The sequence below is a fragment of the Pseudopodoces humilis genome, chromosome 6 (genome assembly GCF_049639895.1).
Source record: "Pseudopodoces humilis isolate 2021_Gansu_Grassland_sample_001 chromosome 6, ASM4963989v1, whole genome shotgun sequence".
Lineage (NCBI taxonomy): Eukaryota > Metazoa > Chordata > Aves > Passeriformes > Paridae > Pseudopodoces > Pseudopodoces humilis.
This window is the reverse complement of record NC_142205.1, coordinates 60,546,562-60,618,650: the sequence shown is the minus strand read 5'-3', so window position 1 is coordinate 60,618,650 and position 72,089 is coordinate 60,546,562. Positions and strand designations below refer to the sequence as shown.

Genomic DNA, 72,089 nt, shown 5'->3' with positions numbered 1-72,089 from the left:
CCTAAATACAGGAAAACAGTGTTTTGCCTAGAAAAATATGTCAAAAATAGATCAAAACTCTAGATCATATTGACTAGCATCCATGTTTATATATCCATTTTTTCTGTAGTGATTTCAGAAAGTATTTCCAAGAGTTGTGAGACTGTTAAATACATTTTCACTTTGTACCTGTAGCTTTACTGTCAAGATGAAAAACAGGAGTAATGTTTCTAAGTGACTAAATATTTCCTGTGAAACAGCACAAATTGCAAAAATCTTCTACAGTTTTCTAAGAGAAGAACTAAGTGTGTCAGTATTCATACTTTTCTGAAAATCTGATTTTCTGAAAAACTTGTAGAACAATTGCTCTGTATAAAGAGGACAGCAAAAGGCAAGTTGCAATTGCATAGAAATCATGAAAGAGAAAAATATCGTCAAGATTTGGGTAAGTGTCTGACAGCAATCATTCAAAACCATTAAACGAGCATCCACTTTGAGAAAGCAGGAGGAACATGTCCTAGAGGAAGCTTATTCTGAAGCAGCAATATATTTCGTTTGCATTGTTAAAACCCCATCCAGGGACTCCTAGTTGAAGGCAGCATTGCAAAAAAGTGCTTGTGGAATTTATCTGAAACATTACCAGTTCTATACTTGCTAAAGAGTATAAATATCTAAAAGCACAGATGTTATTAAGCTAAGTATGGGTGACAGCAGGAAAGGAAGTAAAAATTTGTTGAGAAATATGTGCTACCAGTATCCTCTCTCAAACCAGTGGTCTAGCAGCTGATAATGGAATTTCATTGTCCTGGGGTGACTTTATGATACTGGTATCCCCAATCGTCTGGTTTATGTTATATATTAAGTTCTGCACCTTTAAGACTGGCTTTGAGAGCAAGAGAGGGGGAAGAAGAAGCGCGCAGTTTGTGTTAAGGAAAAACATCACTCCCACACATCCCGCTCCTGGACTGTGGTGTCTGCAGCACGGACAGACAGCGGGACAGAGCTTCTCTCTGGCTTTTAGTTAGTTCTAGCTAGCTGAGGCAGAGGAGTTCCCTGGACCTTTGTTTGTTTTTTCCCTTTTTCCTTGGATCTGTGCAAGCCTGCTCTGGACTGAACACCCAGCCAAACCCCGGGAGCTCACGCCTGTGGCCCACCGGGGCCTGGGCCTCGGCACTTTCCAGCGCCGGAGGGACTGATAAGAACCTGAGCGAGCCGAGCTACACCACATGAAAAGGACTTTTTTTCCTCCTAGATTTGCCATCCCATCGAACAGCAAGAGGTTTTATTATTCAATATTACTCAATTTCTGTTAAATAAACAGCTTTTTCCACTTCTCTCTATGGAATTTTTTCTTTTCCCGGACCAGTTAGTGGGAAGGGGCATTTCCCTGGGGAAATCCCCATTTGGAGTTTTCCTTCCTAATTTGCCCTAAACTAAGACAAATACAGTTTTTTTTGGCGCCTGAACAGGGGCAAGAGAAAGTGGAAAAACCTGTACTGAGTGTTGGTTGTATTTATTCTGTATTGGGATAAAGCAGTCAGTAGCCATGTTGTTTGGATACATAATGTCTCTCGGGGTGGTGGCCTTCATGTGGACCTGGTCCCTAAAAGTTTTTGAGGTTTTAATACCTGTCTTTGCCCTCTTTCACAGTAGAGGGGCACGGATTAGAATGGTTATTGTACTGGGCTCGGTGATAATGATTTATAGGAAGTTTATAGAACTACTGAAGTTTCTGTCAGGTATGTTTGGTTTATGGTTTCTTCGCCCGACCCTGCCTCACAGTCCCAGTAGCACATTTTGAGAGTTTATTGGTAATTGCACCCAGTTTGTTAGAGGAAGACCAGGGGATGAGGCTTTTCAGCCTTTTCTTTCCTTCTTCTCCTTTGAATCTGTTATGTCCCTCTTTGAGAATATCCAGTTTCCCCTGAGTGTTAAGGATACCACATTCCTGGTCACTTTCCTGGTAGTTCAGCTGTTGAGCTTCCTCTATATGGTCTGCAACTTCTCTAGAATGAGGGCTGAGATATCCAGAGGAGCCAACGAGACCCCTGCCCCAGAAGTAGACTCAGGTGTGGAGAATCCTGATTGGTGTAGAGAATGGGAGAGAATTGGCCGAACTCTGAAGGAATTTTCTGATCCCCCAGCCTGGGAATTTTCACGTGAACAAATTCAGAACCCAGATGAAGTAGGGAAATATCTGGAAGAGAATTGCTGTGATGATTCTAAGAAGAAAAATATCATTGCAATAAGCTGGGCCCTAGCGTATGCTTATCGCACGGTGCTAGATACTGTAGGGCAGGCAGATAAATCAGCAGCTACCCCAGTCACTCAGGCTGCAGCCAAGCCAGCAGCCAAACCAGACAGTGAGCCTAAGCCAGTGTCTGTTGCTCCTGCCACGAGAGGCATGAAATTCAAAACCAAAACCGATCGGCCAGTAAATGATGATAATGGTGATGCGGGGGAAGGACCCTCAAGACCAGCAACTGATCAAAAATCAGAAGGCACTGGTGAACCTTTCTCCCTGAAGGACCTTCGTGGCCTGAGAAAAGATTACACTCGACGAGCTGATGAATCTATAATTAGTTGGTTAGTCCGTCTGTGGGATGCTGCAGGTGAGGCTACAGTTCTGGATGGCACTGAAGCGAGGCATCTGGGGTCCCTGTCACAAGATCCGGTTATTGACCAGGAAATGATGAGGGGGGCTGACCCTTATAGTCTCTGGGAATGGGTCCTAAGAAGTGTGGCACAAAGATATCTGTGTGCAGACGATCTCTATATACAGCAAACTCGTTGGAAAACCATAGAACAAGGCATTCAGCGTTTGAGAGAAATGGCAATAGTAGAGATTGTCTTTGTGGGTGACTTAGGTACTAGAAATCCAGACTTGGTGCCATGTACATCTGTGATGTGGCGAAAACTTGTTCGACTTGGGCCACAAGAATACGCTTCTGCTTTAGCAACAATGAAGCAGGATGACCGGGAGGAGACTGTGCTGGATATGGCGAAGAAGCTTCGAGCATATGCAGATACCGTTCATGGCCCCATGCAGGCAACAATTGCAACTGTGAGAACAGATATGCAAAACTTCCAAGACAAAATAGAAGAGAATCTCAAGAAACTCAGGGAAGACTTTCTTCCAGTCTCGGCAGTACAGACCAGGAGCCCTGGTACTCAACGCAGAAGTTCCCCAGATAGAGAGAAAAAGCTACGAGCTGAGCTGTGGTTTTTCCTATGTGACTGTGGAGAAAACATGAAAAGATGGGATGGAAAATCTACTGCTGCTCTGGCAAAACGGGTGCATGAATTGGAAGACAGCAAGACTCAGGGGGGATACTCTACCAAAAAGAAAGCCGCTCCAGTAACCTGTAGTCAAACTGACAAGTATGATGATGACATGTCTGACTCCCTTGAAGGAACCTCCAAGACATATACCCAAGAAAAGAAGGATAACCAGGCTTAGAGGGGCCCTGCCTCTAGCCAGGTAGAGGCTAGGGAAAACCGTGTCTTTTGGACTGTGTGGATTCGTTGTCCTGGCACATCAGAACCACGAAAATATGAGGCCTTGGTTGACACTGGTGCACAGTGCACCCTAATCCCATCAAGATATGTAGGGGCAGAATCTGTTTCTATTGCTGGTGTGACAGGGGGATCACAGGACTTTACTTTAGTGGAAGCTGATGTGAGCCTGACTGGGAAGGAGTGGAAGAAACACCCCATTGTGACTGGCCCAGAGGCCCCATGCATTTTGGGCATAGACTACCTCCGAAGTGGGTATTTTAAGGACCCAAAGGGGCTTAGGTGGGCATTTGGGATAGCAGCTGTAGAGACAGAGGGCATCAAGCAATTGAACACTTTGCCTGGACTGTCAGAGAACCCATCTGCAGTAGGACTCCTAAAAGTGGAAGAACAGCGAGTACAAATTGCCACCTCAACAGTGCACTGCCGACAATATAGAACAACTCGAGATGCTGTGATTCCCGTCCACAAGATGATCCGAGAGCTGGAGAGCCAAGGGGTGGTCAGCAAAACCCACTCACCCTTCAACAGCCCCATCTGGCCTGTGTGTAAATCTGAAGGAGAATGGAGATTGACTGTGGACTATCGTGCATTGAATGAAGTGACTCCACCTCTGAGCGCTGCCGTGCCAGACATGCTGGAGCTCCAGTACGAGCTGGAGTCCAAGACAGCGAAGTGGTACACCACTATTGACATTGCTAATGCATTTTTCTCCATTCCCCTGGCAGCAGAATGCAGGCCTCAGTTTGCCTTCACGTGGAGGGGAGTGCAGTACACCTGGAACCAACTGCCCCAGGGGTGGAAGCACAGCCCCACCATCTGCCATGGACTGATCCAGGCTGCCCTGGAAAAGGGTGAGGCTCCAGAACATCTGCAGTACATTGATGACATCATTGTTTGGGGAAAGATGGCTGAAGAGGTCTTTGAGAAAGGAGAGAAAATCATCCAGGTTCTCCTGAAAGCCGGTTTTGCCATCAAGAAGAGCAAAGTTAAGGGACCAGCTCGTGAAATTCAGTTCCTGGGGGTAAAGTGGCAAGATGGACGGCGTCAGATTCCTACTGATGTCATCAACAAGATCACAGCAATGTCTCCACCAGCCAACAAGAAGGAAACACAAGCTTTCCTAGGTGCCACAGGTTTTTGGAGGATGCACATTCCTGAGTACAGCCAGATTGTGAGCCCTCTTTACCTGGTCACCCGCAAAAAGAACACTTTCCAGTGGGGCCCTGAACAACAACAAGTCTTTGCTCAGATCAAACAGGAGATCGCCCATGCAGTAGCCCTTGGCCCAGTCAGAACAGGACCAGACGTGAAGAACATTCTCTACTTTGCAGCCGGGAGCCACGGTCTGTCCTGGAGCCTTTGGCAGAAAGTGCCTGGGGAGACTCGAGGCCGACCACTGGGATTCTGGAGCCGAAGCTACAAAGGGTCCGAAGCCAACTACACTCCCACAGAGAAAGAAATCTTAGCTGCCTATGAAGGAGTTCAAGCCGCCTCAGAAGTGATTGGCACAGAAGCACAACTCCTCCTGGCACCCCGACTGCCAGCGCTGGGGTGGATGTTCAAAGCAAAGGTTCCCTCTACCCACCACGCCACCGATGCTACATGGAGCAAGTGGATCGCCCTCATCACGCAGCGCGCCCGTATTAGGAACCCAAATCGCCCTGGGATTTTGGAGATAATTACAAACTGGCCAGAAGGTGAAAACTTTGGTCTCATTGATGAAGAGGAGCAGGAACAAGTGACACGGGCTGAAGAAGCTCCACCATACAACCAACTGCCAGCAGAAGAAACACGCTATGCTCTGTTCACTGATAGTTCCTGTCGCGTCGTAGGGATGAACCGGAAGTGGAAAGCAGCCGTATAGAGCCCCACACGACAGGTCGCAGAGGCCACTGAAGGAGAAGGTGGATCAAGCCAACTTGCTGAACTCAAAGCTGTTCAACTGGCCCTGGACATTGCTGAAAGAGAGAAGTGGCCAAAACTCTACCTCTACACTGATTCATGGATGGTAGCCAATGCTCTGTGGGGATGGTTGGAAAGGTGGAAAAGGGCCGACTGGCAACGCAGAGGAAAGCCAATCTGGGCTGCTGATGAGTGGAAAGACATCGCCACCAGGGTAGAGAAACTGTCTGTGAGGGTCCGTCATGTAGATGCCCATGTCCCCAAGAGTAGGGCTAATGAAGAGCACCAATGAAACAATGAGCAGGTGGATGAGGCTGCAAAGATAGAGGTGTCAAAGATAGACTTGGATTGGCAACACAAGGGAGAGTTGTTCCTAGCTCGATGGGCCCATAATGCCTCAGGCCATCAGGGTAGAGATGCCACCTATAAGTGGGCACGAGACCGAGGGGTGGATCTAACCATGGACAGTATTTCCCAAGTTATCCATGATTGTGAGACGTGTGCCACGATCAAGCAGGCCAAGCGGTTGAAGCCGCTATGGTACGGTGAACGTTGGTCCAAAGATAAGTATGGGGAAGCCTGGCAGATTGACTACATCACACTGCCCCAAACCCGCCAAGGCAAGCGGTACATGCTCAAACTGGTAGAAGCCACCACTGGATGGTTGGAAACCTACCCTGTGCCTCATGCCACTGCCCGGAACACCATCCTGGGACTTGAAAAGCAGGTCCTTTGGAGGCATGGCACCCCTGAGAGGATTGAGTCAGACAATGGGACTAATTTCAAGAATAACCTTATAAACAGCTGGGCTAGAGAACATAGCATTGAGTGGGTGTACCATATCCCCTACCATGCACCTTCTGCTGGGAAAGTGGAGAGGTACAATGGACTGTTAAAGACTACCTTGAAAGCATTGGGTGGGGGATCTTTCAAAAATTGGGAGCAGCATCTAGCAAAGGCCACCTGGATAGTTAATACCCGAGGTTCCACCAATCGAGCAGGCCCAGCCCAATCCGAGCCCCTGCATACAGTAGACGGAGACAAAGTCCCAGCAATACATCTCAGAGGTTTGTTAGGAAAGACAGTTTGGATCAATTCTACTTCAAGTACAGACAAACCCATTCGTGGAGTTGTTTTTGCTCAAGGACCGGGTTGCACATGGTGGATAATGCGGAAAGATGGAACAACACAATGTGTACCTCAGGGAGATCTGATGGTTGGGTGAAGATCATGAATAAATGCCCTTGTCTGTATATAATGTATGTGTTGTAGGGTTAAAATATATATATATTAATTTTGATAATAAGTTGACGATATGGGGATAAGGGGTGGAATGTCCTGGGGTGACTTTATGATACTGGTATCCCCAATCGTCTGGTTTATGTTATATATTAAGTTCTGCACCTTTAAGACTGGCTTTGAGAGCAAGAGAGGGGGAAGAAGAAGCGCGCAGTTTGTGTTAAGGAAAAACATCACTCCCCCACATCCCGCTCCTGGACTGTGGTGTCTGCAGCACGGACAGACAGCGGGACAGAGCTTCTCTCTGGCTTTTAGTTAGTTCTAGCTAGCTGAGGCAGAGGAGTTCCCTGGAACTTTGTTTGTTTTTTTCCCAATTTTCTTGGATCTGTGCAAGCCTGCTCTGGACTGAACACCCAGCCAAACCCCGGGAGCTCACGCCTGTGGCCCACCGGGGCCTGGGCCTCGGCACTTTCCAGCGCCGGAGGGACTGATAAGAACCTCAGCCCAGCTACACCACATGAAAAGGACTTTTCTTCCTCCTAGATTTGCCATCCCATCGAACAGCAAGAGGTTTTATTATTTAATATTACTCAATTTCTGTTAAATAAACAGCTTTTTCCACTTCTCTCTAAGGAATTTTTTCTTTTCCCAGACCAGTTAGTGGGGAGGGGCATTTCCCTGGGGAAATCCCCATTTGGAGTTTTCCTTCCTAATTTGCCCTAAACTAAGACAAGAACTTTAAAACCAATCATCTGTAAAGACTAGGGGGGAAAAATTTAAGGCACTGTTTGTTGTAGGTAGAAGATAATAAAAATTTTTCAGTGATGGACAGTTTCTGTGTCATCATTTAGACAGAAGACTTCTACCAATTTTACATGTTATCAAAAAGTGCATGAAGATATTGCTACAATCCTAAAAAAAAGGATTTATGAGCAATAAAAAGCTGATTTATCTTAAAAAAATTCAAACAAACCCACAACTTTTATTGCTGCATTGAGTAAAAATTGTGCAAGTTCTGAGCTGTGATTCACAGGGAGTAATCAGATCCCTGCCCAAGGCAAGGGGGATGGGCATGACCTTTAAAATAAACCATTCTCTCCACTGTGTGATAAACAACAATTTTTTTTTTCTATACAGAGATGTTTTCAAAGCTTTCAAATATACTTGCAACTAAGCTTTTTCTTTTTTATTTTTTTGCCATTTTGGTTTTTTTTCTTTCTTTTTCAAGTATGAATTTCCTAAAATCTTTTCAGTTAGCTGTCTGCACATTGCCCAAAGTTGTCTCCATATATCTTATTGCTCTGACTATGTAGCATATGGCTTTACAACAGTTTGAAAGGTAGCAGAAATAGGTGTTCAGAAAATATTTAATAATTATGGAATTATTAAATAATTAATGGAATAGAAAAGGAAGTTCATTTTTAAAAGTTCCCTTACACATCAAACAACAACAGCAGTAAATGCAGTGATGAAAGCACTGCAGTCAGTATTACTGTACAATTTCTTCTGCTGAATCTGAAAATTATGTTACTATTTCTGCACTGGAAAGTCACAGAATTATTGGATTTGAGCTGTCATTTTTTCTTTTTTTTTTTTGAAAAGTCTAAACAAGCCAACCTGTATTTTAAAAGATCTTACAAATCTAGGCATCTTCTTGTAACTCTTTTCTCTTAAGTTTTTCCTCTGACCTATGGATTGTCAGCATCTTTCCTTGAGCGTAGTTGTCAGTGCAATAACATCCTAAACAATCTGACTAAATTTTCTCCCTACTGCTCCTGTATTTATGAAGCCAGATTCAAGAAAAGGCTAACATGAACAAGAATGATATTGCAATGTAAATGTTTATGCCCAAAGCTGTAGTTAATACTTCCTTCACCCACCTCTTTCCCCCTGCAGGAATGCTGCTGCTATCCAGTATGTTAAACAACTAAACCTCACACCTCCTTCTTGTCTTGACTAGACTCAACTTTACATTTCTCCAGGCATCTGCAATTAGATTTCCAGACGTACAGCAAATTGCCATTCCTAATTCATTCTCTGAGTCAGGCTGGATTTCAAAAATAAGATGGAAAGTCTCCATCTGGTAGATGTTCTCCCACAACATTCTCACACCACAAAAATCCAGGCCTCTGCAAGATGTTATGTTAATATCATTCTTTTGAAATTGTACGTTTGAGCCTCCCAGCTCTGAGAAGCTTAGGTTTTTTGCTGTGTTCCCCCTAGCCATTAGCAAACAGTTTATTTAAGCAAACACTCTTCCCTCAGTCTGTGCCAAGTAGTAGGCAGCAAGGGTGTGGAATCAGAAGTAGCCTGTTGTATTTCAGACAGATTGTATTTTCCCCCTTCTGGCAAGAGTCACAAACAATGCTGGACCTCATTTACTCATTAAAATATTGCAGTTGAGCTATTATGCCTGTTTCTGGTTATGCACAGTGCCTTTTAGAAAGGGTACAATCAAGTGGCAACAGTCTTACAAGGAAAAGGGTCACTTTGATCCCAAAGCAGATCAAAGCCCAGGCATTTGGCACAATAGCTCAGAGGCCCAGGAATTCAACTGAGGGTTCACACTGTACTCTGCATCTGGGACTACAGTGTTAACAGGAAGGACAAACAACTGACTTTTAATAGGGAGTTGGTTTTATTGGAAGCTGTGCTTTTTATTGAAAAGAAGGATATAATTAAACTTTGAAGGGTTCTAGGCTGTGGATTTGAACAGAGAGAGATGTTGAGAAGAATGGAATATTAAAATTCCTAGTTAGTACCTCATATGTTCATGCCCAAGAAACCAAAACCAGGAAGACATAGATACAAAAAAATCCTCCATTTTCTGAGGTTATACAAACATGGGCAGCCTATTTTATACTTAAAGAATCAAAGATAAATTATTAGCTGAAATTGAATAAGATCAATATCTGCACAGAAATTAGGTACACTTGTTACTATTAAACAGCATCAGATCTTTGAGCACACTCTTGCTCTGTGCTCCCAAAAGAAGCAGAGTTCAGAAGAAATGATGCCTCAGTCACAGGGTAACCAAATGTTTTCACACAATTTCTTTGAACCACTCAGCTGAAAGTTAGAAAAGTCTTGGGCACCTAGCAAAATCCCTGTTAACAAGGTTTTGGAGAGGAATGCTTCTGATCCTTTATTCTGCTATTTATATTAGAAGTCAAAAGGAGCAGAAAAAGCTTCTCTAGCTTGTGTTGAAAGAGCTGCCTTTGTAGTAGTGACAGTAAATTTTTTACAGAAAACATGTTCATGGTCAGTGGCATTTCTCTAGGACAACATTCATCCAGAAGAGAGGACAGGTGAGGCCACATACAAGCTGTCCATACAGCTTTCAACAGGAAAGGGTTGAGGTAGGCCTGTCTTTACTTATGTTCATTTATAAATCCTAGGTTTAAGATATTTCCATGTCCTCAGTATTTCTTTTGGTGTTCAAGGAGTTTCCCCATGAGAGACAGAGATGCAAAGAATTCTACTTTTTAGTTTCCTAGTTTGTTATAATGTCTGTTCAGGTTCACTGCATAATTATGCTGCATTGCATGGTCCTCACTGTTCTTGGCTGTCACATCATTATTTGGAATTTAGAGTACCTAACACCTTAAAATACCTGTTTTTCATAGTGTCAGTTCTCTTAATGGGTCTGTCTGAAACACTACACACAACATGTGTCACCTCAGAAGTACACTCTAAAGACCCCAGTTAAATATTCTATTAAATAATGCTGCTTCTGGACACACTCCACATTAAGAAACAGAAAGAGACGGGACACTGCAATAAATTTCACAAAGCCATATGTAGTGGTTTAGATTTGCCAATTTCGTTTCTCGGCCAATGCACTAAATAAATGTCATGGTTTTAAAGCAGTAACTAAAAAAATCACTAGAAAACTTACTTATTTTTTATTATGAGATATGAATTAGAACAAGAGCAAAACAGGCTTAAAACTTAAAAGGAATAAAGAAAGTTTATTAACAAAAACTACAAGAATAAGAAAACCAGAATAAAACCTTCAGAAAACCCTTTTCTCCCCTCCTACCCAACCATTCCCTTGTTCACATGACAACATAGAGACAAAAAAAATTTTGGTGTTTACAACAGTCCCCAATTCTTGCTATAGTCTTTCATCAGTCTTTGTAGAGAAACAGAAGTCTTCTTCTGCTAATCTATGGAGTTTCTCACAAGAAAACTATTTCTGTTATAGCTTTCTATTTCTCTGATGCCAGCTGACCGGAAAAAAATCTGCCATCAGTGGTCTCCTCCCGTTTCACATCACTCTGAGGTGTGTTATGGGTCAAATGAGTCTAGGGATGTCATTTTTAAGGATGAGTTATTCAAAGGCAAAAGTTCTCTTCATCATCACAGAGACCTGTGAGCCTCCCTGGAAACAAAAGTTTTCTCTTTGCCTCTCAAAAGGCCACAAATCTTCAACTATTACTTCTCCCCCTCTGTTCCAGCATCTCACAGTATCACAACCACTTCACCATTTGCTCAAAAACCACACTTTGCAACACTCTATTCCTCCCAATATACTCTGTCATGAATTAAAGGAGGTTTTTTCAGAACACTAATGTCTGTCTCCATAGTCTTAACAGAAAAATATTTCAGCTTATTAAAGCATCTCTTTATTTCTCTTTCCCCTCTAACGTTAATTCTTTTCTTCACTGTTTTCAATGGTTTTATGGTGTCTTCTTCATGTTGATTATCCCTCTCTCTCTCTTCCCCTCTCTCTGGGAAAAAGGAATAATCTGTAAGTTTTATCCAGGTAGTAAAAGAGTTAAAGTCTTGGAAAGCTGCAGATGTTCACAGTGTCAGGTTTCATTTCAGAGACAGAAACTGCAAACTAAGTCAGGCCGGCTGGCTCCTTTTCTCCCCCCTGCCCTCTGCGGCCTTGTCTGGCCTGGGCGGGGGGGGGGGGGGTGGGGAGGGGAGGAAGAGGGGGACCTGTTACCTTTCAAAAAGCCAGAAACCAAAAGAGAACAAGAAATTCCCAGTCCTAAGTCTTAAGGTAAGAATTCACAAGTTGATCCCACTTTTCAACGGTCACAATCACTGTTAGTTTGCAGAAATGGCTAATAATTGGTCAGAAGAAAAACTCCCATCAGCCTGTAGCAGCTTCAACTTCCCCAGTTCCTAAAGCTATCTTAAAAGTAAAGTCACCCCAAGACACCATACTTCAGGGAGGATTTCCCACATGAAACATATACTGTCCAATTCTCTGTCCCTTGCATCCCCTGGCTGCAGCTGTTTTACACGCCAGTGTTCTTTGGACTGAACTCCAACTAGATAATGTTCAAATTTTTGCTGCAAATGCTGACAAGACCTTTGACTCTGTCCTTTAACTGTAAAGCTATGCTTCATGCACATTCTCATATCTTCTTAGAAATAGAAGAAAAAAAGACTATCTGAAAAATTATTCTGAAGGCTGGGTAAGAAATGCCAGAAGTTTTTTTGGGGTAGATAAAAAAAAATATTTTTACAATATACACAAGATAGAATTAGTCATCCATCTTCACATTTTGATCTTGAAGTTTACAGCAATAAAACTTTTTTTGGTAAAACTAGCATTGTTCAAACTATTCTATTTCTTGCTATTGAGTTCAGGCAAACTTAACAGATAGGTATATATCAAACTGACATCATAATGTAGGATTTTCTTCCCTGCCTGCTTTTTTACAACTCTCAATTCACTTTCATTCCTTCCTCTCATTTGTAATCCTGAAATGTCCTTTTCATTTTCTTCTGAGTTGCACTGAGAATTATTTAATCCTTATCTTAGTTTCTATCTTAATCCTTATCTTAGTTTCTATCTGCCTTTAACTTTCACAGCTAATTTTCACTTCAGCGTGCCTAAAAGCACATTCTTCTCTCCTGATGCCCGGAAAGGCTTCTGCAATCCCATCTGCCACTGAAGGCACTCAGCTGTGCAAGATACCAACATCACCTACAAGTACACTGAAAAACAGCTGCAGTCACAAAGTTGTTCCTTGTGAACCTTTGCTAGACAGCTTTTCCCGAAATTTTCTCCCTCTGGCAGCTGGTGATCTAAAGGTTGTGGAGTGTCCCCGCCCAAAGAGGCAGGGATTTGACTTTAGATAAGCACTGTTAAAGTGAGAGGCGTGGCTTTAAGACCTGGAAAGAGTGGATTCCGCCCCTCTGCCTTGGGGGATGTGCCCTATAAGCCTAGGAAGAACTGCTGCACCCGCAAGGCCCTCATGGGGTGTCAGCCTGAGGTGTTCTGTCCTTCTTGTGTTGCTATTTGTTATATTCTGCTGCATTAACCCCTCCTATTGTGCCCCTATTGGTTTATGCTCCTGGGGCTTCTCCCTTGGTGTGTTCCTGTTGGGCCCAGACTCTAAACTCTACCCTGGATTGACCCCACAAAACCCACCACCCTGCCCCTCTTCAGGGTTCTCTGTCTCTGAATGATGCTGGGTTAATTCCTGTGTTGGTGATGCCACAATAAATGGATTCTCGAGTTTAACCAAACAGAGACCTGTCTGGTTGATTTCTCACATCAGTCACCAGCAGCTGAATCCTCCCTACACATGACAATATTGCAACAAAATTGCAATGCACCAAAAGGTCTTTTCCAAGCTAAATTTTTCTATGACTTCTCACAGGGTCTACTGGAGAGACACATTTTCTTTATTACTGTATGTTAAGAAAAAACAGTGTTGCAACATGAAAGATACACTGTCGTAAGATGAATTTTTCTGTAAAGAAAACATAGAATTACAAATAATATTTAAAATAAATATTGGATGAAAAAGTAGTGACCCAAGAGTTTGTGAAGAAAAATGTATTGAAATGGAAATTTCTATAGAACCAAGAGAAAACACAAAATAAATAGAAGGAACTAAGCCTCTTTAAGGACAGGGTTGGAAGTGTAGGGAATTAATGTGTCTGGGTTTTAATGTTTTTGTCCTGCTGCAGCTGCACAGGCAAGCACAGAAAGGATATTCACATTGTCATTTTGGGACAGTTGGCTTAGGGGGTAACTTTCTCATAATTTTCACCCTGCCACATTCCTGCATAGTGCAGGGATACCACTGCAGAGGGATAAGGACACAGATGAATGCTCACCTTGGGTTTTAATAGACAGAATTTATGAGGACAACTCTCTGTGGTAAAGACTATGGAGCAAAGATACCTTTGCCTGCCTTCACAAGTTAACAGGAATGATGCAGCTGTGCCAGCTTCCCAGACAGATAAAGTGAGCACAGGGAGAGCTACGGAGTAATTGTGTCTGGTGTGAGTCAGCCCACTTAGCACAGGACCCTCATTGGTGCCACACAGCCGCATTCCCGAGCCTTCCCTGCCTATCTGTCAAAGGTAATAGGCACCCCCTTTGCACAACAGCCAGAGCGCTACTGCCCAACACACCCCTCCTCCTTCAGCTATTTTCAGCCCTATTTTCAGGCAGATAAAAAGGAAGGCTTAACAATTTCATACTGGGACTAAAGGTACCAAACTTATGAGATGTTCTTCTCATTATTCACCCAATCCATTTTACTTTCAGATAACAAAATTTCAAATTATTCCTATTACCTCAATTGTCAAAAATAGTTTCTTCTGGTAGTCATCCAAATTATCTTCGTTGTTATATATAATCTATAAAAATGAGAGATGTAGGTCCTACTTTTAAAATTATATGATCTAATAATGGGATCATCATCTATCAGCATTAGGTGAATTTCTGGTGACAAAACAGATGGAAGAGTGTGCACTCAGATATCCACCGAGACTACTAGTGGAGCATACAGAATGGAATCTTTTCATCTGGTCACTCCTATGTTATCTGGTACTGTCCTGCATCCATCCCCTTCTTCATCTGATGCTGCAACTTGAGCCAGAAAAGACCATGGTCCTGCCAAGGTTCTGCTACCTCAGGGTAAGCGAGCCTCTCCTAAGATTTACTGCATACCAGTTAGCCCCACACAGTCCAAAAGTCTGTATCTGCACAGAAAAATTATCCCTGTAGCTTCAATTTTATACAAAATCAAAAGTAGTAACCCATTTTCCTCTGATTTTCAGGAAGTTACTTGGGAAAAAACAGATGGGAGAAATTTCAGGTAAAGAGAAAGGATACATCCCTCATTCAGGCTGGCATGAAAAATTGTTACTTGTACTCAGTTACTCCTGTTGGTGGGAAGGCTTCACATTCTTGAAAAAATCATAGCTTAAGTGCAACCAAGAGTAGCACAAAGGGCACTTTCCAGTTCTGTGAGTGCAAACAGTTAGGTCCATTTCATAACAGAAGACACAAGAAACTTAGCCCATCACAGCTGATATACACAAGCTACAAAGACAGGACTAAGCTCATAGTTCTCAACCAAAAAGGAAATAATTAATTGCGTGAAGCTGAGAAGAAGTCAGACACATGGCTTGTAAGACAGAGGGGTTTTGGTATATTATATTAGGAAAGCAAGAATTGTTGTTCTGTATATTTAGAGAAACAGAACTTTTTTGTAAAAAAGGGTCTGAAGCACAAGCCTGATGTGGAGCATCTGAGGGAGCTGAGCTTGTTCAGTCTGAAGAAAAGGAGGCTCAGGGGAGACCTTATCACTCTCTACAACTTCCCAAAAGGAGGCTGTGGCCAGGTGGAGGTTGGTCTTTTCCCCCAGCTAATAAGCAAAAAAAGCGGAAACAGATTCAAGTTGCACCAGGGAAGATTTAGATTGGATGTTAGAAAATTTTTTTTCACTTAAGAGGTAGTCCAGCACTGGAAGAGAGAAAGAAATGGTTAAATCGCCACCCCTGTAGGCATTTAAAAGATGTGTTGATCTGGCACTTGGTGACCTGGTTTAGTGGTGGATTTGTTGGATTAATGGTCGGACTTGATGCTTTAAAGATCTTTTCCAAACGAAATTATTCTATGAGTCTATGAAACTCTTGTCTAGATTTAATGGTGACTTATGATCCTAACAGCAAGATTTAGAGAAGTCAGTAAAACTGAGCAGAAGCTGCCTGTTACACCTTTGTGGTGTGTAATAAACACACAAATTCTTATCACAATAGGACTGTAAGGTCTAGCAAACTTTTATTCGGGAATGGTATTGGTTTAGACAGACTGAGGAGGAGGATGGACTAGGTGACCTCTAGCATCTTTTTCAATCTACTTTTCTATTATTTTCTGTAATCTTCTGGAAAGGTTCTCCAAAGGGCTTTAAATTTGCATAGGCTAAAAAGATAATTATTTTTAATGAGAACCATGATTTTAGTCACACAGTTCAACTTCAAGGGTGCTGTGTAATGCTAAGAATATTATTCAGGCCCTGTGGAGCTTTCCCAAGATAAAAAAATGCTGCAACCATTCCCTACCTAAAGTTCTGTCTGAATAGCAGTACTGAGTCACTAATGACACTGACAGTTTTTTCACCGTTTTCTCCTCTATCAAAACAAACAAAAAATTGTGGCTTCCTACTTTATATTAGTGTTTTAGTGTTTCTTGATATTGTTGATTTTTTAATGTATATTCATTTCACCTAGAAAACCCCCTGATATTTCTACATATTTGAACAGGTAGGGAGTTTGACTTTTCATGGGAGTTTGCCTTAATTAAAATAATCTGAAAAGTAAAGATTGCTTCTTTTAAAAGTAATTGGATTAATGCAAACTTTATCAGTGCCTACTTCAAACTAGTATAAATGGTCTGACATTAAATGAGGTTAAAATGTCCCCAATAAACTACCACTACTGTTATTAAATTTAATTAAGATAGAACAGCAGGCAGTTTAAATGGGAAAGTGTTGCACAAAAATGGCAGCACAGAAAAATGATTCTGATGTTGTCATTAAAGCTAATTGGAAGCAAGAGTTTCTAAATGACAGTATAATTAACAGGCTAATGAATACTAGATTAAGATTGTTATTAACAATGAAAATTGCAAACATACATGGAAAACTAGTTAGGGACATCACACCATTAGAGATATTACAAGGTAAAACTCTGCAAATTATACAGCACTTCAATGTGATGATGTACAAAGCTCTAGCCATGTAGCAGCAATTAAACCTTTTGCCCTTTCTGACCCTCCTCTTCTCCAAATTATAATTATCACAGATTAGCCATAAAATGTGTGTTTTGAGAAAATATACCATACTAAAACTGTGCATAGAGCTCATGGAAGTAGCGTTGTTTGATAAGGCAATGATCAAAGTTGGGAGAAGGCCAGTGGTTACATGCAGCCTATGGCCTGAGGCAAAAAACAAGCCGCTGCTGGGGTTCACGGCTGAACAAATAGTCCACACATTGAGGAACAAGGTCTCTGCTAAATAAGCCTAATGTTGTTTTATACATAAATGAAATTATTCCTACTTTTAATAGGAGCATTTGGGCCAGCTCCTTTTCCATGAACCCCTGCTAAACAGCAGATGGAACAGTGCTGGCTCAGATCTCAGAGACCATCCTTCGGGTGTCACTTTGTCACCATTTCAGTGCTTGAAGTGAAAGCTCAAGGACAGGGCAGGAATGATGAGGGCTCTTGGTGAGGAGGACACTATAATAAACAACATAAAAGGTGACAAAGTGAATGAATTACAGAAGAGCCTTATGGTGGTTTAAGATTTCTTGTTCCAAAAGATCTTGGCTGTATTTGCAGTGCTGTAAGGATCCTGGTATTCTTGCTGGCTTGAAATAGTATCACAAGGAGATATTATAGTTGAACAAATGTTAGATATAGCAAGCTCTTCTCACTGGGCATGGTATAGGTTTCATTCTGTTGCTGAAGAATGTGTCACAATTTTTTGCACATTAAAACCACATTTGCGAGTTTGGGCTTAAGCATGAACTTGCTTGTCCTAATTCTTAACAACTGCTATTGTTACTTTTAGTCGGGAATACAGGCTCTAGAAGGCAGTGTTTTGATTTTATAGGCTTTTTAATAATGCAAAGAGCATTGGTGAGTAAGAGAGGAATTAAGCGGACTTGTGACAGATCTTTGCCTCTGGTTAGTTTCTGTAACGTTATTCATATATGCATTTTATAATGTGTTCATAGCAAGACGGGTTTGTCTTCTGTGAAACTCATTAACATGAAGGACAGAGTAAAAAGAGCTATCTGACAGACAAATATAACTTTAAATGGCCTAGTATGTTCAAATAAGTGAATGTTATTTTCCCAGAGGCTGCAAAAGGAAAAACATAAAGGCCAGAACAAAATAGAGAGTATGCCACAGAACAACCAAAATTCCAGGATTTGGGTTATAGAGACACATATGTCAAAATTACAGAAGTCTTTAAGAAATCTGAGAGGGAAAAAGTGAAGTGGTGAATAAAGACTTAAAAGCAGAATTTTAAAGAAAGATTTTTACTTAACTAGCAGCAACTAGATGAGAAAATATTCTACAAGAGTAAAGGTATGAGTACAAAAAGGAAGGAAGAAAATGATAATAAGCACTTTACTGCAATTGTACCAGATTAATTTTCTCAGAAGACCTTGCAAACTTCTGTTTATAAGCATTTTTACAGGTCAGAAAGGTTCAAGTTTTACCATGAAAAAGAATTTTGAGTGCTCAAATATGAAGATTCAGGCTTCTAAACTAGAATATAAAACAGTATCATAAACAACAAACTATTGAATGTGTAACATGAAATTTTACACAATTTCCTTTACCTCTACAACTAAGAATATCTTGATAAACACATATTTCACCCTTAATTGGGGTATGCAAACAATATGAAGTGCATTGAAAAAATTAATCTCAAAACAATTTTGTGGAAAACTAAAAACATCTGGAGGAGATAGCATAAGAACAAGAACAATGACATTTTGTAGGAAGAGATGATCTAACTAAACTGAAGATTAATCCCTTGACTTAAAAATTAGAATTCCTTAGAAGACAAGATTCTTTTCTTCGCAGTAACCATTGGGAAACATAGAAAATTTTTCATCAACTACTCTTTTGCCAAGATTGAAATAATTCACATCCTTTAAAAACAACTCTTTAAGTAATCCTTGCTTCACAGTACTTGGCAGAGCCAGTAAACTCCAAGCCATATTCAGTTATGTGGACAGAATGAAACTCTTAAAACATCAGTAAAATTGATCATATGGAACCCTGAAAGAGACTGCATCTTGCAAGATAAGAAGTGGATTATTTCAGCAGTTTCCAAAATGACATAGTATCAAAAGATGAAAATCTTTGGCTGGCATAGACATTTCTTACTTGTAATCCCTTGGAAGGGAAAGACATACCTTTACTTTTACGTTGGTATTGAAATTACATCAACTAAAGTTGCCTTATTCCCAAATGAACACAACACAACACAGATGTTAAAACTGTTCCTTTATACATATCACTCTTTTTGCTCTGCCTGAATTCTTCTAAATTGTTCTGTGTAGAGAAGCTCTTACGTGGGTTAACACCAAAGTTGTTATGGCATGTTCACACTTATGTAACACACTTTTTGGTTGTTGATGGAAATACTATAAAAATCCACATTTATGCTAGTGTGAAATACACCCTTAGAGAATATTCCTGAAACTGGCAGCAAAAGCAGAACTCATGACTGAAAGAACTATGTGTTGTTATTGAGTCTTGAGGCTCCTCAAAACCAGCAGGAAGAAAACATTACTTGTTGCATCAGACTATAAAAAAATACTTCCTATCTTTACCCCTGAGTAAAGTGCCAGCACAATAATGCTATTGATTGAAACAATATATGGTTTTATTTGAAGTAATCAATCCTGTTTATGTAATGCTGCTGATTATTTTCATTGTCTGTGAGAGGATGCCTTCTGTATGGTCCAGAAAATACATTCACACACTGTTTTTAGCTGCAGTAGTTGCTGAAGTCCAGCTGGCTTTCTGCCAGGCAAAGCACTTCTTAACAAATTTCTGGCTACCTGGGGTTATAAGCATATTATCACATATCCACAGGCACAGAGTGGTGCTGGTTTTCACATCAGAATCTGCCCCACTATTGGTGACATTGATTGTCTTGGGAATTAATAGCATTATGTCAAGAGATTGAGCTCTTCCAAAGGATCACTGAGTGGGAATTGCTCTGTGCAACTTGTTTCCACACCTCTTGACTGTGTAAAGCCCCTGGCTTTAAAGCATGGTGGGAAGGGTCAAGGGGAGATGGAGAAGAGACTGTATCAGTGCTCTTCAGCTAGAAACTTTTCCTCAGTATGGTTCAGCAGATAGACAGACACAGTAGTAAGTTCTGTCTGCTGGACACAAGTACAAAAATGAATATTTATACTTTCTTCACACTGTTAACTGTCTTGAAAAATCAGTAGAAAAAAGTAGAGTTCGCAGTTATTTTCCTTATTTTTCAGAACACTTTAGCTGCTGAACAATAGTCCATAAGTTACATCTAATAATGAAAAGTTCTCCACACAAAACTTTGGACTTTAAAGAAAGAAGAGAAAAAAAAATAAAGAAAAAAAAAGCTTAAATTCTGTAGAAGAAATCTCCATTTACCGCAGAAAAAAATCCTTAGTGTATGGATGTTAGCTGAGAAAGCAACAAATTCTGCAACTATGTACTTTTTGGGTTTAGTATTCATTAATATTCCCCATCCACCACCATTAAGTTTCATTTACAGGTGTGCAAAGGAAAACTGAATTGTAAAATTTATTTAGTTGAGAAGAGGAAGCTTATAAAGGTCAGCTCATGCAAAGAGGAAACATTACCACATAATTTCACATACTGCTTACTATGAATATCATACAGTAAATAAATAGTAATTCCTAGCTTTTATATAGTACTTTTCAGTTACATGTAAAACAAAGCTAACGCTTAATTTGCAGTGCTAACTTCAAGGGCATAAAAGAAAGTAATCTTAACAAAGCCAAGATTTGCTCACAAACCTCAGAATAATTGATTTATGTTGCAGATCTTCCATGGCCATTATAAATTAATTTTCCATTCAAAAGGTTAAGAAACAAGTTGCTCCATCTACTTATCTTCTAAGGTGGGTGGGAGAAAAAAAAGACAAGAAAAATTAACAGCTATCTAAATAGCTAAAAATCCTAACCAACATCCTATCTAAAAATCCATTTTATAGCTTCACTGGGCTAAGAATAGTTAAGATATTTTACTGAACTAGAACTTGTCTAAAAACTTACAAAATTTAGTGAATTCTCCTGAACATTAAATCACCAAGCTCCTCTCAAAAAAATCCCTTTTTTCAACTTGGAAATAATATTTTTCTACTTCCTTTCAACATGTCCTTTTGACCTCTCTTCCTGTTTGCAATAATGCCCATATATTTTACTAGAATCTTCTATTATTTCATACTGTCCCACAGAACAGAGTCAAAGGCTCTATAAAACCAATTAAGTAGGTTGAGGCTGTTGGAACACAAATATTTTTAAAGCTTTGAGATATCATGTGCATATCTGCTAACTCCCCCCATTAATCTTCCTTATGGAACTGTCTGTTATTTAAAGGCAGCTCTTTCTCCTGTCCTTGTGATTCCTAGATGTGAAGATCTTCCATAAATCCTCCTTAAGAAGCCTGTGTTAATATTTTCACCCACAGGATTATGATCTTTAATCCTGACATTCACACTTTAAAAGTACCTTCATCTTTCTACACAACAGCAATGCAAAAGTAAACTTTTTCCAAATGAAAAATTACCTTAGAAAATTTACCCTTCCCTATAAACATCTAATCCATGTATGCTAACAAGAATTCTTTTGTTTATTTGATGTAACAACATGAGCCATTATAAAAACAGAGAAAGAAGTCATATAATATTTTGTTTCAGGTAGAAAAGTAGTTTTCTTAAAAGTGAAAATTTATAAATTGTCCATAATTGTAAGTAATTATAATGGAACAGCAAATAATGGGTGACACCAATTTATACCAGCTGATTTGTCTTTACTTGACATGTGGCTCAAATCTGCCTTTATCCTTAAATATCAAGAATTTTCTGGGAAACATGGTAACAGTGAAAGGTTGCAGCAAAGTAAAATGGTTTTTTTTCCCCTCTTATCAAATGTCTTGTCGGATACCTTCCACTGTAAACACCTAGGTCACAGTTTGAAAAGCACATTAAAAGATATTATAAAGCTCTAACATAAAAGAGCTTAGATGCTACAAGAATAAACTTGTGGAAATTTTTTTAAAACCTAATTAAGAAATTGTCTACTGAAGCTGCAGTAGTTATCACTTAGTAATGCAAGAGAAGTAAATAACAAAATAAGATAAGCCTGGGATCAGCCCACCAGTGTTTGAGGGACAATATGCTACTGAGGTCCTTCAGTCTACTGTCTCTGCGAGGGCAGAGGACGGAGATGCACATGGCAGCAAAGACACAGGGATTATTGATGAGTTAGAAATCATGGAAGTGCCTGAGAATAGGAATTAGGGTTTCTCCCTGTAGAAAGTTGCTAGGATTTGGCTGTCTAGAGCTTAATGATGGTGACGATGGTGTTGAGTGTTTACGGGTGAGGACCAGGGGAAAGGCAAGCAAGACAGATGTCATGGTGGGAGTCTGTTTTAGACCATTCAGCCAGGGTGAAGAGGCACATAGAATATTCTACAAGCAGCTGGGAAAAGTCCCACTCATAGGGAACCAGTTTACCAGATTCAGTGAGTATTCCTGAAGCAGCCTTGAGAAGTTCACCAGTTTCATATATTCACCATGCTCCTGAGAAATGTACAAATTAGCCCAAGCCCCTCATTTTAAGCTAAACTTCCTACTTCAGCCAGAGCACGGAGGATTTGATTTAAAGTTGCTGAATATAGGTTTTGCTAACTGGGGTGACTGGCAGTGAAAAAGGCCTCCAAGCCCTAGTATTTAGGATAATATGAATTCACACCACCATCATTTTCAATTCACTTTTTCATACATTCAGTGCAAAGACTTAGTCCTTCCACTTTGCCAAAGATGAAATGGATCTCTTGCTCCTCTGGAATGTCATAAGACTGTGTTTATCAGATTCTTAGGTTCAAGCTTCTATTATTAGGTGTATGAGAGTAGGTTAGAATTGATTTCATACAGTCACCCAGAAATGAAACAAGTAAAGCATGCAATTTTATGGAACAGCTCCATGTAATCTGAATCTTGGAAATTAGAGTCTCCACCAGTAAAAATACATGGAAGGGTTTGCAAGAAAGTGTTATATGAACAGGAATTCAATTCTATCCCTTTCCCAAGCCACACAACATTGATTTTTAAAGATAGGAAATGAGCTACAAAGGGAGCTGCACAAAACCAGATGCTCTCTGGTAAACAGTAGGAGTATTTTCAGGAGGAATCCTGTGGTTAGAAAAAGCAAATAACAAGATGTTGCCTGTAATGTAGGTATCTGGGAAGTGATAAGAATTCCATAGTCTTTCATACCTGAAATTCTGGACAGATTTTATTATTATTTTTTTCTCAGGGGACATCACATCCACTGTTCTTCTGGAGAATGCCTACACTGACCACTCATCCATGTCTTGCAAGTTCATTGTTTACTGTCTTCATTACACAGGATTTATAGACTAGCATTACTATGTGTAGTTGCACTCTCACAAACTGAAATCTTTTTGAGACAATGTATTTTTCTGAGTTTAAATTTGATTTAATTCCTTGATTTGCTTTCCTTCCTAAGGGCCACCTATCAGTACTTGAATTCTTATATTTTCTCTATAGCCTCTTTAGCTCTTTCATAGTGCTAAACTCTCAATATTTTTCCATTGATAAAACATCTTTGCCTTTATTGGTTAAAATTCACTACCTATGGTTTTTAATTATATATCAAATATTTCTGGATGTCACTCATTGATTATATTTATATAAGCACTGTACAAGTACACAAGATAAAAAAAAAGGCAAAGCAACCATCAGTGCTTTGAGTCTAAACTTTTCAATAATACGGCTTTGCTGTAATAGCCAGTATAGTATGTTTGAACTGTTTGCTTAGTTAGGATAACATTCAATGAACAGATGATGGGGATCCTGCTGATTATCAACACTCACTGCCTGTGGAAAGAATGAACCAAAGCCCAAATTAAAAGATGATAAGGAAGGAATTTAAACCACAAGCCAAGAAATGTGCGTGCTCTAAAAAGGCAGATCCAAGGAGTGGCCATGCAAAATAGATCCCGGAAAATGTGAACTAGTTAACTGAAAAGTTTGACTATGCATAAAGTCTATGAATATGCATCAAGTTGTTGCAATAGAAATGGTATATAAAGGGTGTTACCAAAACACCAGGTGTACTGTTGGCAGAGTGCCAAGCACTTGGCCATTTTAACCCTTTGCTTTATTGTCTTTGTCTCCTATTGTCTTTGTTTTATTAAAACTTTCAAAATTTATCAGAACAATGAACATAGTTTTAAAAGTATTAAAGAAGAAAAAAAGGGAAATTATCTTGATGGAATGTACATCATTACACAGTTGCATTCCTCTTTCATCTCTCTAGTTTATTCATCTCTCATGTTATTCTTTCTAGTAGGACTTATTTACATCCTTATATGGGTTAGGCTCAAATTTTCCTGTGTTCCTTAAAGTTCAACTACAAATGGTGAAGTGAGCCACAAAGCAGGCTGCTAACCTCAGAGAGGGTGTCTACATGGACTGAGACCAAGAGATTTTGGGAAAATGCTTCAACAGATTGTTAGCTGAGAGGAAAGGAATCACCCCTCCCTCTCCCAAGAGACTCAGTGTCATTATTATAATGTAAAATTTTGACTCTTCAAATTACTGTTCTGGAATTTTTGTTAAGAAACACTTAGAAAATGCTCGTCTAGAAAAAAAAATTACTGACATATTTTGGATGTTGTGCTTTATACTTTTGTTTCCTCTTCCTCTTCCTCTTCCTCTTCTTCCAAAGCCTCTCCTCCGTCCCTTCCCATCTCTGCCGGGAAGGCTGTCACGGGGTCCCTGGTTCTGTTTTCTTGGTAATGCTGTAGTTATTGTTGTTTGTTTGCCTGGTTATACTAGTAAAGAACTGTTATTCCTATCCCCAGATCTCTGCCTGAGAGCCCCTTGAGTTCAGAATTATAATAATTCGGAGGGAGGGGGTCTACATTTTCATTCCAAGAGAGGCTTCTGCCCTCCCTAGCAGACACCTGTCTCCCAAAATGAGACAACTTATAAAGGTGCTGCTTTCAGGGGAGGATTCTGAGCTACAAATCTTGGTTGGAGGCAGTACCAGTGCAGCCAAGGGCATTTAAAACCTCAAAAGGCTCTTGCCAGCCCTGCTACTCAGCAAATTTAGGCACTGCTTTGTTCAGCATGAGCAGCCTAACAGGGGAATGTGCCTGCTTCCCCAAGGCACTGCTCTGGGCTCCAGCTACCCGGTGTAGAAGGTGTCCAGTCACCTGAGGTCAAGTAGCACAGCACCTAATTCCAAAGAAACACTTGAGTTCTGTTCCTGTGGGAACTATCATGGAATGTAATAGAGTCATCAACGGTTTTGTGGATTTGGCATGTAGTTCCCTTCATCAGAGAGTGTGAACTGCAAGAGCTTTGTGGTCTGGCTGCTCCCCTCAAGTCTGATTAACACAGAGAAATAACACAAGTATAACTTGAGAGAACCTCTATTGTGAAGTGATTCCTCTTGGGATGTTTTTTATACAGCTTTTTTTATTCATATAATTATTTTATATGTATAATTTTCCTATCATGCAATTTGAAGGGCAATTTTCTTAGGAAAACTTGTAGGCTGAAATACTGCAAATATTTCTTCTAGACTAATACTTGTTCACCTGGCACGTAAGATAATACACTCCTAATACAACTCCAACTAAGATCTGCACATTTCTCTGTGTTAATTTTTTCACAGATTCATAAACATACTTCTACACATTTTATGCATTAAATACCTTTCCCTTTGTTTTACTTTTGCTGACTTAGGAACTGATCTGGTTTTGTTTGAAACACTGTCTCTTTAAAAAGGAATAGCTCATTCTTAGTGGCAATAGTTGATAATTGTGCAGAAATATTGTGCATGCTTCTGAAAGGTGTAATAATAATGTCTCTCCAGATGTGCCTAGAAGTTAAGTAGCAGTTTCGAAATGCCAGTTTATAATAAGAAGAGTCCATAATTTAGGAAGCATTGCAATTTAGTATGCAAAAAAGAGAGACAGATTATAGCCCTATATGAGCCATGAACCAGATGTTACCTAGATTTTCATAGGGTACACATTCCCACCTAGTAACATATTCAGTACATTACATGTTCTATTACAGGAGTAACTCCTCCACAGTTATTTCAGTCCTGAATATTGGTATGTGTGGTTACAGCACTGGTGCAGAACACATACCAAATTCAGTTATGTGTACGAACGTGATAATTTCCAGAAATGCACCTTCCTACTTTATTTGAAAGAAAGATTGATGTGAGTCCCTCATCATACAAGCTCCCCTCTGTCCTGCCCTTCTCAGTAGTTAGGCACACTTCGCTGCTGGCCCCTATCACTCGAACCAAGGCCCACCTTTGCTAAAACACCATGGAGTAATGGTGAGGGCTGCTGGGATGACTGGGATGTGACTTTACAGAGGCAAAAGGCTGTCTCCCTTGCAACTACCTCCTCTGGCTGCCACACTGGCAGTGGTGGAGGGAGCCAAAGTTGTACATCTTTATTAGCTCTTTATATCCACCCTGTCACCTAGATGAAGAAAACAACAGTTCCTTCATTTTCCTGTGCAGAAATTCATAGGGTTGATGATTGACGGTGTAGTAGTTCAGCTCTGCATCAAAAAAAAAAAAAAATTCAAAGACAGCAGGAATATTATAACAAAAAAATATACTTTGGAAGAGATACATTTAAAATTGCAATTATTGTCTTCTGCATGTGCCTGTATATTCGGGCTGAGTCAGCTGGGACCATCCTACAGGGGTGTGCGTTTGCTAGAACTACTGTTTTTTGTATACCCACACAATCACATAAACTACTCTAGTACTTTATTCCCTCCCATTTTTATTATTATATTTTATTATTTTTATTTTTATTTTTATTTTTATTTTTGTTTTTATTTTTATTTTTATATTTTATTCCCTCCCATTTCTTCACTCCTGCTCCTGTAGCAATGCTTCCTCTCCTGGTGTTCAGCAACTGAACTAACTCAAATTCCAAAGGAATTCCATGAGAATATGGGCAGACTTTTAGGAGTAGAGAAAGCACAAACTTGTTGAGTGTCATGCAGCTGCACAAAACTTTTGGGTAATCTTGCTTCAAATGAGGATGGATGTTTCAGTTTTCCTGCTTTATTTCCAAAATGGCAGTCACACATCTGTTTTCACTTTACAGTTTGTATTCACATTCTTTGTCACTGCACTTAAAACACTAAGTTGCAATTTTAGTTGCTCCTTAGTGAGAATAATTGCCAGTATCTTGCCAAACAGCCTGTGTCCACTATAAATGAAAACTGCATGAATTAGAGACATCTTTTGCTTGTAAGAGAATCTGAGAATAATTTCTGCTATAAATAAACACCTTGATATGCTAGTAGCAAATACATTATTTTAAAATGTCTCCTGTCTAATTAAGGAGCACATTTTTGTGTAATTAAGAAAATGAGAGTTAAATTTTGCGTGAGTGCTGGTGGTATTGCCACCCTACTGTAATATACTGACACTTGCATTACTTTTATATACAACTAATGTAATTTGTATAGTATTGTAATACTATATATATATATATGCAATATTATATATAATATAGTAATGCAATTTTTATAGTATTGCATATGTATGAATAGTTTCTGGTTTTATATTAAGCTAGAAATATATTTTAAACTTCAGAAATGCCAGCAAAACACAGAAAGATAGTTAAAAAAATCCACTCTATTTGCAATGATTCCATTTTGCTGTGTTCAAAGGAAATTGTTGGGAAGGAGATTTTTTTAAAAAAAGTAAGCAAGTTATTCTGTCCCTATTCTCATATAATTAGTTAATACCTCAATCTTTGTGTGCTTGTTTTTGTCTGTTTGCTTATAAATTTCTCCCAGTACAGAAAATTCTGTCAAATTTAGCATAGCAAAAGTATCACGTCAAAGAGAAAAATAAATAGGAAACACTCACTTTTCAGATTTAAACAGTAGCAAATATGAGACACCTTGGGATCCAAGTCCAAGTACATACATGTACACACATGTACACCTGATATCATTTACTCTCACTCTTTGAGCTGGAGTGAGCTGAAGAAACAGATATTTATGACCACTCTTTTCTGAAAATAGGTGCTCTTATCATAAGACAGTTAATAAATGGGTATGTTCCTTTGGTTTAAATATTTATCCAAGCTGATGTTTTTCCTGCAATGCTGGTACTTCTTTTCATAATCTGTCATGAGCCGTAGAAAGTCTGTATTTTTATTTCCACTTTCAAATCCTGCCCAGGTTTCTAACAGCTGCCAGGTGAAGCAGATTTTACCTCTCATGTCTGTACACATGCTTAAAAAGTGACATTCACAACCTGCATTGAGGCAAAGTACCAGGAGTGCTAGTTACCGATTTTCTGGAGGCACAAATAAAGTATCACGTGAGAGAGCCAAGAGTCTGACAAGCATGAAATTGTGAGTTCTGCATATATTTTTTTTTTGTTCTTTGCAGTGGCAATGACTGCAAATCTGATCCCATGCAGTAGATAATAAATGTGGAGGCATTTCATTCCAGTGCTTCTCTGCAGAATGGATGCTGGACCCAAATATTGAACCACAGGACAGCAGGATGCTAAGAAATGGCAGTGAGCTGTCCCACACAATGAATTTATTATACAGCCACCTGTAACTATGCTCTGGAAACATTCAGTCCCAGACCCTGTTTCTCTCACTTGTACAACAGCTGCTGAAGACACAGAAGTCTTATTTATGTTCATAAATAGGTTTTTGGAATCTTTCTGTAATAAAACACTTTTTTGTTCCTGAAAAACACTTTTTTCACTGAGAAACAAGAAGGAAATGCCCAGCTCCAGAAACTCATTTCTCCTCTAGTAAGGAGTCAGAGTAATTTCTAAAAACCTGTTATTTATCTGCAAAATATTTTTACCATGTCTCAGTGTGACATGCTGTCCTGGGCCTACTTTATGTTGCTTGTATCCCCAATCGCCTGTTCTGTTTATGTTACATATCAAGTTCTGCACCTTTAAGACTGGCTCTGGGAGTGAAGGCAGGGAAGAAGAAGCTGCAGTTTGTGTTGAGAAAGAGCCCTCACTGCCCCACATCCTGCTCCTGAACTGTGATGTCTGCAGCACGGACAGACGGGGGACAGAGCTCTCTTCTGCTTTTAGTTAGTTTTTGGCTAGCTGAGGGAGAGAAGTTCCCTGGACTGTTTTTTTCCTTTTTCCTTGCATCTGTTCAAACCTGCTTAAATCATCAGAATAAGAGCCAGCAGCCAGAACAGCTAAGCCAAGGATATAAAGAAGATTGCACAGAGATCAAGTATTGTTTTCATTGTTGCCTTTCAAATGCATGAACCTTACATAGGTAAATGATGGTTCTTGGAAATCTGACAGTACTCCTAGGGAGCTGCTAAGCCTCATCTTCAAGACATTCGAGTTTATCTCAAGAAACATAAGTTTTTATGATGAGATATCTAGGCAGGACTTTAGGATTACAGCTGACATTTACGGTGATTATTATAGACACCAAACCTTCACTTTTCTTAACAGTTAAAAATCCACGGCTTTGGATTTCAATGCAATTTGCAGATTATTCTTTTCAGCTCCTTTATAAGGATCTTCTTCTGCTGGCCTATGCCACCTCTCTGCCCTGCTGCTCCGCAGCAAGCCAGATGGAGAAGAGTTTTGGAGAAGCTCTTTTCTGTCCTCACAACCTTCTTCCACAGCTTCTTGGTGCTGTCCTGAAAGGCCACTACATTTTCCCTCCTAAGGCAGCTGCCCCAGTAAAAAAACACTGTTCAGGTTGCAAAGAGGAGGAGTCACAGCACAAAGCTACTTCCAAGGTAGGCAACTCTGCTGAGCCCTGGCTGAGAGGCTACACCTATGCTACAAGGTGCAGCAACAAGGGCACAAACCTTGAGCCCTCCTCCCTTTAGGGCATGCTAAGCCAGAATGTCCAGGAAGGTCAGTGCTTCAGATATCAATCAGTCATCTGCCTTTCATGTTTGGCAGTCACTTGCCTGCCTTTTAAACTGTAGGCATATATATTTTCCCAGAGGTGTTTTTGTGTTGTTTTGTTTTGGTTTTTTTCCCCCAAGTTTGAAAGTTGCTCGGAAATGGCAGCAGGAAATCCTTACGGTCTGATCTTTGTCATGAGAATAATTTCCACTTTATTAGGTACAAATTTATTTATGTAACTACTGAAAGTAAAACAGAATGGAGGAAGGGGTGGAGCATTTGCTGCTATCACTTGTGCAAACCTTATCCTGTCAACAGCTTCTGTGTCATGTCGACTTGCTGATCAGCACTCCGAGACTTGTGAGTATTTCACAACTTTTGACAGCCTGTTGGTTTTCTTTTTTTCTTCATTTTATTAAAAAAATTAAGGAACATAGAGCTTAGCTTCAAATTATTAAATGCTTTTAAAAAATGTCTAATAAGATTTCTTATAAAAAACATAGTTTAAGTATTGTATTTAACCTTGCAATTGGCACCTGTTTCTCTGTCTCTGTGTTAGAGAAATCAGCAAATAGACAAAACTGGTGCTAGCCCATGAAAAATTTGTCATTGTTTGCTAACAAATTCACTCAGCAAAAATGAGGAGAAAAAAAAGCTACTCCTCAGAGCCTGGTTAACATACGAAGATCAGAGGCAAAAAACTGGGAGAAAAGTTATTTAATTCTTAGTGTATACAGTCAAAAGAGCACTAAATACAGGCAGAGTTCAGAAAATCTGCAGTCAGTGGAATCGTACTGAAAACAGTGACAGAGCTTCTGTAGCTGATAGCAGTGTAGGGAGGGTTTCATCAGTAGTAAACAAGAGAGAACATATGCACTGCTGAGTCTTTTTAAAAATAACATTTTCTACCTAGTCATAGAATCCTACATTCATTTAGGTTGGAAAAGAGGGAAAAGATGCGGGAGACAGAAACTTCTTATTGTCAAAACCTGCAAAATTATATCTGTATAAGTCTAATAGGAAATTCTCCTTCCTGTGCACAAACACTATCTTGCCGTTCCTTCTGTGTAAAGAAGATATTTTTAGGCAGCTTACTTTTAAGAGAGTCTTATACTGAGGAACAAATTCCTGATTATAATTGTCACAGCATGTTTGACTATACTTTCCAAGTAGTACATAGTGCAGTGCTTCCTTTGTCTCTCACATTGTTTACTGTTTACAGTTACAATTTGGCATGTACCATGTAAATGGAAAGGTATCACTTGGTTACATATATATCTTGGAAGGAGATAATAATAGATCAATGTAGTCTAAACAAACAATATTTATAGCTCAATAAATTTGGGAGTCTACTGGGCTGTTCTAAGCTTAGAGTACGAGTTAGTAGCTGTGCTCTGCTCTGCACCTACACCAGAGGGCAGCAGTGGGCAACCCCTGGTACCAGCGCTCCGGGAATTGGGAAGTCCGGGAATGTGAGAGACACAGACTGCATGAACTACATCCTGTGCCAGAGCTCTGGGACACAAGGATATCCAGGGGTGTGAGAGAGACAAACTGCTGGAATTGCACCCTGAGACAAGCCCTGCAAGGCACAGGGTCCTGGTCCTCTCTCTGCCTGGCGGAGCACAGTGACTTAAGGGATGAAGGAATGTTGACAGGCTCCTGCACATCTTACCTGTGACTGTCCCGGCACCCCAGTGACTTAGCATATGAGTGAGAGGCTCTGCAATTGGAATGGAACAATAACGAGGAGGATGGTCCATCTGGCTTTGGAGGTGTCACTAAAGTTACTTCAGCATGTACCCTGTGTCAAAATTGCTTCCATAAAGAAAAAAAGACAGGTTACTGTCATAGTAGATCCTTTCTGAAGGGAACAGAAAGCCCCATATGCAGACCAGAAAGTCTTCTTCAGGAAGTCTGCATCCTTCCTGGGGCCTGGGTTAAAGATGTGAAGTCAAAGTGTCCTGTGGCACAACCCTCTGGTTATTATCTATTTTCTGTTTTTTTAGGTAGGCAGTGATGAAGTTGCAACAAGAAGTTCAGGTGCAATTAAAAGACTCCAGGGCCTTGGGATGACTGTTAAGGGATCAGGAGCACAACTGTTGCTCTCCTCTGTCCATCCAGTTGCAGGGAAGGAATGGTACAATCCAGCACACCAATACCTGTCTCCAATCCAGGTGTCACCCACAGAATTTAGGGATTTTGATCATGATTTGGTCTACTCAACACCAGACATGCTGTCAATAGATGGGGTACACCTGTCCCAAAGGAGGAAAAGGATCTTTGCACAGAAGTTAGCAGGGCTTATCAAAACAACTTGAAACTTAAATAGGGGGAAGGGGTAAAACCAGGTTCACTAGAGCCAAACTTGAAGGTAGCCCACCAGTTTTTGAGTGACTGTGCTAGCAAGCTCCTTCTGTCTGCCACTGGAGATAGGGGATGGAGATCCATATGGCAACAAAGACACAAGGGTCAGTGATGTTTCAGAAACATGGAAGCACCTGAGAATGGTTATGTAGGAATTAGAGCTTCTCTCCCCAAGGAAGTGGTGGAATCAACAGCTCAGCTGAAGTGCCTCTACACCAACACACACAACAGGAGCAAACAGGAAGACAATTAGGAGGGCCAAAGCCCAACTGCAGCTTTATTTGGCTACTGCCTTAAAAGACACAAAATATATTTCTGTGAATACATCAGCAACAGGACCAGGCCTGTCAGCCTGACTGCTGTTGGGGAAGGTCACAGGGCACATCATCTTGAGTGCTATCCAGTAGCAAGTACAGGAAAACCAGAAGATCAGGCCCAGTCAGCAAGGGCATAAGGCAAGTCCTGCTTGTCTTATCTAATTCTCCTCACAATAATCTTCTGGAGAAACTGGATGCCCATGAATTGGACTGGTATACTCCTTGCTGGGTGAAAAACTGGCTGGTTACCCAAGCTCAGAGTGGTGGTGAATGGAATTAAATACAGCTGGCAGCCAGTCACCAGTGGTGCTCTCCAGGGCTCAGCCCTGGGGCTAGACCTGTTCAGTATCTTTATCAACAATCTGGATGAAGGTGTCAAGTACACCCTCAGCCAGATTGCAGATTACAAGTTGGGTTGGAGTGCTGACCTCCTGAAGGGAGGAAGGCTTTGCAGAGATCTGTACAGGCTAGATTGAGGGACCGAGGACAACTGTTTGAATTCCAACAAGGCCAGGTGCCGAAGTTCAACCCCATGCAACACTACAGACTTGGGGCAGAGTGGCTGGAAAGCTACCTGATGTAAAAGGACCTGGGGGTGCTGGTTGACGGCAGCTGAGCATGAGCCAGCTGTGCCTCAGTGGCCAAGGAGCCCAGTGGCATCCTGGCTTGTAACAGGAATAGTGTGGCCAGCAGGAGCAGGACTGTGCCCCTGTATTCAGCACTGGTGAGGCCACACCTCGAGTGCTGTGTCCAGGTCTGGGCCCCTCATTGCTAAAAAGACACTGAGGTACGTAAGCGTGTCCAGAGAAGGGTAATGGAGCTAGGGAAGAGTCTGAAGCACAAGTCCCATAAGGAGCAGCTGAGGGAGCTGGGGATGTTTAGTCTGGAGAAAAGGAGGCTTGGGTGTGACCCTGTCACTCTCTAAAGATCCCTGAAATGAGGTTGTAGCCAGGTCGAGACTGATTTTTTTTCCCCAAGTAACAAGTGATAAGACAAGATGTAATAGCCTGAAGTTGTGCCAGGGAAGGTTCAGACTGCATAATACAAAAGGTTTCTTCATTAAAGAGTGCTCAAGCATTGTAACAAGCTGTCCGGGGAAGTAGTAGAGCTACCAACACTGAAGACCTTTAAAGGACACACAGGTGTGGTGCTCAGGTTGATGGCTGGACTCAAAGATATGAAGGGCTTTTCCAACCTAAACAATTTTATGATGTCATTCTGACTGCATGATGTCTTGCTGTCATTATGAACGTTTGAATTCTCTGGGAAAAATACGATTATGGTCAGATCCATTTAAGGCTGACTAAGAGTTCACTGAAAACAGAGAGGGGTCACAGGGGACAGAGGTACAGGCTGATCTGAAGTAGTTGGGAAGTATGGATAATACAATGCTAGATTGTTTCTTATGAGTGAAAAGTTCATCCTCAGCTTGCATGTCTTTCATGCCATGGACCACTGTCCATTGATACATTTGACACAAACCTGCCAGTGTCAGGTTCAGGGTTCTGTTAAAGCAATGTTTCTTTCCCTTTTCTGTTCTCAGAGAGTTCAACTTGTGCAACCAGCACAGCAGCAAGAAAGGCAGTCTGGAACAGCTGACTGTAAGACATTCCATTCTATCCAAACAGTGTGGTTTGTGACCCAGAGTGGGTATCTGCTCTGCAGGCCAGCACAGTACTGCATACTCAGGATTTGGAAAAAACTTGTTAGTCTGCACAAAAGTGCAGATTTTATTCCTCTTGCTTTTTTACATTACTCAGTCATGTTGCTTTCTACTTCAACATTGTGCCATCACTGGGAGCTAAAACCCAGGAGAGTGAATACTCATGCCTTCCTTGTTTTTTGAGGCTTTTCTGTGCACTTAAACACTCATAATGAAAGACAGTGACATTAAAGGTTACTTTAACTACAGGGCTGTAATTCACTGCCAATTCTCTATACCAAATTATAGTGCCAGGCAAAACCAGAACATCCCAAATGTGTCCATTTATTCCCTCTGCATGCTAAAATTTTTCTAATTTTCAAAAGTATTTTAAAAGCAATTGCTTAGGAATCCCTACTCTCAGTTACTTATTATCAGGTACTGATTTCTCAGAGAAATGTGTATGAAGCAAAATCTCAGTTTCTATAAGCAGTTCCCATTAAGTTCTCATATAGACAATGACATTTTCTCATTCAGCTGAGGTGCCTGATTCCCATTTTACAGGTTTTGATAGGACAGAACTTCGTTCCAAGAATGAATGCTGACATATTAACAAACAAGGTGATAGAGTTTGTCTCTTCAAAGAGCAAACTCTATTGGAAAGCCCTGTTAATAGCTCCTCATGGGAATGTATGCTCAGAGCTCCTTTTTGAGCCAATGTTTCAGATGATGGGACAGAACCATGTTGGAGGCCCTTGATACCTACACAGGCAGATTATTCTTTTATAGAGGAATGGACTTCTGGTTTCATATCATTGATCCCATATCAATTTACCTTCTCACTGCCTCTGTGGCGAACAGAGAATGTTCCTGCACACGAAAGGTTCCTCTGCTCTTGCTGGTCCAGTGCTATTCCCAAGATAGGTCCTGTGATCCCGTGTTCAAAATGAACCTGAAGGCATGACCAGAAGAGAAAGACATTTCATCCAAGCGGTCTGTACTGTATCAGTGTAAACAGAGGTCCCAGTTGACTAGAGCTGAGTGTCACCTTTGAGATAATATTCTGCATAATTCTCTGAGAATTGTGGTCTAGGATTTCCTCCATGTCCTATAACTGACCTGGGGCCTGTTCTCCACCATCCATCAGGATTTATGGGTGACTAGGGCTAGATTTTTATATCATGATGAGAACACATTTAGGCACCTTGGCAGTTAATAAAAGCTTTCTGTCTTCCATTCATAAATTAACGTATGTTGTGGTTTTAAAGCAGTAATTAAGAAAAAAGTACTAGAAAACTTACTTATTTTTTGCTGTGAGATATGGATTAGAACAAGAGCAAAACAGGTTTAAAACTTAAAAGGAATAAAGAAAGTTTATTAACAAAACTACAAGAATAAGAACACCAGAATAAACTTCCAGAAAACTCCTTTATCCCCCACTACCTAACCATTTCCTTGTTCACATGACATTATAGAGACAAAAAAACTTTGGAACTTTGGTGTTTAAAACAGTCCTAATTCCTGCTAGAGTTTTTTCATCAGTCTTTGTAGAATAACAGAAGTCTTCTTCTGCTAATCTATGAAGTTTCTCACAAGAAAACTATTTCTGTTATAGCTTTCTATTTTTCTGATGCCAGCTGCCTGGAAATCTTGTCATCAGTTCACTCCTCCCGTTTCACATCACTCTGAGGTGTGTTATGGGCCATGAGTCTAGGGATGTCATTTTAAGGATGAGTTATTCAAAGGCAAAAGTACTTTTCATCTGTCTCTGTGAGCCTTCCTGGAAACAGAAGTTTTCTCATTGCCCTCAAGTGGCTCCAAATCTTCAATTATTACTTCTCTCTTTCTGTTCCAGCACCTCACTATATCATAATTACTCCACCTTTTGCTCAAAATCCAAACTTCGAACACTATATTCCTCCCAATATACTCTGTCATGAATTAAAGGAGTTTTTTCATGACACCATTGTCCATCCCCATAGCTTTAACAGAAAAATATTTCAGCTTATAAAGCATCTCCTTATTCTCTACCTCTTCTGAAGCTTAATTCTTTTCTTTACTGTCTCTGATAGTTTATAAAGTCTCTTTACATGTTGATTACTCTCTTTCTCTCTCTGGAAAAAAGGATTAATCTGCAAGTCTCATCTGGGTAATGAAAAGGTTAAAATCTTGCCCAGGCTTTGTAGATAGTTCTGTGATCTCTGCTGGATCAGCAGCTGGAGTTGTCTGTGATAGAAGATTCTTCATGGCTGCTCTGGAGAGTGTAGTCACTGTCTCAGCCTGCCGCAGGTCTAGAGCTTTTTTCCTTTCTTTACTCGGCAGTCTCTGGTGAATTCAGTCACAGCAAAAACTGCAGCCGAGCCACGGACCGGCCTGGCCCGGCCAGAGCCCGGGACAAGCCCCGCAGGCCCCATCTCCCGGCCGGGAGCCGCTGGGCCCAGCCCAGCCCCCGCCTGGGCCGCATGGCCAGGCAGGGAACGGGAGGCCAGCTGGAGCTCTGATACCTTTCACAGCCAGGAAACAAAGAGACAAAGAACTTCCCAGGCTTAGGTCTTAAGGTGGTGTTCACAGGTTGTTCTCACTTTTCAGTGGTTAAAACTGCTGTCAATTCTCAGAAATGGCCAGCTGTTGGCCGGGAGACCAACTCCCATCAGCCTCCAGCTGTTTTAACTTCCTTAGGTGTTTCTCTTTGTTTTCTTAAATGCCAATCTATTACAATGTACTACTGTAAAATAATGAAACTGATTCCTATTTATTTATTTGTTCATTATTTCCCTTAAAAATTAGTGAGGAATAGCAGAAATATTTTGAAGACTTCAGGAGATATACTATATAATTAATTGTTGACCCAGCTGATAGGTTATTTTAAGCAGGTAATGAGATACTTGTGTCATTACAAATTATCATACAGTATTTCTTGCTATAACAGATGAGGTATGTCCTTAGTGGCAGCATAGGGTGATCATTCAGACATTGTTGATACAGCTGCTATACATTACAACTGAACAGTTTAATAGATTACCAATTAACTCGAATGTCAATGCTTAAATATTCTTTACCAAAAAATGGTGGATGGGTTTGTTTTTTTTTTTCCCTATTGAGGTATTGCTTTTAAAATAATGATACATGTAGACTAAAAAGGTTGTACTCTGAAGTAGTTAAAAAACTCTTATACCAAAGTTGTTAATCTGGCCCATTCATGACTGAAATTTATCAAATATATTAGGATGTGTTTTTGTAAGTAAAAATAAAAAAGAAGAAAATTTACTGGTTGCAATTTATTTTTGAGTAGATGGACCATCATATTCTAAACTGCTAGTCAGATATGATTCCCACTGCACCTTTCCCTGGCTGCAGTCTCTGACAGAAGGCTATAAATGTCAAGTGTTGGTAATTTTCTTCACTAGAGTTTAAGTCATAAATAAGGACAGTGTGGGGAACCTTATTGTCTCTGCTGGAGAAAGGACCTGATCTCATTGGCCATGTCGTGTCACCGTCTGCCACAGACTATATTTATGAAGACGCAAATTGGACAATGCAGTTGTTGAGATAAATATCTTGTGAACAGTATACACAGTAGAAGACCCATTTTTTGTAAAATAATAACAACAGTGACAAGGCTTACTTCACATACCTTAAAACTCATTTTAACTGTTAATATGTTGTTAACATACTATTAACGTTGGTTCTTTTTGGTTGATAAACAATATGATAGAAAGTTGGGCATGAGCTCTGAGGCATCTTTTGATGCTGCATTGGCTAATTTAGAATTCTTAATTATCACTTCTTTAATAATCACTTAATTAATCACTTCTACCAGTGGGGCCTACATATATTCTGGTGACAAAACTGCTGCCTGTCTGCTTCTAAGGGGAAGTGGGACCCTTACCTGCCCTTCCAGAACCAAGGAGAGGTTTTGCAGAGACTCTATGGAAATCTATATATCCAATTTCTGAAAGCTGCAGCTGGTTACTGCCACCAACCTACTTGTAAGAGGAAAAGCTATTGACATGAGCACACTTGCTCTGAAATAACAAATTGTTTCTGTTAGTATAAGACATACAGTCAAGTTGCCCCTAATTGAATGTCAAATTAACCTCAGGCTGAATGCCATGAAAATAATAGAGACAGAAGAGGCATACCTGTTAGAATCAAGGGTGTGTAGTGTGCTTTTAAGAACACAGGAGTGTGAGACACAGTGGCTCTCAAAGGCTCAAGTTCTGTAACCTTTGGCAAAGAAACAATAAATACAGTTTGTTTCTCTGGTAGTGTACTTTGGCAATTGTGTAGCTCATAGAGCTTTTCTTTATAGAGCTGCTTCTTGGAAGGGTAGATAGGTCAATTATTATTTTACATTCCTGAGGTTTGATTAATGCTGATACTATGATTGGTTGTACGCAGGGCTGGCATGTGCAGTGGAGAGGCTGGGCAGCACAGTGGGTGAGAGGAGGGTGGCATTGGGAGCCCACCTGGGATTGCACTGGTGCCTGTTCTCAGCCTAGGGATTCCAAAGGTAAACCTGTCCTCCAGCAACCAACACTGGATGCTGGTGATGGCCAAAGTCATCAGACTGGGGTTCACATATGCTACCTCATTGCTTACAGCTTTCTTTCAATCATTTTATTTAATTTTTAATAATTTTTATTGAGTAAAAAAAGGTCTACAGCCTTACACTATCTCATAGTAATTATTTACATGGGCACAAGAAATGTGATTTAACAGTGGCTAGTATATATATATATATATGTATATATATTATATATGTATATATATTATATATGTGTATATATTATATATATGTATATATTATATAAGTATATATATGTGTGTGTATTATATATAATATATAATATGTGTATATATTATATAAGATACAATATTATATATAATATATATGTGTGTATATATTATATAATATATATGTGTGTGTATATATATATGTGTATATATGTATATGTATCTGTATGGGTATATGTGTATATATATTTATATACCACTTGCCAGTATCTTATCCATTTTCTTCTTGATCATGGATTAGTTATTTTTTCTCTAAAAAGATAGGAAAGGATAAGAAAAGAAGAATTTCTCTCTACAAATGCAGAAATATCAGTAGAACTTAAATATTTTGGGCCCAGTATGTGATGCCTGTGTACAAATTTTTATTTTTGTTGTGATTGTTCAGCATTCTCTAGGATTGTCTGTGTTCACTTTAGCCACCAATGTGTTTTGGTGCAGCTGTGAGGACTCACAGGCATTTTGAACTAAGCTCTGCAAGGGCACTTTTTCCTTTAAGCTGTAACATCTGCCCTGGAGAAACCTGAGCTAGCATCTGAGCTAGCTGACTATAGAAACTAGAAATATTTGCTTGGGAAGCATGAGGCATTCCCTTGGGGCAGATATGCACAGCCACTAAAAGGGAGAATTTCTTGTAAGAGAGATCTCAGAAAATTATTGCTGCTTGTGAAAAATCTGTGTTAAGGAGCTTGCCCAAATCACAGGAAGATGGTGAGATGAAGGCAAGAAGAATCAGAGCTGCATCCATCTGTCTTTGTCATTGGACACAGGTTTTCTTTCTGTGATCTTGTATCTCCTTTTCTACACATCCTTTTTTTCAGACAAAGCTTTATATACAGGAGTTTGATTTGCCTTGGTTTTTTCCCAGGAGCTTGGTCCACTCAGTGAAAATGATGATTTGGTTCACAAATGCCTTATGAGAAAAAGGAAATCATTGCATCATACTCTGATTAAAGATTTAATACCTTTTTATAATTATGAATTCATGGGAAGGCAGTGAGCATGTGATTGAGTTTGAAGTTCTTGAGTAGAATAAGCTTTAATTATCATAAATCCTTCTGCTACCCTCATTCTTCTTCCTTTCACCTCCACCATTTCTTAATTCTTTGCTGTGTTCTCCATCCAGTCATACAAGTCAAATTCCACTGCTGTGCACCAGCAGCATCACTGATTTCTGTTCTTAAGCCTTCACAATGCTGTTCGCATAGAAAGCCTGTTTTATATATATGTACACACACGAAAAGTTCTGCTTGCTTTGGTAGCTCTGAGATGGAATATGTCGGCAAACAGACTGGTGGAAACCACCTACACAATGCCAAAAAAATCTCTTCTGCAATTATGTAAATAAAATAAACCAGTCAGGACTTGGCCAAGTTTATGCAGGTTTTCTAGGCTGCCAAACTTGAAAACACTATCAAAAAGCACAGCTTTAATTAAATACTTATAAACATTTTCTTTATATGAAAGAATGCATATTTTCTGCTAATTTGTTTTTGGAAATGAGTAAAACTCTAACGGGGGCTTATAAGAAAATCACTAGGCTGAGTAAATAATTCAGTGTAGGAAATTCCAGCTCCAAAAAGTTCATTTTGATCAAGATGAAGGTAACTAAACTGAGTCTTATTGTTTGAGACCCAGATGCTGAAAGGCTACGCAACTGGCAATAGTGCCTTTGCACATTACAGGAACAAGACTATGTTGTCAGCCCATATCTCTCAAATTCTTCGTGTTTAATTTTCTAAGAAGACAATGCTTATGCAATCTGTGTTTGTTTTCATATTTCCATCCTCCACCACATTTCTTTTATTTCAAGGGGCCTAATTTCATTGTATAGTTCACTTTTGGAAGAGGCACATACAGGACCCTTCTTCAAGCCTCCCACCTAAAGCTGGGCTAACTTTGACATCACAGCAGACTGCTCCAAGTTTGGTTAATTTTTCAATACCTCTGAGGATGGAGCTTCCACAACTTCTGTAGGCAGCTTTCATTACAAATTAATTTTCTTGCAGATTATGTTGGGACTGCTTTTATAAAAAATACTAATATTAATGTCCAAAGAAATGGTTCTGTGAACATGCTTTCATCTTTTGCTGTGTTTCTTTGAGGTCTTGCCATGAGTACAAAACCAATTGATTAAACAAAATTTGCTTGTTTCTCCAACCACAACACTTGCAAGATTTGAACATGAATCTAGGGGAAAATATTATAAAGGAGAAGTGAAACCTTCCAATATATTTTATTGTGTCATTTATAGAAAGGTTATAAAAAGGGCAATGAGCTTGTCAGACAGTCACCATGATTGTCATGAAAAATCACAAAAACATATCTGTTGCTGACAATACACATTTTCCAAGGGAACCCCCTTTATCCTACAGCATTCAAAGATGAGGTTCAGTTATCTAAGTAAAATTAGTCTTTTCAAAAAGTCTGTCTTGTGTTTTCCATTAATTTAGAATACATACAGGGGACTCGGAGAAGTTGCTCACAAAATTTCAGAGGCTTCCTGCTTTGAATGATCTTAATGGATGGGCTGAAAGCCACTCAGAAATCTATTGTGGCTTTATAGTTACTTTTTTTTCCCCCCCAGATGTAGGTGCCAAAATGTAGTTTCCTGATCCAGATGCTGTGATTCTCTTCTGAGTAGTGGTCCAGCAGGCAGGATGCTGGGAACAGCATGGCCAACACAAAACTCTGCTGGAGCATTGAGCAGGCTGCAGAGTCAGGTAAGGATCACTTAAACAACATGACAATTTTTGAAATTTCAGCAAAGTTTTCAACGTTAATTTGCAACCCAACATGAAAAGTAGGTAATAGAGCAAATTTAATGCTTGAAAATATCTCCAGTATTTAAAATTAAATCCCTACACTCTATAATTTTTATATTGGTTTTTCCACTCTTTGTTATTCAGTTGTACAAGAATTACATGGTAAATAGGTCTGAGTTTTTTTCACATTCATATTTTTCAGTTGATTTGTGGCACAGCAAGTTCTAGCCAACTTTTCTGCTTGGACCTAATTCCTGTATCTGTCTGAATTTCACAACATGTGAAAACCAAAACCCCTGCTCTTCAATAGTGTTTAGTACACTCTTGAAATCCTTTAAAGGAAAAGGAAAAAAATCCTTTAAAGGAGGAAGTCCTTTAAAGTGTCTGGCCTCTGTAGCACTCTTCAGAGCTCCCCACACATCTCCTAGATGATTCAGTAGCAGTTGCATTTCCAGTAGGCAGTGTGGCTAGGTGATAATTTTATAACCCCAAAATCATTAGCATTTGTTGTCCCAAAACAGGTTGTGCAAGAGGCAAATCCACACGCAGAGCTGAGATATTTGACTTTTTTACAGTTCTGCCCAGAAATGGAGGCTGGATGGCACTTCCACAAAGCCAACACAATGACTATCAGAACTCTTCACTATTTATAAAATTTTATCAAACAAAGGCACTAATGTTCATTGGCTACAAGTCCCATAATTCTCTTATTCAAATTAATAATTTTATCGGTTGATGATTCTTATGTTAGTTAGTCCAGTGCTCAGTCTTTCTCATCTTTACTGCTGGCTTTCCAGTTGTTTTTCTGCAGAAGTCACAGAACCAATTAATCATCTCAAATTTGAGTTAATTATTGATTACCCAATATCTTTGCATGATTTCATACCAAGTTCCATAGTGATTGCATTAGTCTTAGCTTTTATTAAAAGCAAGAAAATATAGACCTCCTGATTTTGGAGAAAAATTTAAAACTCAAGTGTCACCAATGAAGGCTATGGAAAGTTGGAAGCAGGTAATGAGTCACTGTCTTGAGCATGACAGCTCTTCCACAATGATTGTCAATAGTACATGTAAATAACCTAAGGTTATTTACTCTTCTAAGGCTGTGAAAAAATCAAATGTGTGACAAGCAAATAAGTCTTTATTTACACTGAGCATTTCAAATACATTCAGCTAGTGTTTTGACTACAGGATCTCCTCAGCGGTTCTTAAAAGAATATAAAAAGCCATTACTCTTGTAGCAAGATGCAGACACAGGATTGTGTGACTATCAGAAAGCAAGTTTGTTTTGCCCTCCAGTCATACTAATGTTGCCTCTGTTATGACTTATCTATTTAAATGCCTTTATCCATCATGATAACTTAAAAGAAGTCTCAGATGTTCTGGGAGCAATTGCTTCCAAGGCCACTGAACAGTTTTAAATACAACTGTACCACTACCCCTTTTAAAGGTATATGTAAGTTTTCTATTTTTGCTATTAATTTATCATCTTCTAAATTAATAATTTTATGCTGTTTCTTATATTTATACAGTGGGTGATGTAGCTATGAAGGTACGAACAAAAAGACAACATCCTTCTCAATAAGGCTTAGTATCTAAAAACAGGTGTAACATACAGCCAGGTATAACATATAGGTAACATCCATGTTGTGCCCCTTAAAAGAATGAAAGTACAGATAAATTGAAAATATAAATCATAGTAGAATAATCTACTGTTACAAAAAGCTGATGGATTCCAGCCTCTAAGAATAACGTATTAAAATAATATAAAATATATTGTTGTGCACTCTGTGATTGTTTTGTACAGATTTTTTTCTTTTAAATCTTTAATAGTCATTAAGGACTTGAACTATATGATGCTTTTCTAGATGAGCTATCTTTTCTCATGTTTTTAACAGAAATTATTTATACAAAATAGTATTAAAAATTACTGCACAAAAGCTAACTTAAGCACATTCTGATAATGTCAGAAGTTTGAGAACTCAAAGAGGTATCACTCTGCAGAACAGACAGGTAGCTACATTACCAGAAATTGAGGAATCAAGGTTCACAGTTTCCCAGAAATCGTATCAGCCTCCCATTACCAAAATGAATGAGTAACAGAATCTATGTCTGTTGGCCACTTTGTTATGAGTTGTTTTCATATGCCTGAAGAAAAGAGGCCACAAACAGAAAGTTAGAAAGTAGCTGGGCATTGGGAATTTGACAGGGAAGCAGTCAAAGTAGATATTAATCTATAGGCTCACAAATAACCCCTCAGCCAAGGCACTGAAGAAGCTCCTGTTCAGTGCAAGTTTGTGAGCTGGGATGCTCTTCTGTGGTTCTAGAAGGTCAATGTTAAGGAGACTGCTGAATGAAAGTTTTCCCCTGACATGATTCTTTAGTGTAAACAACTAAACTAATATAAAAATGAAAACAAAATTTTAAAAGAGTGAGGACATGTATGTTTCATCTGGTGTCTTCACTGATTCTAAGAGCCACTAGTGCAAGCAGGATTTTTCTCCTCCCTGTGTTCCAATAGCTTCAGTCCTCTGACATCCCTGGCCAAAGCTGGGATCAGACCTTTTGTTCAAAGCTGAATGAAGATGTGTTCTGTCTCCAAGGTTTCCAGATGGTAGTGAGAACAAGGGGAAAACCATGACACAACCATTCTGAAATTTATGAAAAATACTATTTTTGTGATTGTCGTCAAGGAGAAATGGATGTAATATTTCCTCTTCCCTAGCTCCCAGGTGGGGATAAAAAAAATAGTCTCTTCCACGAGTTATTCTACAGCCTCTTGAGATCCTCCTGCCTATGTATTTTGTCTGGTGACTAAATCACAGGCAGGGAAGTGGAGTGACATCATATCAGTGTCCAGTACAGATTTGTGAGTCACTGTTCTTTCACAGCATTCAATGGTAGTTACCCAAGAAAAAAAAGAATACTTTCCTGAATGAAGTTATTCTGGGAAAAGTTTATTCAAATTTTTTTTTCTTTTTTTTTTTGGGGGGGGGTTGTTTTTAGTTTGTTTTTTTTTTTTCCTGGAGGAAACAGAGAAAAATGTCACCATGGCAACTTACTTTCAAATGAAAATGTCTTTAAGTGGCAGTGTATTAGCACATTTTTTTAAATTCAGAAAACCTCCCCCTCTAAATACAATCTAGAAGTTTCACTTCATCACAAGGCAGTTGATTCATTATGTCCTTTCATAGGGAATGTGGGATTTTGTTGGACTGACTACGATCACAATCCCCCAGTAATTTCTAACAGAGATCCTGGGGAGGTTAGACAGAAGTTGAGGGAGGAAAAGAACCTCACAGTGCCATTTGTATGTACTGATTTCAGTTAAACAGGATGGAAATAACAATTACTTTGATGAATTCTGTTTGTTATAAAAAAGTACAGTTTTTATTAAAAATATATTTGTCATGAAACTCTCTTCTGTGCTCTCAGACAGCTTCCAACTAAACTTATAAAGAAAAGGATGCTATAAGTGTAGCTGTTTCTCCTGCAACATGACACAATGGACCAGATGATCTATGTCTCACAATACCCTTTGCAAAGTAGAGTTGTTAACCTTTATGTCTTGGCTGAATTCTTGTGTGGTATTTTTCCCCTCTTGAATCCTAAGTATGTTTTTCTTCTCATTTCCTTGTCTCATATTCAAGCAAACTCTTCAGCAGAGAGCCTTGATTTGCATGATTTGTGCTCTTCTCTTCTCTGTCCTTAGTTGCTTTGCAATTTTTCTCATTTAACCAGTTGTTCGTGTTTCCCAGAAATCCCTAGCTATGTACAAGTAGACTGCTCCTGTGACTACCCATTTCTCACAGAAACAACACAGATAACTGCATGATTTTACTTTTTGCTTTATAACAATTACAGACAAACACAGTATTATTTAATGGCAACAGCTTTTTGCTTGCAGTTGTGTTCATTTTGTTTCATATACAAGAGAAGTTTCTCACCTCATTATCATGCTCCCCACAGTTAGAGGCTAACCCCATTTTTCTGTTCTCTTGCTTTATTCAGACTAGAAGGTTGTGCCATAATTTGCCTTATCTTAGACTCTTCAAGCATATTTTGGTGGACTCTCCTTCAAAGATACAACTCTGGGCTAATAAAGAGGCCTAATTTTAAAGTTTTTTGTAGTAAATGATATTAATTTCATTTTGCATTATAATACTAATGCAAAGGGGAGATGATACTATACCAATATTAAGGTCTGGAATCATATGAATCAGCTACAAAATTTCTCATTCTATTTGCTGATGATTTGCAGGTAAAGTTGCCCATTTAGCTTGAAAGGTATGCTGTGGCATTTTAAACTTAAGTTTCTGTCTTCATGCCCTTGTGACTGGGGCAGAGTTCATTTTCCTCCAAGTACCTGGTACAATGCTGTGTTTTGGAACTGACATGAGAACAATATTGATAACACTCAGGTTTTAGCTGTTGCTACGTAGAGTTTATGCTGATACATCAGGACATTTTATCCTAAGATTGACCATTTTTGCTACCAGTCTTTAAGACAGAAAATTCTCAAAATGCCAAATAAATTAAGACTAAATGTTTGTTTAATCTGCAGAAAACAACTGATCCAAGCAAGGTCAGGCATAATCCAAATTCAGTGGTGTCTTTTACTTACCCATTCTGCCCAGCATCTCCCCCTTCAGAGGCTCTTATGAACATGATGACAAAAGGCAATATTTAGATGTCCTGGAAGGTCCTTCCTCTTCTCTTTTGTATCCTTTTCCATCTTGAGAAAAGACTAAATGCAGTTATTACAAGAGATTAAGCTGTGATATGCAGTTGCAGACGTGTTATGAGACAAACAGCTCCCTCTGAATGTTGAAGAATCTTCTTTAGATGCATTATGTAGGTAGCACTGAAATTCCAAGTGCAAAGTATTTGGTTTAGTAGCCAATCTCTCAAGAACAATTCCACCATGTAAGCACAGAGGAGAAACTAATGTAACTTCTAAGGAGCAGGATGTTTTTTTACCTGAAAATCTACATTGGCATTTAGGAGTGTGGGCATAAACCCAGTTGAAAACTCTGCTATAGGTACCTACTGTTACCATTTGAACATCTGATCTAGCTGATCTGAATGTGAAGTGTAGCTTCCTTTATAGCATTTAAATTTAACTTTTCTCATGTTCTACTTTTTAAACAATTCCTTTTCTCTTTTTTTTTTTTTTCTGTTTTTTTGAAGGACAAAACCCCCACTCATCTCCTGCCCTCTGTAACTGAAAATATCTCTCAGATTCATAAGATTTTATGGTTGCTATAGATTATCTTGCATAATTTAAATTAAACATGAATATTTCAGGTCTCATTTTAAACTGTGTGCAATTTCAGGATACACATGCCACAGTGAGGACAAAGCAGTTTTCTAGTAGTTTTCATCCAGCTAAAGATGAATGATTTGAAAGTAATGCAAATTTATGTATTGTGCACGTGACATTTTTTTAACAAGAAAATAATTTCTCTAAAACTCTGAGCAAGATAACAGTGTTGAGAGTGACCTCAAACTCTGTATTATACTTAGTAAAAGAGACTTTCCAACAACAATGTGGTTCAATAAGATGAAGGGCTACCAGTGATCCTCTGCCCTCTAGGACCTGAGGGGTTTTGTCAGTACCTTTCCCAACAGTTCAATGCTCAAACCATATTGAAAGTGTGGAGTATCCAAAAACTGGTACAGAGTGATTTATCTCAAAGCAACCTATGACAGCTGTTTTGTCCTGACTTAAATATCAGAAAATAAAATATCCTTCACTTAAGTAATGAAAATTAATTTTTATTTCTGTTAAAAAATTTAATTGTTTTCTAAAGGATCATTTTCTCTAATTCATATAACCAATTAAAATTTTTGCAAATGAAAAAACCTTTATTTAAACATCCTATTTGGCATTTCTAACAAGAAAGAAACCAAAATACCATATTTTAAGCAATTTTTTTCAGTCATACACTCAGTTTCTTAGCTGTTACAAAGGTTTTATCCTATAAAATTTTAAACAACACTTTTTGCTTTCTGGTTTGATTTGTAATTTACAAATTTTTTTTGTAATTTAATTGTCAGTCTGGATGGCAAAGAAAGGGGACTGGAAATAGCATGATCAAAGAATATTTGAATCTCGTTTTGTGTGACTAGCTAAACTATTTCTGAATAGAAGAAAAAAAGGAGCATTCTCAAAGTAATAGTTATTCTTTTTGCTCACTGTCCCTCAGATTTTCTGAAGGACAAGGAAGCACAATTGAGAAAAATATGCTAAGCATTGGAGTAGTATAATTGCTTCACTCTTACTGAAATAAATAGAATAAACTGGTATTTATCATCCCTTCAGCTGACCATAAACTTGGGTTGGGGTGCAACTTTGCTGCATGCTCTGAAGAATTTTACACATTCCTGCCTTGGTGTAAAAAGTAATCTTGAAAGTATTCTACATTTTCCCAGGTATTTAGAATTAGTAAACACAAGCCCACATTTTTTGCAATTCATAGTTTAAAACTAAGAAAGAATAATTTTTTTTTCTCTCAGCTAGATTGTTAGTCACAGTTCGTTCTCTGCAATCCGGGGTTTGGTCCCGCCGGGCGGTACGGCAATAATCCTGAGACGGATATGATGGAGTGCCCAAGAGAGATTTTAATGTCCGCAGAGACCGCATGGTCCACAGGCTGCAATCCAAAGACCCAGAGGCGTGGTGGGCTGCACAACACCTAGGGTTACCTGGGGTTGAATAGCCAAAGCCACAGGACAAGGTTTTGACCTTATAAGCCTAAGGTCTTGCCTATTCTGGGATGTCTCTATCAGCATCTTCCCAGCACTCTGCATTCCAGGGCCTCAGATTTATCCCCTCTATGCTAGGAACTTTGTCCAGGGTATGATCTATCCCAGGTAATTCAGTTCCCACATCTGCCCCTTCTCTTTGAATTGCAAACACCTTTGGTAAAGATTTTTGGAAAACGCTTAACAAACAATTAAAAAAACAGGGAAACAACATAAACACAACCATAACAGCTACAAAAATCTGTAAACCCATTTTGATTAAAGATCTAGTCCAACTAGGTAAGTCCCAGTTTTTAAACAGTCCATTGAACCAGTCACTGTCATCTTCTAACTTCAATTTCTTGACTCCTTCCTTGAGAATTTGTATACTGTGATGAATGGACTCGCTATGATCAGAAAGGTTCATACAACATATGCCCCAAAGTCCTCACAGCTGTGCCCACGTACTAAGTGTAGAAAGTCTATTACCACTTTGTTCTGCAGTGTGGCATGCCTGATGGCATCTACATCTGAGAGCAAGTCACTCCATGCCAGGGAAGTGGTGTTGGTTTGCTAACTCAGAAGGCACCTAAGCTGGTATTTTTCCTAAAGCTTTTGCCACAGCCACCCAAGGTAATAAAATGGAGGCAGCCATTCTCTTGTTTCTGCTCCAAAATGTGAACTCATCATTGCAGTCAGATTCAAAGTAATGCACAGATGTTTTTGCTCTATTTCTTTGGCTATGAATCATTTTTCTGTCAAGTGCCAGCGAAGTAAACCTCCTCAAGCTACATGGCCCTCCTTTAATGTGTGAAGGTATGCCAGGCCATGCTCTGTCTCTGCATATAAGAAGCACACCTTTCGGTAAACTGGAGTGGGTGATTACTGGACTGAGAAGTGATGGAGAAGGTTGTAATTACACCACTGGCTGTGATTTTTGTAAGCTGGGTGGTTTGGGGAAACATGTGTCCTGATAATTACTCCTTTTGTGATGGTGTGTCTTTTAGTTTTTTCTCACCTTGGCAGATAAAAAAACCTTATGCAAAAATCCATTTTCACATACCTGAGAATTTCTAGCTCCTGGGGTTTGATACATGTGGGAGCTTCTAGGTCCAGTAAACCCAGGTACCAACAGGGTGGTGTTTCCATATTATTATTATTATTATTATTATTATTATTATTATTATTATTATTATTATTATTATTATTATTATTATTATTATATATGATATGATAAGATATGATATTATCTATATATTATAATATTATTTATTAGGATTGTTATATTTCATACTACGGATGGCATTATTGGTTATTGGACATACATCTGCAGGTACCCTACTAAGCAGGTCATCAGGCCTAGCAATAGACAAGCACAGAGTATCTTGTTTTATGGTTTTTGCCAGAGTTAACCATGCATTTTGTTTTGGCTGCAGGACTATCCAAGTCTTTTGTGAGGAGCATGGACTGTATTAGGATGGCAGTAGCAAGCAGAAGTCCCTTGGGGGTTATGTTTCATGGAATAATCTGTTGGAAAGCTAAGAAAGTTAGGGAAGTATAAAGGAGCAGGTAGGTGGTAGTTCTTAGGATATCTTTTCCTTAGGTTCCTCTTGTGGTTTCTCTTGTACAATGTCTTGGTGCTCCTGTAGAGGCTACAAATATGGTTTTATATTTCCTGCCAGAACCTAACAAGGTCCTTTATCTGTAGAGACACAAGCATATCCCCTCCCACAGATAATTAGTGGGAAAGGCACTACATTTTGCTGGTTTCTAGATCTTTGGTTAGAACTGGTGCTCTCTTTTAACTGTGCTTGTGTGGTGTTTGAAAAATGTCTGGTGATTGGGGGGTTAGGTTCCATAAATGAGTTCAGAAAACTGAAAACATATGTAGCTTTACTGAGCCTTTCTACAGTAGACAGGGTCTCTACACTGCCCTTCTGTTGTTCTAGAATTTTTTTGAGAGACCCATGAGCTCTTTCTACAATTGATTGTCCTGTAGGGGAGTGGAGAATGCCTGAAGTATGTTTTATTCCCCACATATTAAAGAATTGTTGCAATTTGTGTGAGATGTAAGCTGGCCTATTATCTGTTTTTATTTCCTGTGGAATGCCTAGTGTTGCAAATGCTTGGAGAAAGTGTTTGATGAGATCTCTAACTGCCACATCCACATGTGCAGAGGCAAAGATTGCCCCTGAAAAAGTGTCAATTGATATGTGTAAATACTTAAATTTACCAAAAGACACATAATGGGTTACATCACTTTGCCATATTTGTAAACTGTGAGGCCCTCTGGGATTTACTCCTGCCCTGATGGAAGGTAACGAGTACCTTTGGCAATCAGAGTATGTGGTAACAAGTGCCTTGGCTTCATCTTTAGGGATTTCAAACATGTGATGCAATGCAGGAGCATTCTCGTGAAAGAATGAGTGGCTGAGTTTTGCCTGTTCAAAAATATTGGGCAGTGTTGTCATGGCTGGTGTATCAGCTTGCTCATTACCTTCTGTCAGAAGTCCAGGCAATGAGGTGTGGGAATGGATGTGCAAGACAAAAGAGGGGTGCTGTCTCTAAGAAAGAACAAAAATTAAATTTGTAAGCAAGGAGTATAAATGGTCATTAGCAATTGTTTTTAGAAATGAATATTCTGCTCTCTTGACAATGCCTGCAATGTAAGTAGAATCTGTCACCAGATTAAAAGGATGTGTAATCTTGGAAAAAGCTCTAACAACTGCAGCTAGTTTAACTATTTGTGGTGATCCTTCTATTATTTGGATGTCAGATTCCCACTCACATGTTACAGGGTTTTGCCAGGTTACAACAGATTTATGGAACCTCCTGATCCAGCTGTGAAGACAGTAAGTGCATTCAATGGCACATCACTCCTTAATGGTTTTGGGATTAAATTAAGGGCAGAATGTAATAACTTATGTTTAGAATAATGAATTGAAATTTTCCCAGTAAAATTTTCAAGTGCAATTTGCAAACATTCTGATTGCTGCAGTAGCCAGTTCAAATATACAGTAGTTGTGGGCAGGAATACAGTAGAGAAGTCTTTTCCTGAGATGGAAAATAAATGTGATCTGGCTCTGATAATAAGCTGAGCCATCATCTCTGGCTTTGTGTTATGGTTTTACCTGGCTGATGGGGCAGGAAAACCCATTCTAGAATTAACAAATAATCAGATGTCTCAGGGTCCCATTGAAAAATTAAAGCATGGAGTTGAGGTCCCTTCCCCAAAATTGCTAGAAGGAACAGTAAATTTGGATTCATTCTGTGTGCTTGGCGAGTTTGAATGGTTTGGGATACTTTTCCCAGGCATCCCTTACTTCGTCTGTCAGCTGCCCAGGTGACTTTAACTGCAAATCCCCTTCAATAAAACAAAAAAGGGAACCAAATCTTGATTAGTGATCCCCAACAGGGGTTTAACGCTAATTAATTTAATAGTTACTAATAGGTTTTATAAATCGTGGAGTGTCTCTGGTTTCTCATTTAGTTGCAATGGCTGATGATGTATAGTTTGAGAGAGGATTTTAAGTCCCAGGTATTTCCAGGGTGGTGTCTGTTGCATCTTTTTCTCTGTAATGGTAAGTCCTGCTTGCTGGATAGCTGTAACGGTGGCTTTTAAAGCTGAAATCAAAGATGGATCATTGTCAGCTGCAATAAGTATATCATCCATGTAGTAAACATAAACAATTGCTTGTGGATGATCTTGGGGAACAGGAGCCAAAACTTTAGGTACAAACCATTGGCATATGGTCAGGGAATTTTTCATGCCTTGTGGCAGCCTTGTCCAGTGGTACCTCTGGAGGGGAGCCTCTCTGTTAATGGTAGGTACTGAGAAAGCAAATTGAGGAGTGTCATCAGGATGAAGGGGAATGTCAAAGAAACAGTCCTTTAAATCAATAACAGTCCATTTCCATTCCTTAGGAACCATAACAGAGGATGGTAGACCAGGCTGTAGTGTGCCCATGTCCTCCATGACCTTAGTTACTTTACATAGGTCTTGTAGGAGTCACCACTTACTGTTGTTTTGGTTTTGGATGACAAAGGCAGGTTTATTTCATGGGCCTGTGGTTGGTACAATGTGTCCTTTTTGGAGCTGTTTCTACACTAGAGACTCAAGTGTGACAAGTTTTTCCTCAGGGAAAAACTGATCTACCATACGGGTTCATCTATTTTCCAGGTCAATTTTAGGGTATTGCGCTGTTCAATGGCCCAAATTAAACATATGTCCCTAGGCGCATTCTCCACCGGGACAAAATATCTCTTCCCCACAAAATTATGGGAGCTCTTACCACAAATGATGTGGTGGTGGAGATACGGCCTTCAGATCGCACAAACTTGATCAGCTGCAATGGTCAGGCTGATGCTGTTACCTCCAATTCCCAACAGAGTTCTTGGATCAGGTGCAAGAGTCCATTCAAGAGGCCACTTGGACTGTGAGATGACCATCCATGTCATGTCTGCACCTGTGTCAATGAGTCCTGAGAGAACAGTCCTTTTAATGTTAAATTCTAATGTGCAGGTTAGTTGAGGCCGGCTGTGGCTTATTACCTTAGTCCACATTGCCAAGGACTCCAATGTGTTGTTAAAGTACTGTTTGGGGAGTAGAATCACCTGAGCAATTATCAATCCCTGAGGTATAAAGCAAGGTGGGACAGGACACATAGTTAATACAGTGATTTCCTGTTGGGATGTTACCAATAACACAGAGGGTAACACAAAAAATCCCTCAGTCCTTGATCCATAATTCCCCAAAATTAACAGTTCACAGCTTGGATCTTTGGGTCCAAGCTGGCCTATAGATACGGTATGTGTAAAATAATCAGTCAGTGTTACTGGTTTGGCACTTGTTAGCTCCAACCTGGCACCTGGGGGCAGGGCTGCTGGTAGCCCTGTGACAAGGTGTTGAAGCTCTGAGATACTTGCCCTCCGGTGGTCACGGGCATATAAAGCTGAGGTATTTGTGTCATAGCATGGGGCTATCCTGAGCTGCGCTACAAGTTTCCCAAGGCTGGCTTGCCATAATCCCCCTGTTTTGGGCAACAGTATGAGAGCAACCCCTGCAACACCTGGAACTGGCAGAAACCTTGGGCTTTGCTTGTTGTTGGAGACAGTCTCTTCTGAAATGTCTGTTTTTGCCATATTCAAAACACGGACCAGGATCTTCCTGTTGTAGTCCTTGGGGGACAGTTTGTGTGGCAGCACTAGGACCTTGCTGCTGTAGAGGCCCTTGAGGTATAATCTACAATGCTGCCAAAGCCTCTGCCACTCCCTGTCCCACTGCCTGAGCCTGTAGGACACCCAAGTGTTCGGGGATCCTGAAGTGATTATGAGTCTCTATCATTTGCACTAACACTGGCTCAGAATCAGGGGGAAGGGCACATAATTCTTGAACTCAAGATTTGCATTTAACATGCCCAGTTTCATCAGCAATTCATCTTTAGCTTTCTCTTCTATGATTTGTCTTTCAAATAATCTCAAAGATTGCCTTCTTAAGGCGATCAATAAACTTCATGTATGGCTCACTAGGGCCTTATTTTATCTCCACAAAATCCTGCGCAGATGTGCTACCATCAGGCACTTGGATGAGTGCTTTCCTTGCAGCATTTTTAATGTCACCAAGCACTGGCCTTGGGAGGTTTGCAGCTTGATCATCGGGCTGAGTATGTGCCCCCTCCCCATCCAGCTGTTCCAGTGTTAGCATTGCCCATGACTGGTCCCTGGCATAATTAAGCAGCAATTACTTTAACAGTCTCTTCCACCCTCCTTCCCACATGGTCAACTCGGTTGGTGATAGCAGCACAGTCATAATATGCTTTAAGTCGTGAGGGGTTAACAAATGTGCTGTGAATGTAGCCCTTATCAGATTGTTGAAGAAAGGAGAACCCCTCCCATAGTCCTTAGCAGCCTTGCACAGTTCCTTTACCTCCCCATAGGCTAGGGATTCCCATCTAGGATCAACTCCACCTCTTCTGTATAGCACTGGGAAGCACTAGGAAAGCAGCGATTTTAGAAGCTAATTCCCAATTCCCTTCCTTTACTGTACTAGTCTGGATCTTCTTCCATGGATCGATGGAATCGCTGGATGCAGAAGGGCTTTAGTCCTCTTCCGAGGGGAGGTCACAAGCATAATGCCTTTGTTGCAGGATGGGTGGCGGCAGCGTTTGCTTGTTGGCACCAGCACTGGCACCAGCCACATGGGTGCTGCCATGTTGGAGAGCGGTGTTTGGGTTGAGGTGGGCTTGGTTCTGGCCCCCACAGAGGGGCGTGCTCGAGGCTATGGCGGAGCTGCCTGGAGAGGGGGCAGCAGGACCTGGGGACAGGGGTGGAACCAAGGGGGGAAACTCGAGACAGCATGGCTCAGAGCAGCAGGAGGGTCCTTAGCAGGTAATACTTTGGGTGAATAGGGAGGAGGATGGGTTGTTGAAGATTCTAGGGGAGTGGAGGGGGAAGGGTCCAGGATGGTGTGGTCATCTTGGGCCCCATATAGAGGAGCTGGAGGTGGACACAGGGTACAGAGTTACAGGGCAAACCATTGTTTCCTCTGAGTGTGCTGGAAATTTTGGCCCTGTATCCCGCTCCAAGGTAGTCCAAAGGGCGAGAAGGGAAGGAACACGAGATGATGGGAGTTACAAATTGTATGGGCTCCTATGTGCAACATGACGGGCTTTGCTCTCGTGATCTGTCTCCTCGGTTTGAAGGGTTAAAAGCAGTCTAGTGTTGGGAGGTGGAGTTGGAGTTGGATTTTTGCTGCTTTTTCCCTTTGTCTTTAAGGGTCTCAAGAATTGCATGAAAGGCAGGTAGCAAGCAAGGTGCTGGAGGGTCTCTCCTAGTCATTAAATCATACAGCCTGATTCCCCCTGAGTCCCAAAATTCCACTGAAAAGATATCACAGTCTGAGCAGTTTCCCACGGTGCCACGCAGAGCAGCGATAGCTAGATCTGTGGCAGCCGAGAAATTGCACAAAACCCATTTTATCAGGATTTTCAGCTCGCACTTTCCAACCTTCTTCCCATGGTCTGCTTAAAGTAACTTGTACTGTCCATATACATCCCTCTCTAATGTGGAAGGCCTTAAGCCCATCCTGCAAAGCAGCAAAACTTGGATGGGGTGGGATATGCCCCCCTGTTGGGGTAGGAGTGATGGGAAAAGCTCTTCCTCTCTCCACTCACTCTCATTCCTAGTAGGCATCCTCCAAGACGGCTGGTCATCCTCTGATGTCTCTCTGTCACCAAAAAGTGTCAGGTCTGACGAAATAATCCACAGCAGAGAGAAAAGTCCTACTGGTTTGGCCAAGACCCAGCCAAACCCATCCCTAGAGATCTCCCAATGTGGGAGTCCCTGTTCAGGCATCAATTGTCACAGTCAGCTTGCTGCAACTCTGAGTCCAGTCTGGCTGGGTGAGCATGGCAAAATAGAGGGATGGGAATGATGGAGTTGCCTGAAATACTTCAATGATGGTAAAACAACTGCAGAAACCACATGTTCTGGTGGCAAGCTCCAAAGACCAAGGGGCATGGTGAACTTAACAATATATAGAGGTACCTGAGGGCAGGGGTCCAATCACAAATGCAAACCAGGGACATGACCTTATATGTGATAGGTCCTGAACCAACTGAGAGCCACAACCAGAAATACGGTTTATTATGGAATGACCCCAGTAGCATCCTAATTGCCATCCTTTCAATATCCTGCCTCTAAGGTTTATGCCTTCTGTACAAGTCACCTGAGCTCAGCCACTATCGATCCCAGCTGGTTCAGTTCCCCTAGTGACATTCAATATGCTTCTGGGCAGGGAGAAGGAGCTCCAATATTATGCACAATACAAAAACTTTAAATAGAAGCACTACTGTTGTAGCTGTGCAGCTACTTGGTGCTTGGTCTCCTTGAAGGTAATTGCACTAGAGCAAGAGGACAGAACAATTAATTAGTGGAGCCAACAAGCAGAGGATAGCAGAACAAGAGCTGTGGGGTGAGATTTTGTTGGGGGAGGAGGCAGAGTTCTCTAAAGGAGGCTCTAATTATTGTGGCAAAAGAAATACTGTTTAAGAATTTCTGTGACAACACAAATGAGTGGGTGTAAAACTCATCTCTACATGATATAGACAGTACTTGAATATGGATCTAAAAAGACCCCTACTTTATGCATGAGACATTGCTCAATAAAATGTCAAAGGACTGGAGAGAGCTGGAGGTGATGGTCAGATTTTAGAAAGAAATTTGCAGCAGTAACAGAGTCTTATTGATGAATATCTTGCCTCAAGGATTCAAACAGACATTTATAAGAAAATATTAATAAAGAAGTTTACACATATGGTATTTAGGCAGAAACATGTAATTTAACTGTCTGTATTTTCTATCACATGTAACTTTAATAGTGTAAAAAGCCATTAGTATTTTCTTTTGAGTAACTTAGATTATTATTTCTATGACAGCCAAACCAGCAAAGTCATTGGCTATTTCTGCTTTGCCAAAAAAGTTTTTTACATCTGCTTATAGAGTATTAGATTTTTTTGCTTTGCTTATAGATTTTGCTTTAAAGAGAAAACAATAATACTTTACCTTAGATATCGCTCAGAGCTAACTGCTCTTAAAATGCTTAACTTTTCTGTTATACAGTAATGCTTCCCAAACTTTATTGTGTATATCATAACTACTTTTTGGAAGAGCATATACTCACTTCAAAAGACTTTAGAGTAGCAAGTAATCAGGACACAAGCTCCAGAAAAAAATATTTATATCTGGAAATATGAGTTGCTCCTTTGTCCAATGTTCACAAGTTTAAATACCAGGGATGTAAGGAACAGAGAATAATTAGTTAATGATTACACAAAGAAATCAGAACCAGAATTGTCCAAAGAAAAGTTTTACATTACAACATTATGTGTTCAAGGCAGGAGAACAATTTTTAAAAGCTTCTAAGCCAGCTAGCAATGCTTCTGTTGTTGAATAATGGTTTAGATGAAATAATTAATAAATTCAAGTAGAAAATGGCCCTGTATTGATGAAAGGAGTGTGTTGGAGGATGTAGTTGACATTAGAACCTCTTTATGAACAAATGAAGTACCCTTTAGAGTATGCATGTAGTATATTTTTCACATATTTATCATCAGTACAAGATTTCTATTGCTTTTAAAAACTAAGCATTTATTTTACATTAGCATTTATAATTTTATTACAATAAAGGTTACCTACAATATTTAAGGAAACCAAAGATGCAGACAACATTTAATCACTAAGAATACATTGTTCCAGTGTCATTACAGGGAACAATAATTTAAAATAGGAAACAAATGACAAACTAATGATAACCCTGGACCATTATTCACTTTATATTATAATATAGTATTTCTTCACCATGAATACTTTGTTCTACAGGATAAATTTGACAATGCATTCAGACCGGGACTCCCTGTCAAATCAGCTTTTTAAGGTCCAATAACACAAAGCTGATTTGTGCTTATGGACTCATCATAAGTCTTTAATATTTTAATTTGTGGCCACCTCATCTCATTTAATAAAAACTGTCTTGTAGAATGAATGATAAAAATGTTTAGCTATTGAAAATATTTCTAGTATACTTTAAATTATTTTCTTAAAATTTGGGGTTAAAACATGTTTTCTTCAGCTGTATCCACCAATCAGGTTTAAATTTTCTTTAAATATACTTGGAGTTTCCCCATAAGGCTACTTCTGAACTTCACTTAAATAATAATAATAATAATAATAATAATAATAATAATAATAATAATAATAATAATAAATACCCCAAACCCAACCAAAATAGGATATTTTCTAAGGATTAGCATATCAAATGCAAGTAGTTAGTATGCAGATTTAACAAAAACAAATGAACAAAATCCAAACCCAAAAGAAATAACATGGCAACTTCAAATAAATGTTAACTGTGAAAAGGTTAAAGCCTTTCTGTCATACTATAGTAAAATGATTTAGCTCTTTTGACCATATCCAAGCAGTTAATAATTATTTTTCCTTGTTTTCCTGTATATTTGAAAAATATACATTTATAATTACTTAATATTTTGGGTTTAGTATTCACATATTTTCAATTTCCATTTGATGTGGTTGGAGTGACAGGTTTAGCCTTGCTAATAGACCTACTTTGGCTGACCATAACACAGCATCTTCCATGTGGAAATTGTTCAGAATATGTAGGAGATGTTACTTGCTCTGTCCTTACTGCAGTTCAGATTGCCAAAGAATCATTTATTTACATAGCTCTTATTTAACAGGTTTAGGACAACCAAAGGTACAATAAAAGGGACTGACACTGTCCCATTTAATGTCCCATTATCGAATGTGAAAATTTATGTAGGATTAGGTAATTATGCTATTTCACCTACATCTTGGGGCTTGGAAACAATAATTGCAATGTATTTAAAGCATTTTCTGTTTAAGAGAGTAGCAAATATTTGCTACAAATACTCTCCAGAAGTTCTGTCACACATGTAATCACTACTCTCCTGGCTCTGCTTTATGAAGACGGCTTTCAGCAAGTGAGCTGCAATCCTGATAGTGATGGACTGATCTCCCATTTGAATATTTTTACCACTGCACAATGCTGGCTCTTGTTTTTTTATGTTCTCTTTTTATGTCCATTTTTAAATATTTACTTGCAAGTAGCAGGTAAAGAAACTACTACTAAAGAAATATCATTTGAGTCAGTTTGAGTCTTGCATGTACAATAAGCAATAAAACCTTGGGTCAAATCCATTACTCTGCAGCAGATAATTAACCTAAGCCTGTGAGGGAACTTTATCAGCTAAATCAAAGGGCTTGTGAGTTTGGAACAAGCTGTGCAAGGGAAATGTTTCCTGATGGACAAAGCACAGCTTCTCACAGCTTTTCCTTATTTCCAGTGGCTAAACTCCATTGAGCACATTTTTTAATGCATCACTGCCCACTATTAGACACACATACACTGTGTAAAGCAATGTAAGTATATACTCTATCTAAATATTTTATTTAACATTTGTAGACATAACTATAGCATTCTATGCACTCAGTGTAGAGCCTCACATAAATGCAACCACAATATTGGAGTTAATGTTGTAGGTAATTCTTTGAATTTGAGTAACGAATAGTAGCTGGGGAGAGGTGGAAGGTAAAAGTTCTTTAATATTATGTCTGCATTAAATTGCAGCCTGCAGTATGAACTGATAAATAAATAGGGATCTCAGGATGAGTTCAGGTTTTCACAGTGTGCCTTCAGCATCTGATTTTCTACCAGCTGTTTGGTAAAGTGATTATGTATTTTTCCAAGCTGCAAAGCAGTTGGTCTTTCCAGCTACACACAACAGGGTTTTGTCTTTATTGGAAATCTTGGCAAATTGGTTAATTAAGTCAGTACTAAAGCAAAAATCTGTGGAATCAAATTGTGACAAGGTATCACCTTGGTTGTGTCTTTCAGAAAACACACCTGAAAAATGTTTGTCTGCAGTATCCGCTGTATCGGCTTCTGAACAGCCATTGTTTTTGCCTTTTAAAGAGTGGGATGGGACTAATCATCTTCTTCCTGTGGTAACTACAAAGTCAATGCCAATCAGACAGTAACTACAAATTATTTATTTTTACTATCACAGCTGTTGCTTGTCTCCAGTCCCTTCAGAGAGTGGATTTGGAATTTTATTTTTACACTTTAAAGGAATTTTAGGTATTTTACATTAGGTAATCGAACCTTTCTCTTGCATTATGTTCTATAAATCTGGCCTTTTAAACAACCCACATTGTTTATACAGTGTGTGACATGAGATACAGATTTTATGTGATTTTATGATTTGTCAAATATGCTTGCTTGACCCAAACATTTAACATATCTATTTACATGTCAACAACGTATCTGTAGTATCTTATAATGCTGAGTCTTTTTTTCAGCATAAAGGTTGTAGATACCTCCTGTTTAGCCTAATGGTCACTCTGTTTCTTCTGTTCTAGTGCTTATGTACCAAAGACGGAAGCAGGTCATTGCAAGTGGGCAGAAGTTCTCAAAGATTTGGAAAGGATCAAGACATCCAAAGTAAGTTCATAAAACAGTCAGCATTTCATATAATCATAGAAGAAGACTTAATAAAACATTTAGCACTGCACTCAGGTAAGAAGTGTGAGTGGGAGGGAAAGGGATGGTGTTTGTTAGCTAATGTTTTTAATTCCAACTCTTGTTTTTTTGTAGGATATTGATGTCAGTTTATACACTGCAAACGCAGATGAGGATGTAAGTAAACTTCACATATAACCACAACTAATGTTTGGCTTCATTTTCTTACTAGGAATTATCTCCTAAAGCAGACTTGTTCTAATTTCATAAACATGTCTAAAATAAAATAATTTGCCTTGGAATAAACAGTTCTTCTAATCAAAGCACTTATGATAAATTATGCAAGCAGGTATTATTTTTATTTAGTCATCTGCTACTAAAATTAATCAATTGAAAGGGATGGTCAAGGCCACACTGGATGGGCTTTGAGCAACCTGGCCTACAGAAAGGTGTCCCTGCGCATAGCAGAGAGGTTGGAAGTACAGGATCTTTACAGCCCCTTCCAACTCAAACCATTCTGTGTTTGTGTGATTCAAAATTATTTTATCAAAGCAAACAATGCTAAAATAATGCTGGGATTAATTTGTAATTTAAGGGAACATTACCTACTTCCTCTACTCCCTTATCCATTCCGAATTCAGATTTCCGAGTTAAAGTGTTTAAACTACTAAAAATAATGTTAATTTAATTCCACTATGTTTAGTTATGTGCCAGGTTCCTATCCTAATTATTTTCCTATGTTCTTCACTAAGACACTATGTCTCACCTCATCTTAGTAAACTGCTTGGCCTTTTTCTTTTTGGGTCTCATAGCCCATCTCTGCCGATATTCAAATAGCATGAAAATAGTAATGAACGTAAGAATGAAAATATGAAATGAATGTATGAAAATAGAATGAATAGTAAGAAAAGATGCCTAGTAAGTAAAAATCAGCCTCTTTGTGGCTGATTTTATCTTAGATTACATCTCACTTATATCATACTTGTGTTTTAAATTATATCACAAATTATGTCCTACATTTACTTATTCCTTTTTAATCATAAAACTATTGCAACTGCTTGTTTTTTTTTTCAGGAAGAATGCCAAGAACTTGTAATGAGGTGCTTTTTCTTAGAGACAGAAGTGATAATTCAAGAATGTCGTATAAAAAACTGTAGTAAAACACAGGATGTGTGGAACATATGGAAAAATGGAAATGAAACCTTTGAAAAAAATAAGGTAAGCAACACCAATAGTCCACAGAAAAAGCACAAATCAAAAATGTTTCTTTGGTAGCAGAAATACCTCTTTTGTTACATAAACAGTGGGATGTTAGAGATGAAAACTAATGAGATTCCAATAACCTGTGCACATAATAATAAAAAATCAGAGATCAGTAGTTTTTAGAAAAACACTTTCAGGATTCCCATCAAAGCAAATACTTTTGTGCATATTTACATATGTCAGGGTGTTTGAATGTGTGTGTATGACAGTTTGCAGCTTCAGTACCTGCAGTCAGATATGTGAGACACACAGGGAAAAGTATCTTTATTTTCAGAGGGACAGTCATTTGCATCTTTCACTGAACTGATGTACCTCTCAAAGATGATCCTATTCAAAAAGTAAGCCAGGAACTGCACAGACCATAACTACCATGTAAGCCTCCACTAGAATTTTCTGTAGTCTTTTCCTGCATTGGAATTATTCACAAAAATAGGGCAAAAAAATTAATTCACTATCAGAACCAATGGATTGGTATACTGCTTTACTATTGCATTTTGTTTTTCAGTTGACTTCCACAAAATCAGAAAAATGCAAAGAGTGTGAAGAATATGAAGAAAAAAATTTTACAGAATTTGTACAGAATTTTGTGAAGGTTATACAGAGGGATTGCAAACACTGACCAAAAGTCACAAGCTGGGAAACAAGACTCTTACATGAACACCCTCAGAGAAATTAGATTATCACCAAAAATAAACCAGAAAAAGAAAATAATTAACAATCCTCTTGGCTATCTCTTAATACATCTGTTTCTATTGTGATTTTCAGGCAAACTCAATTACTTCTTCTACCCAAGAACTCAAAGGCAAAAATTAGAATATTTATGTAAAAACTCTTCCTTGCCTTTTCCCCCTTTAATACAATTCTATCTCTAGTCTTCTTCAGAAGGTAAAACTGGTGTTTGTTTCTACTATCCAACAACAACATGTTCTGTTCCTTCATTTGTTACCTCTAATATGACTTTATTCATTAATGTAAAGACTAAAACTCCTTTATCAGTTACCAAAGGTTTCAATTGAGATGTCAACCAAAGCAGTGTTAATTTAATTCTCTGAATAAAGGAGGTGACTAATTCTCTTACACACTTAAAAAAAATAAAAAAATTCTGTGTGGTAGAAATCTCGTCTGTGAAGTAGGGTTTATAACTTTAGTATCCTCTTGGGAAAGAACTTTGAAGACATGAATCACTTTTGACCAATTATTGGAAATAATAATAATATAAGACTCAATGCAGTCACCTGCCCTCTGGTATTTCTGCAATGTTTCACAGTCTCCTTTGGGCTCTTCCTAAACTAACTGGTTTCCTCATGATTCATAGCCATGTCATAACAGCTGCCATCCATAATAAGTAGTTCTTTTCTCCAGGCACCTCCATTTCTCTATCCTCAGCTGATAAATGGCTGAGTCATTCAGCTGTCCACTTACCGGGAAAGAAGTTTCAATCTCATTATGGCAACAAACACACTGCCTCCTTCTCTTTTACTGTTGGGATGCTCCCAACAGTCAATCTTTAGCACTCTGAGGAGATAAATCTCCAGTAAACTGCAAGAGGCAGAACATAAATGTGAGCATGTGGGATGTAATCTTCCAGGAGACTTGAAGACAAACAGATTGGTAAATTCATAAGCACGTTGATATCAGCATTAATCACTGGTAGACATATCACAAAAGAAGTAAATTATTTGCCACCACAAAACCTCAAAACCAGAAGTGTTTCTTACATAGTTTGGAGGAAATAAAATGGTCCTACATTTTATATTTTTCCTTAATTCAATGGTACACACTGAATATGATTTTTCCTAACCTGACATCATGTGCACAGGAAAGGTAACACCAAGTTACAGCTTTGGTCTGTAGTCAAAGAGATAAAGAGACTTTCCTTATTTCTAGCTTTGACAGGGAACCAATATACTCATGAACATAAGAGCTTCTTCACTCAGAGTTCTTTATCTTGACCATTTTGAAAATCAATTTCCTGATTAATTTTATTTTGGTTTTCATTAACTCATTTACCAGTGATAAATATGTTAAAGACTGTGAATTTGTCTTTCCAAAGAATATTGCTAAGTCTGTGACCACTCAGCTTGTCACCCTGTTAGCCACTTTCTGTTGGACACTGGCCATATCCCTTTTATTTCATTTTATCTCCACCTGGTCCAGGTGCATTTTCTTGGATGAAAAAAGGCCATTTGCTAATCTGGATCTCCAGCATATCTCTTAGGCCTTTCTCTTCCCTGAGAGCTAAGAAGCCATCTGAAAGCTTTACTACATCCTGAGTCCAATGGTTATAATAAATTATCTCATTGATATAAAGGACGGACTAAATTAAGATTACCTTGTTATTTGGTCGGGTTTTTGTTTTTCCTTTTCTCTTTTCTTTTCTTTTCTTTTCTTTTCTTTTCTTTTCTTTTCTTTTCTTTTCTTTTCTTTTCTTTTCTTTTCTTTTTTCTTTTTTTTTCTTTTTTTTTCTTTTCTTTTCTTTTCTTTTCTTTTCTTTTCTTTTCTTTTCTTTTCTTTTCTTTTCTTTTCTTTTCTTTTTTCTTTTCTTTTCTTTTTTCTTTTTTTTCTTTTTTTTTTTGTTTGTTTTGTTTTGGTTTGTTGTTTTTGTTTGTTTGTTTGTTTTTAGTTAGGAAATTCATATGTACTCCAAAGGAAAAGTTTCAATAAGACTAAAACATGGTCACATCTGATCTAACTTGTTAGTCCTGCAGGCAGAACAGTAGAAACTGATTCAGAGGGGCTACTTTTGAAGTAAACATCCCCAGGTTGAAGAAGGTATTTCTTCTACACAAGGCTGAGTTATTTGTGTGGCATTTACTGGATAATATTTTCCAACTGTTGTTGGCATATATTAAGGAAAAGATTAATACTATACTTTCTCCAATTAATCCTTCTCAGTTAGGGGAACTAAGGTAACTCATAGCAGAGTGTTTCTATGTACAGAAATAACAATAACTTTACCTTTTGATACCAGAAGAGAAGAAAAATGCTCCTCCATCGAAGACTTGCACTACGTAGTACTGTGTTCTTGACTTGGCAAAAATTTAAAATCTGCTTTTCCTTTCCATTCCTAGTACTTAATATCCACATTTCTTGTCTATATCCTAACAGGATAGTAGCAAGTACAACTGCAAGTAGAGCTAGTGCAGATGATGTCTGACATCCTCTGCCTTCTTTTATTGTTTTATTGGACCCTGAAGATAAATATAAGTTGCTCATCCATAGAATGTTGCCTCTAGTGGCTCCAAAATGTTTGAGCACCTGTTGATCAGGTACTGTTCAGATGATTTCAGACATTTTAAATTCTGAACTGCAGATACCTTTCTTGTTAGGACCTTCACTGTTTTGAGGAAAATATAGAAGAGGGAATTCTTTGCCTACAGTGAGATAGCTGGGTGATCAACAGCAATTTCAGATGATCCATCTTGTTCATATGATGTTCTGTGTGAGAAAAATAATAGGATAGAAATGTACTTTAAGATCCATTTCAACTCCATGTGGCAAAAGCTCAGAGAAAACGAATGTTTGAGTCAGCCAGCCCAATGTACAGAGGTAACACTAACGATGGAGGGAAAACAGTGTATTTGAGATATATATATATATATATATATATATTATCCATTATAAGTTATCCATGGTATTCTCCATGGATAAAGCAGTGTTTCAACCTTCAACCAAGGACTCAGGCTCAAGATTTAATAGCCCCCAAGGCAAGTAGCTACCACAGAAACCTGATCAGTGTATCCTAGGACACATGGCCCTAGATAATCACATCACTACCCATTCCAAGTACACAAATACAGTTGTTAGTCAACTCATTTATCCAGGCAGCTTCATCACAGTTACTGTGGTTCTACTGTCCACAAACCTCAAACTAAGACCCCTATCATCCTAGTGAATCTCTTTCTCGGACTTAAATCCTTTTCTAGTTTAATGTGGGCAGGACCACAACAAAATGAAGCTCTTAATATTTAGTTGCATTTCTCATAGGAATAATATGGAACGAATGTATGGGAACAATATGATAATAAAGCAATCTAAGATTAGCCTAGCTGTAATTATCAACAACTATATCACAAGATTTGCCCTTATCATAGTTATACTGAAAGGTGATTGAACTGCCAACTCCTTCCTTGTAGTATCAGAAACACAAGGAATATGAAACTTCCACTACAGGAATGAGAACAAAGAGGAAGGAAAATAAGTGCAAGTCACTGTAATTGATAACAGTGAAAGCAAAATTATTCCAATAATTGGAAAGTTCATCAGTAAATTTCGAAGAGCACTTCCCAGAACTGCCGTTAAATCATTCATGTCTTCATCTTTATAGGAACTAAAGGCAGCTTTCTCTGGAAATTCCTATCCTCAGTGTCTGAGCCAAGGTCATGACAGGATATCTTGACAGAAGGGTTAAATGTGAGTGAATTTGCTACTCAGAACAAGTGGATTCAATCAGTGGAAGAGACACAAATTTCATTGCATCCTCAAGTCAGTATTGGTATTCTTGAGAACAGAAATAATATTCATTTTTATCCAAAATGGCCTTCACTTGCGGCTTATACATATGAAGGCAAAACTTACTAGCAATAGGAACAGAACCACATGCTGGAATTTCTGTACAGCATTAGGAGACCGATCAACATGACACTGAGCCATACTTAAAAGGGACATCCTGTAATGTCTAAAGGGTTATATCTTCTCTAGAGGCAGGAAAGAAACAAACTTTGCTCATATGAACTCTACAGAATTTTACTCTCATGCACTTTGGGAGGAAAAGAAAGCCATAAATGAGCAAGCTAAGCATTTTTTCAATAAAAAGTTCAAATCAGTACCTTGAAACTGTCTCCTTCCAACTATTTCCCCTAAAACAATGTTGGAGAATTCACCTCTTCTTATCAAAAGGCTTAATTAAGTCAATAATTAACAACTTAAATAAAGACAAAAGGAAATAAATATGTTTCATAACCTCACCCTCTTCTACTTGCTTATTAAATGTGGTATTTTCTTGACCAAGTCAAGCCAACCAGGAATCAATTGGCTTTCTTTTAATGGGGGAAAGATGAGGCAGTACAATAAAGAATAAAAAATCTGCTGAGATTACTTACTTATCTGTGCCACGACATAAGCAGCTCGCTACTTCTAAATGTTAAAAACATATAGGAGAAAAAGGAACGAAGTTAGAACACAAAATGAAATTAGGGGGTTTTCTGGGAATTTTCTTGAGAAATTCCAAAGGCTGAAAGAGCTTATTTTAACTTTAACATACAAATTAGTACCTTATACTGGTTTTTTTCCTTCTGACTCCTCAACCATACAAACTTTTACCCTTTTTTTTCTTTTCCTAGTGGGACTCAGTACTCCTCAGGGCTTTCCACTTCAGTATATACAGAACTGTTACTAATGAACTGTTAACAAGTTTAATAAAGGAAAACAAAGAATTGCAAGTGACTTCTTCTATGTCAAGATGCTTTCTTGAAATGAAATTTTAAAATACATTGACAGTGCTGCTTAAAGAACCTTCATTAGATCCCAAGACAGTATTTTGTTGTGAGGTGAAGTCATCAGCTTGTAGCTTTGTTTATTTAAAGCTTTTCAGGAGGAAGCAACTGTATTTAGCTTTTCAAGATGAAATATTGAAAGTCAGTAAGCCTTATAGAACCTTAATGGCTGCTCTACCATGCATGACAGACCTTGATAAATTGGTAAAAGAGAATTTAAGAGAAATTTAAAATATACTTATGTCATTGGAATACAATACAAACAATGATAACATTAATTGAAACAGTGTACCTGTGCCACAGATAAAACTGAGAAATCATTCTTTTTAAAAGTTGCCTTTCCCAGCTCTTCTAAGAGTCACATATATCCTGCAGTATACTGGAAATCTATAGTCTTGCAGTAATACAAGACATATTAGTAATCCCAGTTTGGGGGTCTTTTGAGCCATTAGTTTCCCAATGAGTGAAAATTTTCTCTATCAAGAAAATAAAGAAATTTATTATTTCTTATGACTGATAGAATCTACTGTTTTTCAATAGAGTACTGAGAAACCAAACCATAGTTTTGGTCAGTCTCAAGGCATTCAGATGAGTTTGTTCAGCCAGTAGTACATGGAATTCCCCAATCCTCTGAGGCAGTGATACTGAATAGCAGGTGTTAATCGTAATCCATTATGACAGCTGTGAATTTCTTCTCCTTATTAACCTTAATTGTGTCTTTTTATGTCCTGTTTTCCAATAATCTTCTTTTTCTTTTATTAGTTGAAGATAACAAATGAGAGATTATCTTTCCTTTGGTTGTTCCTTTGGCAAGCTTGCTATAACTAATTCAAAGAAAATGAGATCATTATGAATAATTCCTGCAGCTTTTTTCTGTAACAAGCTTCCTGATTTCATGCACCATTTGACATTTTAAAGTTTTAACTGAAGTCTTGAGACAACATTTCTCTCTCACACTTCCTACTGCAGGCCAGTGACCGGGCTTTATTTTACCCCAGACAAACTTCCTAGCAATAGGTATAAGTCATTTGGATAAGTTAACTTAGCCAAAATCCCTTGGCTGTACTGTAGTTTTATCACATCACATGAATCCTTTTTAGGACCTCATCCTCCAGTATTTTATACCACTAATAAATTATGAAGATCTATCTGGGACAACTTAGACAGAATTAATTAAATTTCTGAAGTTATTTGTAAGTTTTAAGATCTCCAGCTATAACAGATAAGATGCAGATGTTAAGCATTGTCTTAAAGACCTAAAGGGGTTTTTTTTTTTTTGGTCAGTTTTACGTCCCCTTTTTTCCCATCAAGACCTTCTGGGATCTTCTGGAAGCACTGGTAATTCTAAATAGTCTGTGACTTATTTTAGCATTGGTGACGGAATCTCAAGCAGACAAGCTTCCATGAAGTAGGCATCAGTTGTGTCAGAGATGGGACATAAGCTTCCCCAGATATACTTGTGTAGGGTCTCAGTTATCTGGTGACTGACAGCAAGGTAAGCTATGGAAACGAAGCCTTGTCCTCCTCAAATACAAAGGAAAAGGCACCGTCACCATCAGCCAGTGGCTCTTTGGAAACAGTTCTTGAGAAGCCATCATTTCTGTCTCTGTGCAGTAGAGCTCCTGGATACCCCATTACCATCCATGTAGGGTGGTGATATCTGGGAGACTATCATGGAGCATGGTGGTTATACAGATAGTTTTTTCTAGGAAAGCTGCCTTAAAATAAAAATTTCAAAGTTGTGTTCTCAGGACTTTATCAAAGGCCTCTATGCCTATATAAATAAAAAGAATGGGTGGGGAGCCCCACAGGCACAGCACAGCCTGTTTGGGTTTGTCCACATGAATTTAGGAGTCTGCATTTAGTCTCAGAAAGCAAGGAGTAATTTTAAGCTGCATTGACATAAAGGGCAGGACAAAAATAGCACTGCTGACAAATATGCAATAAAAAGTCACAAGGAAAGGATGAAGGCATAGAAAGTATTCTTTTTCCCTCTAGTCCTTAAAGTTATTCCAACCATTAAATGTAAAAATTGACAATGTTTAGAATGTAACACTCAGATATCTGAGTGAGACTCCTCTCACTAAGTTGTTACCTGCATCTTCCAAACCTGCACACCTTGGCGAACTCAAGAGGTACTGCATGTTGAAACCAGAACATCCTTTTTCCCTGAGCAGCTGCAAGTAGCATTTCAACTGCAAACCACCTCAGCAACGGCAATCTCTAACACCTACTCAGGGAAACTGAGGAAGAATGACTCACAGCTGTTTTCTTAGCTGCATATCATGCCCATGAATTCTGAGACTAGCAAATCTCGAGGTTCTGAGAAGAAGGGAGTAAGAATTAAGTAACGTATTCACTGTTTACAATGCCAACCTGTGTTGGGAATATTTTTGTTCATTAACTATAAAAAACAAGATCTGCCTTTACCCTTCCTACTTGTTTCATGGTAAAAAGCATTGTATGTGTTTCCTTCTACAGCCCTCCTCTCTTTAAGGGAGTTACACTGCACAACAGTTGGACATGGGGATGTGCTTTAACTTGTAACTCAAACAGTGCAGCTGGACGACATTTATGCAAGGAAAAGTTATTTACTTCAAACAATATTCACTCACAGTTGTTGCTACAACGAAAGTATTTCAAGTGAGCTCAGAAATCTAATCATGCTTAAGATCATCATTGGCTGTTTTCTGGTTTGTAAGCAGAGCTGCAAATTATTTTTTTAGTTGAAAATGTTTTTTACCAGAAACATATTGAATCTTCAGAAACAATGTCTGAAGCCATTTCTTAAGCTGCAGGTTTATTATAAGTCTACAGATGTTATTGTAAAAAGAGAATAAAAACTATTTGTCAAAAATCATGTAGTGAAGTAGTTTTCATTTTTTACAGTTCCTAGGAAAACACCTTGTGGCATAATACCACATGTAAAGAACATATAGATGACATTCTCAAACTTTCTCGGGACTTGAGAGAAATTTACAGTGTTTTTTATTCTGTACTCCAAAAACGATTATTGGAATTTACAACTCATACTATCTTCAAACAAACAAAAAAAAACAACTTAGAGTATGTCCAGAGAAATTGGCTCAACAGTAAAAACTTGGCTATATTTAAAGCCATTAAGAATTTTCCATTCCCTGTGTAAATGTAAAACTCAATCTCCTTTCAATACAAGTGTTTATTGTATTTTTTTTTTCAAGATTGCTCAAATACTATCTGATATGTACCTTTGGCAATACTTCTAGAATGAGTACAAACTCATTCTTGTTTTGCAAATATAATGGTAAAACCCACCTTGTACTTGAAATTTCTTGTATTTTTCCTTGATGAAAGATCTGAAAGTACTTTTTACTAATTAAAATCATAAATTTGAGTTGTCCAAAATAATACAAGTGCTTTTAGAATCAAAGGAGATTTAATTCCTTTTTTACTCCACATAAAAATACTCAAAACTGTCTCAGAATATATTCTAACAGGGGAATATTACTGTAAAACATATGTCTGAATTTTTATAACTTCTCTGTAATCATTTCAACATTTAGAAATTCAATACATTTCCAAGAAGAAACATTCTAGTTGAGGATAGAGACTTAAATAAAGAATAACAAGAAAATTTTTAAAAACTGATAAGGAAAATAATTTATTTGAACATGAGTCAGATGACTATAATTTTATTTTCGTTTTGCATATTACTATTTTTTTTTGTCTTATCACCTTCTTTATAGTCTCCCTTCCAGCATTTCTTTTAGGCATTAGGCTTTCAAAGAAATCCCTTAAAGCATATGGTTACACCTTCAGGGTTTGATCATTCCTCCAGGACACAGACTTTCATCTGGTTTGTGAGAATGGCAGTATCCTTAGAACAAGGAAGCTGTGAAACAGTGTGGTGACAACTCTTTGGCATGAGAAGCAAAATTTATAGAAGTCTGTGCATCACCAGCCTTCTTCTGCTGTGGACAGCTGTCAATGCTATATTGTTTAGATGCCTTATTTTCAGGAATTGGAAAGAGTTTTATGAAAGTAAAAAGAAAAGAAAATGAGAAGGATAACTGAGATGAGTCACTGGTATCAACTCTTACGCTGTAATGGTCACATTTCAAACGGAGATACAGCTTTCAGCTAAAAGAATGTTCCCAATATGGTAAACTTCCCAAAGTGGTAAACTCACTTAGGGCCACACTCTTGATCCCAGGCTCAAAAGAAGGGATAGCTAATACTTTTTCTATTTAAATTAGTTCCCCTTTCCCGTTGCTATTTAACCTCAAAGATATTTATAGAGGTCAAAATTAGTCATCTTCTTTCTATGCTTGCTGACATAAATATGTAATTTCTCTACTTACCTTACTAGTCTTTAAACATAGAATTGCTAGAGGTGTAACATTCTTTCTTAGGGATTCATGTAAACACACATAAGATCCAATGTTAAATGGCAGAAAGACGACAATGCACATACTACATGTTCTTGCCAGCTGTGAACTGTAATCAAACAACAAAGAACCCCTGAGCATCTCTTATCCCCTGCTACTGAAAATATCTAACCAGTTCTTCAACCACCCACCTGTATTGCAGGCAAACACTTTTGGAAGTCCTCCTGATGAGGAGGGGTGTAAGTGAAAAAATGGGGATGAGTTTGGCTCAGAGGTCAACCCACAACACCTATTTTGTGCACTGTATGTACTGTATGTACAAAGAGCTGTTGTTCTTTGGTGTCTGAGCTCAGACGCCTGAACAATACAGAGATCCCTAATCACACTTCACTGCACACAAATGACCTCTCAATTTATTATTCCATCCTCAACATGTACTACTCAGCATATTCAGTGCACCAAGCACATTCTGGAGTTAATGTGAATTAAAGATTAACTGTGACAAACTGCACTTTTCAACCAAGTATCCAAAGGGAAAATGCCAATTAAGCAATGCTGCAGTTCCATGCAGACAAAGCACAGGTTCAATAACAGCTTTCCAAACTACATGGCCAGGAGTAATTTGTAAGCTTTACAACCAGGTTAACTGGATATGGATTCTCCT

At 38.8% G+C, this 72,089-nt stretch overlaps 1 protein-coding gene and 1 pseudogene across 4 annotated transcripts; one reads left to right on the top strand and one right to left on the bottom strand.

The window, feature by feature from the left end:
• The first annotated feature begins 29,912 nt into the window (after positions 1-29,912).
• Positions 29,913-62,281, top strand: IL15 (interleukin 15). 4 transcript variants are annotated; one of them, XM_005525619.3, is made up of 7 exons: positions 29,913-29,973; positions 41,321-41,456; positions 59,677-59,786; positions 60,201-60,282; positions 60,436-60,477; positions 61,375-61,518; positions 62,069-62,281. In XM_005525619.3, the coding sequence occupies exons 2-7, from the start codon at positions 41,394-41,396 to the stop codon at positions 62,180-62,182; spliced, it is 555 nt and encodes a 184-aa protein (XP_005525676.1). In that variant the 5' UTR covers positions 29,913-29,973; positions 41,321-41,393; the 3' UTR covers positions 62,183-62,281. The 4 variants fall into 4 exon arrangements, with proteins under 4 accessions (XP_005525676.1, XP_014110312.1, XP_087912651.1 ...); XM_014254837.2 differs by having other exon boundaries at positions 59,677-59,815; XM_088056525.1 differs by lacking the exon at positions 29,913-29,973 and adding an exon at positions 33,880-33,898.
• On the bottom strand, positions 48,268-50,716 carry LOC148184203 (uncharacterized; annotated as a pseudogene).
• Positions 62,282-72,089: the final 9,808 nt, after the last annotated feature.

Bases quoted from the DNA above. Each gene is read 5' to 3' on its own strand.
- IL15 (XM_014254837.2), top strand. From the start codon at position 41,408: ATGGCCAACACAAAACTCTGCTGGAGCATTGAGCAGGCTGCAGAGTCA. The intron at 60,283-60,435 runs GTAAGTTCATAA...GTTTTTTTGTAG, and splicing joins AAAGGATCAAGACATCCAAA to GATATTGATGTCAGTTTATA. The intron at 60,478-61,374 runs GTAAGTAAACTT...TTTTTTTTTCAG, and splicing joins CTGCAAACGCAGATGAGGAT to GAAGAATGCCAAGAACTTGT.